This window comes from Quercus robur, chromosome 9 (genome assembly GCF_932294415.1).
Source record: "Quercus robur chromosome 9, dhQueRobu3.1, whole genome shotgun sequence".
NCBI classification, from domain to species: domain Eukaryota; kingdom Viridiplantae; phylum Streptophyta; class Magnoliopsida; order Fagales; family Fagaceae; genus Quercus; species Quercus robur.
Genome location: NC_065542.1, coordinates 6,656,966 through 6,718,219, shown reverse-complemented (window position 1 = coordinate 6,718,219; position 61,254 = coordinate 6,656,966). Strand labels below are relative to the sequence as shown.

Below are 61,254 nucleotides of genomic sequence, written 5' to 3'. Positions count from 1 at the left end.
AAGAAAAGCTTGAAATGGAGAAAGAGAGAGAAATCAAACATAAAAATAGCAAAAACCAAATATCTATGAGCTTGGAACGGAGAAAATGAGAGAAGATAAAGAGAGACCCAACACATGGTAACAAATAGAAAGCGAAACTCGTCGACAAATAAGAAGTGAAACTTGTGGGCAATGGTGATGGAGGTAAAGAAGAGTCAAGCTACGGCTTGAATTTTAAAGAGAAATTCTGATATGTGGACTAGGAATATGGGAGTCATTAATATTAGGGTCCATTTGAATATAACTTATTTTGTTGAAACTGAAAAGTGAAAATATTGTAGCAAAATAATTTTTAAATGTGTTAATAGTACTATAAGACCCATTTTTAATGAAAAATTTGCTAAAAAGTGAAATTTGTGGGTCCGTAAACAGTACACAAGACCCACAAACTGATAAAAAATGACGGAAAAGTCAGAAATATATGACTACTGTTTATAGTAGCCGTTTGTCCTCCTAAAATTGATTCAAACAATTTTTTTATAGTTAATTTTGTGGTGAATAGCTATATGAAAACTTTTTTTATAGTTAATTTGTGGTGAATAATTACTGGCCACTGACTTGACAAAACACAAAAGCCTATTGCATCACAGAGAAACTTACCTGCAGATGATACAGTAGTTTCAGTCGGGTCGGTTACTATGGTTTTCAAACTTTTAAACCGTCACTCGAATGAAACTTCAAGTTTTGTAGTAATTAGACCCGCATCCGACTTGGGTATTTGGATTTTGGAACCGACCGTAGGGCTTCAGGTCAGGCGGGTCCTGAAGCCAAAATCTGAACAGCCAAAATCTTCTCAGATTTTCTTGGGGCCCAGCCCACTTATTTTTCTTGATTTTTCTATTACCCATAAAGAAAAAAAAGATAAGAAAAGAAAAGAAACCTATAATTCCAAGGCGCAGGGAGGAACACGTCTTCCAAGCTTGTGAGTTGGACCAATGCTGAAAGTTTTTTACTCCATGGATTTTTGTTAGCCACAAAAACAGTTGGCTTTGATCCCAAAAAAAAGCAAAGAAATTAGAAGATGACAGAACGAACAATAATAGTACACGTTACTGGGGGTAGCAGCCAACCACACGCAGAGAGCACCCGCGCCATTGAATCATAGAATCAACACTCAGCCAATCACAACACGCGTTGTGGATCTCCAACGACCCCCCATGCTCAATGGTACACGATAACGACCCTCATTCTCTCTGTATTCAAATATCATTAAGCGGCTCATATTTTCAGTTATAGTCGTTGTATCAGTATTAGACCACCCAACCTGGCCGCTCCTTTTTCTTAGGTGCTGGCTGGGTTTGTTGGTTCTCTGAAATTTTTCTTTTTTGAAAATGGAAGTGAAGTCATGCTTTTTGTGTGAGCCCTTCACAACACCAACAACCACTTTGCCTGTAAAGAAATACTTACCATTCTTCACCGTTCGTTTCCGTCCAAATCAGAATCAAAAAAGATACCAGTTTCAACAGCTCATTCGAAACTACGGTTCCGAAATCATCATCACTGGTAGCACTACTAGCGAGCCTCCAAGTACCACAAAAAGAAGAACCATCACTCGCAAAAAAACCAAAACCAAGACCAAATCCAAAACAATCCTCCAATCACCCGCACCATTAGAGTTAGAAAATAGTGCTAAGCAAACGCAGCAACAGCCAGCAATTGCGCAGAAAGGGAAGAGCGTGCGTGGTTTGTACCAGAATGGAGATCCGCTGGGGCGAAGGGACCTTGGGAAGAGCGTAGTGAATTGGATAGGCCAAGGAATGAAAGCCATGGCGTCGGATTTCGCGTTGGCGGAGCTTCAAGGAGAGTTCATGGAGGTGAGGCAAAGAATGGAGCCTGGACTCACTTTCGTGATTCAAGCTCAGCCTTATCTCAACGCAATCCCTATGCCTGTTGGCCTCGAAGCCGTTTGCTTGAAAGCTAGCACTCACTATCCAACTCTATTCGACCATTTCCAGAGAGAGCTTCGCGATGTTCTCCAAGCGTCGCAGCGTAAATCGCTGATGCAGAATTGGCGTGAATCCGAGTCCTGGAAGCTTCTCAAGGAGCTTGCCAATTCAGGTGATTTGGAGTACAAAGTGTCTCGTTTTTAATTTGTTGTTGTGATTCAATTTTGGTTGAGATTGTGTGTGTGTGTGTGTTTTTTTTTTGTTTTTTGCAGCTCAGCATAAGGCGATAGCGAGGAAAACAGTGCAGGTGAAGAGTGTTCAAGGTGTGTTAGGGATGGAGATGGAGAAGGTTAAGGCTATACAGAGCAGGATTGACGAGTTCACGAGGCGAATGTCGGAACTACTTCGTATAGAAAGGGATTCTGAATTGGAGTTCACACAGGAGGAATTGGATGCTGTTCCTACACCGGATGATACTTTGGATTCTTCGAAGCCAATCGAGTTTTTGGTTACCCATGGCCAGGCTCAACAAGAACTCTGTGATACCCTCTGCAATTTGAGTGCAGTCAGCACATCCACAGGTCTGTTGTTATAGTTCCATATAGACACACTTCCATACACATATGTTATTTATGTATATACTTAATTGTAAGATTAAACGATTACATTCACTATTTTCTAATAGATTAAGCTTTTGGAACAATCAGTAATTTATCAATAATGAATAAAGACCCTTTTGTAATTGTGTTGAATTTTAGTCTATGATTAAATTCACTATTTTCTAATAGTTTAAGTTTTTGGGATAGTCAGTAATTTATCAGTAACGAATAAAGAGCCTTTTGTAATTGGGACAATCAGTAAATTATTAAGCGTTAGTCCCACTTAATAAGGCAGTTTAGGCCTACATGTGAAGATGGAGTGTTATAACTTAAACTTTTGAGAAAGTCAGTAATTTATCAGTAATGAACTATGACCCTTTTGTAATTGTGTTGAATTTTAGTCTATGATTGTGAGTTTTTTTATCGAAGGATGGAAATTGGGTTTTGTAAGCAGGATTGGGTGGAATGCATTTGGTGTTGTTCAGGGTTGAGGGGAACCACCGGTTACCACCTACTACTCTCTCTCCTGGAGATATGGTTTGTGTGAGGGAATGTGATAGTAGGGGTGCAGGTGCAACTTCTTGTTTGCAAGGGTTTGTCAACAATCTTGGGGAGGATGGATGTAGCATCAGTGTAGCTTTAGAGTCTCGTCATGGTGATCCCACCTTCTCGAAGCTCTTTGGCAAGACTGTGCGCATAGATCGTATCCATGGATTGGCGGATACACTCACATATGAGGTACTTCACTAATGGCTCTTTTATAAATTCATCCTTTTCGTGTATTGTTGTTTATGTCATAAATCTTAAAGGCTAGCCCAAAAGCAATTTGTGTTGCAATACAAAAATTTGGCCGGAAATGGTACATGTTAGCACTAAAATTTTCACCTAGTTTTGAATTAAAAAGTTCTCACTGCTTTTAGATGGCAGTGTTGAAAGTCTTGTGCAAAGTTTCCAATCTCTACTTTTAGCAGTGAAGGGAATGTTATGGAACTGGGAAGTAGTTGTCTCTTGAAGATCGGTGAAGCTATGCTTCTTGTTATGCTTGGATTCTTGAGATAATCTTTTCATTAGAACCTATAGGTAATGCTTAAATGGGAACTGAGAAAATGAAGCCTATTATGATTTAAACTTTTTTTTTTTTTTTGGAAATATATGCAATAATAAACTCATTTTTCTTCCCATAAAAAAATCGTTAGTTTAAATCATTGTGCAGAAATTTTATATAATTGGCTCCTTTTTTTATACATTTTTTTCTTAGGGTAGCATTATTAATTTATGGTGTGAGTGTGTGACAATTAGGGTTTAAATATATTAAAAATGTCACCTCAAATCTTGAAATAGTGAATGAAAAGATTCCTCTCAGGTTTTTGGTAAAACTCTCTTTCTAAAGAAGCAATTAGAAACATCAACCAACATTTCATGACTAGGGGGGTATATCATTTATGTGAAATTAGATAAAGGCATAGGCATACTAAAGCAAGTGGTCTTTGACAGCTGCATCCGTACCATCTTAAACACATTGTCCAGATGGTCATTAGTATTCACAAGTGAAAAATGTCCACCCGGAAGAAATGATCATTTCCTTGGGATCTTAGGTTACCATTTTCTTTGGTGCTTGTGCAGTCTACTTAAATATTTACTCCCTTGTTATACTATTTTTTTTGGTAGCGCAATTGTGAAGCCTTGATGCTGCTTCAAAAGAATGGTTTACAGAAGAGAAATCCTTCCATTGCTGTTGTGGCTACTCTATTTGGAGACAAGGAAGATGTTGCGTGGCTGGAGGAGAAAAATTTGGTAGATTGGGCTGAAGGATTGGATGAACAATCAAGGCCTGGAACTTTTGATGATTCCCAGCAAAGAACAATTGCCTTAGGTTTGAATAAGAAGCGCCCTTTATTGATAATCCAAGGGCCACCTGGTACTGGAAAGACAGGTTTGCTTAAAGAACTTATAGTACTTGCTGTTCAACAAGGTGAAAGGGTGTTTGTAACTGCACCTACAAATGCAGCTGTTGACAACATGGTTGAAAAACTATCAAATATTGGATTGGACATTGTACGGGTTGGCAATCCAGCACGCATATCTTCAACTGTGGCATCAAAGTCTTTGGGTGAACTTGTGAAATCTAAGCTTTCCAATTTTGTAATGGAGATTGAAAGAAAGAAGTCAGATCTAAGAAAAGACCTTAGACATTGTCTAAAGGATGATTCTTTAGCTGCTGGCATACGTCAGCTTTTAAAACAATTGGGAAAGACAGTGAAGAAGAAGGAAAAGGAGACTGTGAAGGAAGTACTATCTAATGCTCAAGTAGTGCTTGCCACCAACACTGGAGCAGCTGATCCATTGATTCGAAGGCTGGATACCTTTGACCTGGTTGTTATAGATGAAGCTGGTCAGGCAATTGAACCATCTTGCTGGATCCCGGTGTTGCAGGGAAAGCGCTGTATCCTTGCTGGTGACCAGTGCCAGCTAGCTCCAGTGATTCTATCAAGAAAAGCCTTGGAAGGTGGTCTTGGAGTATCACTGCTGGAGAGAGCTGCAACTTTGCATGATGGAGTTCTTGCCACCAAGTTAACAACACAGTACCGTATGAATGATGCAATTGCCAGTTGGGCATCAAAAGAGATGTATGGTGGATCATTGAAGTCCTCCTCGACTGTCTTTTCTCATCTTCTTGTAGATTCTCCATTTGTTATGGTATTGTACCCATCTCTAATCTTTTACTTATATTTTTATATAATTCTAGGAGGTTTTTTGATTTCTGGGGTATAAAATGCAAATTGAAATGCATCTTAAAGAAAAAAAAAAAAAATTATTCTGAGCTTCTTCCAACTAGCCATTATTTGTTGTTGTTTTTGACCCCAGAACTGAGAGACAGGCCACAGCACTTAGGTTAAGCCATAATTCATGTTCTTCAATCTATTATGGTGCATATATTGGTTTCTCAAATGGCATACTCTTCAATATTAATCAGAGGTTAAGAAAATATTATCAATAGCTTCTCTGGTAGAGACTTCTGGTTTTTTCCTTGAGAATCCACCTTTCATTTATATGTTTTTGCAGCCTTTGGATTTCACAACTTCTTTCTCTTCTTTCTCCTTTTCTGTTAATTTTATTGATTACTGTGAAATATCTTCAGTGAAACAAATTTTATTAGTCTAATGGTTTTTCAATTACTTGACACCTATAATGCAATTAATAACAAAGGACATGTTAGTCAACATAAAGAATCACACATTAAATTTTCAAACCCATATCTGTCCAACTGGTTGAACCAGTAGCTTCTATATCTGATTTCTGTCTTGATTAGTGTAGATTATTGGCTAGTTAGGCTTAAACCCACAACATTCCAGACTGAGCTTCACACTAGCCTATTTTAAGCAATTCATACAGGTCAAAACAATCCTGGTGGCTGGAACCTTCTAGTTCTTCTTGGGATATATTAAATTGTGGATAACTGAAAATTGAACAAGACTATTTGGCCAGGAATGGGATATATGTGATTACTCTTGGTTGGTCTCCCATCCCTCGAGTCCTGGACAAATACTAGAGCTTCATCTTGTAGGAATTTTTAAATATAATATACGTATTGATTTAGAATCACAATTATGATCCCATATGGACCATTATCTTCTCAAAGCCTTTGACTACATCATTGCCATGGTTATTGTTGATCGAAGGTTTTTATCTTGTCTGTTTTAGTATCATCCTTGTATCTTTTACTTTAAATGTGCCTAGTATCACTAACATTTTCTTTACATTTATGCAGCCCACCTGGATAACTCAATGTCCACTGCTGTTGCTTGATACAAGAATGCCGTATGGAAGTTTGTCAGTTGGTTGCGAAGAGCATTTAGATCCAGCTGGCACAGGCTCATTTTACAATGAAGGGGAAGCTGATATTGTTGTGCAACATGTCTTTTGTTTGATTTATGCTGGTAAATATTCTTGTCAATTGGGATTAAGTGCTATATATTATTACTCTATTATCTATGTTAACCTAAAACTCAGTTGTATGATGAACCATGCCTGTTAAAGATGAATATTTTACAGAAGCTTTGCATTTCATATGAGAATATTTTACTGAAGTGTTGCATTTCATATGAGAGTATTTTACTGAAGCTTTACGTTTCATATGAGAAGTACTCAAACTTTGCAAATTATCATTTGGAATGCACATATTATATGCATACCTTCTTATCTGATGGCTTAAAGAGAAATGAAACTAAGGCTGAAAAGGTAGGTTCAAAATTTGCTCAATTATGTGCACCATTTCAATGTGATCCTTGATGCTAATGGCTTTGGAATTTACAAGTCCTTACCTTAATTATGATGCATGTATACATTTCAATTTGACTGAGGACTCCTCTCTCTCTCTCTCTCTCTCTCTCTCTCATATCCAACAATATCTGGAATCCTATTTTGAAAAAGGTGGGAGAATGGTCAGCGAGATGGAAAAAGCTTTACCTATCCAAAGGAGGAAGGGTGACCTTGATCAAGAGTACGCTATCCTCCATTCTGACCTATTTCATGTCTTTGGGTACAATGCCTACTCATGTGGCCCATAAGTTGGAGAAACTGCAGAATGATTTCCTACATGAAGGTCTTGGTGATTCCAAAGTTTTATTTGGTGGATTGGAGTGTGGTTTGCTCCCCCATCAAAGGGGGAGCTTTAAGTATCAAAAAACTTAGTTCAGTAATTCAATCACTTCTTGGGAAGTGGTTATGGAAATTCGGAGTAGAACGGTACCATATTTGGAGGAGATTTATTTATGAAAAATATGGTGAAGGATGCGGAGGTTGCTCCACGGAGCAGATTTGGGGGTGCACATGTAGTTAGCCAGTGGAAGGGTATACATAGGGGATGGGATTCTTTCTCCAAATACTTATGGTTTGAGATACGAGATGGATCTTATGTCTGGTTCTAGACAACCATTCAGTGTGGGGACGGCTCTGTTAAGGACTTGTTCCAAACCTGTTTGCCTTGGCAGTAGACAAGGAGGATTCAATCTCATTGTACCTTGATAACCTACTTGAACAGGGGAAAAGGGGGAAGGGGGTCAACATTGGAATCTCCAATTCATCAGGCCTTGCCAAGATTGAGAGTTGAAATCGGTTGATATATATTTTTAGATTCTTTATGCTAATTGCGTTCCTTGTCAGTCCTGATCGAGTCTTATGGTTATGGATGCCAGTAAAGGAGGAGTGTTTGAGGTTAGATTGTATAATAATAACTTTAGGGGTACTACGTGCCTTTTGTTACCATGGAAGAGCATTTAGATGGCCAAGGTCCCATGGAAGGTGGCATTCTTTGTGTGGACTGCAACTCATGGTAAAATCCTGACAATTGATATCCTTTCTAAGAGGTATTTACTAATAGTTGATTGGTGTTGTAGGTGTAAAAGTAGCAGGAAATCTATTGACTATTTACTTCTCCATTGCTCTATGGCAACAGATATTTGGTCCCGTGTCCTCACTTTGTTTGGGTTAACTTGGGTGATGCTTAAATTAGTGTTTGAATTGGTGGAGTGTTGGCAAGGTTATATTCAGCATCATAGACCAGCTAAGTTGTGACAAGGTTTGCTTATATGTGTCATGTGGAATCTATGGCTTGAGAGGAACTAGTGAGTCTTTGATGGAGTGGAGCGTCCTTCTTATGTAATCAAAGAGTGTGTTTTGCAGACTTTGTTTGATTGGATGCATACCATAGGTGGTGTCCCTTCGATGTCTTTTATTGAATTATTCTCTTTGTTTGTGAGTTGTAGTCTTTGAAAGGGTTTTGTGCACATCCTTTTATGTGTAATTCTCTTCTCCATTTTTTTGGTAATAAAATTTTCACTTAGACACACACACACATATAGCTCACTGGTATTAAGCACATATAGATCTAAGGTGTGAAAACAAAAGATTTAATACATAAATTTTCATTGTTAACTCTAGTACTATAAACAACAACACCACTATTACCTCTACTTGATACCATGTAACCTGGTTGACTAGCCTGAAATGACTCAACCAATGTAGTTTAACTCATGATCATCATTCTTTGTAGAAATCTTCTATCCTGTTTGAGTATCCATCTACCATGCACTTGTAGCAGTTTTACATTTGGAATGAGCTTTCAAGTTGTTTCTGTTGTAGCCTCTTTTCAACTTTATGCCTTTCATAGCCCTATATTCCTATCTTATTAGCTAAACTAACACCTGGATCTGCTGATACTGTTGTGGATCTCCGTATTTGTTTTGTAAAGTGTACCTAATCAAGCATTTGTACTGGTTGAATGGTTTTTATGGCTCCCATATGTAATTGTTGAGTAAACAAGGACATTCATATATATTTTAAATAATTTCTACAGGTGTTAGCCCAGCAGCTATTGCTGTTCAGTCTCCTTATGTTGCTCAGGTAAAACTCCTGAGGGACAGACTTGATGAGCTTCCGGGGGCTGCAGGTATTGAGGTAGCAACCATTGATAGCTTTCAAGGCCGGGAAGCTGATGCAGTAATTATATCAATGGTATGGTTCTTATTTTAGATCTTTAGTCACATTTATCTGCCAAATAATTTAAACAAATGAACATTATTTTGATGCACCTTCCAGAAACTTTATACCGTATCTTCTATGAACAGATGCTGCTCAACCTGATTTTATATTTTGACTCATCATACACATAGATTGTATTGCCAAGTCAGTTTTCTGGTGTTTTAGATCCAGGAATGAACTTTAATGGTAGATAAATCCAAAGCACAATAAAACAATTGTATGTGCTCCAACAACTTATCTTCTCATTTTGCAATTTTTAGATCAACATTTAATTGTAAGAAACCCGCCCATGGAAAAACTAAAAATAGATTAAAATGCCACTAGATACTCCCTAAATCGAACTTCTTTACAGAACATCATTTAATACATTGTCTTTTGAAAGTAAAACTATATATTTCTAAAACTACCTGTTTAATTTAAGTTAAAGCTAATGAAAAAAGGGTGTTGACTTTTCAAATAAAGTAATGAGTATGTTAGGAAAATTATTATGCCTATTGATAGGACTATATCTTGAGATGTTCCAGAATGTAATAGAGGACTAACAAAAAGGGATAGTAAGAGTTAGGAGTATAAATAACAAGTTGGTAAAATTAATCATTTATTGGTTGAGAAGGTCAAGTGATTAGGGGAGTGGGCTGTAAGGTGGGTTCTTGCCCCTAACATACCTGAGTTGCAACTTGAATCTTGTTTTAGGGCTTGAATTATAGAAAGGACAGAGGCAATTTGCTGGACAAAAGGTTTTTTTTTTTTTTTTTGATTCTTAAAAAGGCTGGCTTACTTGTATCAACTGGTTTTCATGGTTGAGTTTATAGAAAGGGTAAGCGTGGTGTGAAGAGGTTGCTTTAAAAGATCTCTAACTTGTATCCCATCTTCCTCTATGGATAAGGCCTCATCTACAGCTTTGTATTTGGATACTTTGGATAGGACGATAAAACCACAAGGTTCATGTTTTTAAAGCTTGATCATTGTGTAATTGAATTATATAAAGGATGGGGAGGCAAACAGCTGTACGATAGAATTCAATTTTCTCAAAGGATTCAGCTTATACTTATCAAAATGTTTTCGTGGTTGGGTTTATAGAAAGGGAAAAGCGGTGGTTGGGTGCTGTTTTCAAGTAATATTGCATTTGCAATTTGTGATGGTAGTCAGGTCCACATGATATATGGTATGGATAGGTTGTTCAAAATGATCTATAACTTGTATCTCATTGCTATGGATAAAGACTTCATCTATAGCTGTGTTTGGATACTTTGGGTAGGTTCAATTTATTAGAATCCTAGGTTAGTCGAAGCAATCCATGATTGGGAGCTAAAGCCAGCTGCTTCTCTTTCCTATATATTGTATCAACACCAGTGTACAGGTAGTGGAGGGGATAGAATGTGTTTTAGGTTGAGGTGAAATGGCTCTGTTGATGTCCCTTCTTATTAGGGTCTTGTGTGAGTCTTCTGATTGTATGGCAGGTTACAGCACCTTGAAAGTCACTTATTTAACCTTTTTTTTTTTTTTTTTTTTTTAATTTTTGTTTGTTTGTTTGGACTGCAACTTTACGAATATTTTGATGGTTGGAATCTTATTAAGAGCAATATAATAACTGTGGATTAGTTTTGTTTGTTCTAAAACAGTAAGATAGTTGATCTCCCATTATGATATCATTCAATTACTAGAGATCTTTGGTCATTGGTGCTCTCTTTATGGATTGATGAGGTCTCTCATGATGATAATGTCTAATAAGTCTTACTTTTCAAAAGATATAATGTAAAAAGTGTATCATGTGACTTTAGTTTCATTTGATTTTGGTGACAGGAATTACAATTCAATTGATCTACACTTGATTGGTAGATTTTTATTTAAATTATATATGGGTGTAATGGAATTTGAAAACTATGATGATAATGAATCATTGATGCACCTAACAAAAAGATAATGAATCATTGATGCATACATTAGATAACCAAGGGCCTTTAGCTTATTACTTTGATCAGTCTTCTCGTCATTGATCTTATGCAATGTGTCCTAATACCATGTGAAAGGCATGCTAATTGCTACATTCACCAATGCTTCTAAGTTGGGTCTGGTTTGTAATTGTGTAATCTCTTTATAACCTCACCAGTCAGTACAATTCTAGTGAACTGACGCATAGATGGTTTTAAATTCAAATGACTCATAGTAGTGAAGATTACTTCAATCTTTTAAAATCGTAGAATCTTAGTAGTACCAAAATCTATGACCAACTTTGGCTACTGAAATATTTTCATCTACTCCTAATGATGTATGATGCTTGTTTCCGTTCTGTATTAGGTGCGGTCAAACACTTTAGGAGCTGTTGGATTCCTTGGGGACAGTAGGCGAATGAATGTTGCCATAACTAGGGCACGCAAACATGTGGCAGTTGTGTGTGATAGCTCAACAATATGCCACAACCCCTTCCTGGCAAGGCTGTTGCGTCATATCCGCTATTTTGGTAGGGTGAAGCATGCAGAGCCTGATAGCTTTGGGGGATCTGGGCTTGGCATGAATCCAATGCTGCCCTCCATTAGTTAACACTGCACAGGAGGAACGACTACATATTTTTTCTTATTCCTTCAATTGATGATTATTTGGAAGCACAACTGTTATGAAGATGCTTGTTCTCTTTTCCTGTCAGCATCTGCTTCCACATAAATTCATGTACAGCAGGCCTTCTATTTGGTCAACAGCAAAAGCATTATAGTAATTGCATAAGTATCCTGTATCCATCGATTAGATTTGTATATAAACAACACACATTCAGAATTCCTAACTTGTATAAAATTTGAATGCATCAAAAATTAGTGAAGAGAATGGTTACAGTCTTAAATTAATTTTTTACTCTGAAATTTGTACTGGCTCCAACAGATTACCTTGAGTGGTGGTTCTGTTGCACTAGGTTCTCCAATTGATGGCTGCTGCTGCTTCTGCCATGAGTTTTAATATTTGCTGATGATTTTTGCAATTGATTTTGTCTGCTTTTTTGCTTCTGCTTTTGCCATGATTGTAATTTATGCTTCAGTTTTGGTAGTCTGTGGACTCTGGGTTGCTTTGTTCTTAATATTGAGTGTTTACTGTAGAGAATCGTGTATTATGAATCATGATGAGTTACACTGATATTGCTATTATAATATTACAAAGAATTCCTTTTAGTTTTTAATGAAAATGATTTAGAAGTTCAATATAGGAGATTTGATGTATGACCATGTCATCCGTGATAACAATGATCTTTTATACACAATGAAAAAAAAAAAAAAAAAAAAAGAGATTCTAAAAACTGAAAATTTTCTAGATTTTTTTCAATAAAAAATCCTATGACCAAAAAAAGTAACGAAGTCCAATATGAAGCTAGAAAAAAAGTATAAAAATACAAAAAATAATTAGTAAGAGGTGAGTGAGTATAAATGCTTTACTTTGATTTTTATATATATATATATATATATATATATATTATTATTATTATTATTATTATTATTATATGAATTTATAGTATTTTGTTAATTTTCAAAGTTTTGTTTTTGGATAGCAGATTTATTCATATTAAAACTTAGACTAAATCAGATTGACAACAGCATCTCTTAAAAAGGCAGGGACCTCCTCATGCCATATCAGCCACACTAATACAATTCCTACTAAGATAACACAAAACAGAATCCCTGGATTTTATTCATCAAAGCTTCAGTCTCCTCTGCTGTCAGTGTGATTAAGAGGATGAACCAAAAGACACTGATGTTCAACTCTTTGTGTGCCTCAATGTCTTTTGGTTCATCCCATTAACCACACTAATAAAAAATAGCTCTTTGCACTTCTCATCAGAGAGCCAAGATTTATTTCAATTAGTATGTAATCCCGTGCATATGCACGGTATATTTAAAAAAAATCACAATTATATATATATATATATACATGTATATATATATATATATATATATATATATTGTTTGCTTATTGATTATGAATTAAAAAACAAATTGAAATTAACATTTAGAATAATAAACGTAAAAAATAGAATTAGTCATGCAAAGACAACATTTTCTAAGGGACCAATCCCTTCACCAAAATAACTTGGAAAATAGTTTGACAAAGACCATCTTGCTAAGATGTGTAGCTTTGTTGGCATTCCTATACACCCAATTAAACCCTAGCCGGTCAAATCTTGCATATAGCAATTTGACTTCAACAACAAAATTAATAGTTCTCTAGTGCACTAATTTGGATCTATTGGTCACTACCTTAACTCAAATTTTGGAATTACCCTCAATTACCACATTCTAAAGCTACTTTTGACCTGTTAATTCCACTGCCACAAAAAAGCTTTGGCTTCCACTTGGATAGGGATGTTAGTATTCACTTTTTTTGAGAAGACGAATAAGCTACACTGTAAGCCACATTCCATGGGTGCATGTAGGAGCTATGCTTCATACATGATTCTGATATCAAGTTCAACACGACATAAAATGACCATGAATGACAACATTCAGGAGAAAAGTTTTGTCTTAAAAAATTTAAAACTCAGAGCTTGCCTTGAACTATGGACAATAACAATGCCTCAAGAATCAAGATTAAGTTATGTACATTTGATTTTCGAAGCTTAAGGTCAAGGATACAATTATCAAATGACATGCACCCACTATTATCCTCTAGCTTACAAATCAAACTTTAAAGTATCTTCCCTCTCAACCATGGCATTCACCCACTATTATATTATGCTATATGATTCTCATATGAAATATTTCTAGATTCATTTATATGTGAATCTTCCAAACCAAAATTCGTTCACAAATTAAGACAAATAAATAGCTTTCGTTCAGAGCTTTCGTTTGTTCCACTATATTTTCTGCTATATGATACCATTGTTTCTACTAATGCTTAGCTTCATTAAAAGTCACACATAACTAAGTACATACTTTGAAGAGCATTACAAACTTAAAAAAAAAAAAAAAAAACCTATTATAAAAGTTTGTAAACTAAACAAATTTCTCTGAAAATTGGCTGAATTTATAATTTTCCTATTTTTTTGGTTTGTTTGTTTTTGGATATGATCTTTTCAAAGATAAGTAACAACACTCATATGGAATGCTATATTTTAGCTATTGATGAATATTTACCACTTTTGAGTGCCATCCCCCTATTGGATCTAAGCAAATACTATCTCTCTATATTTACCCATTGATAAACTAAATATATTTTAAATTTTTAATCGATAAATCTCATTTGCCTAACTCTGTAAAAAACTTGAATTAAATTTTGGTCATTGTTACTAATTATATAACTAAATTCTACTATATATTTTCTCATTATAGATCTTATCTCATTCAATATGAAAAATTTCAAGAGATACCACTTTCAACTTAGTGTCTCCAAAAAATAAGTCCTATACATTGGACTTGGAAGAAAGAGAACTACTGGCCTTGCCCAATCACACCCTTATATTCTTACAACAAATAATTGGATTACTGGCTTTGTTTATTGTTGAGATGCAACCCAAAACAAAAAAGGCATACGACAACAACAAAATTAATAAGAAATAAAATCTCCAAATAGCATTATAATGAAGTATTTTTTCCAAAAGCCATATTTTTCAAATTCGTATGGTTGCTTATTTTAATCCTCATACGGGATTTAAGTTTCATCTATACATTTGAATATTGATATTGTTAAATTCAATGGTTAGTTATGAAGCAAAAGAGTTGTTAACCGTAAAAATTATATAAAAAAAAGGGTGAGAAATGGAATTCACAATGTTTCATAAGTCAATGAATATGAATAGAAAAGGGGCAGCAACTTTACTTACAAATTTGTTTGTTGTGCATTGGGGGGTTGCCAGTGTGTTGTTAAGAGTTGTTTGTTGATGGTAGCAAGTGGTTAGGGGTTGAGATTATATTTAGAGAAACATTTAAGAGAGAGAGAGAGAGAGAGGAGCTTGAGAGTCTACATAGAAGTGTCCAGTGTGAAATGTTCTTGTTTAGGTTATTTTTGTGGTCTTCTTGGTTTTTGTATTAGGTGTTTATGTATTATTTATTTTGATACAAAAATTTTAAAAATTTAGATAGGACACATGGCGCAAAATTGGAAATCCAATTAACTCACTTGACCAAAAGAAAAAAAAAAAAAAAAAGACACGTGACACAAAATTGAGAATTTAATTGAAATCTAATTGGATTTTTTCTTAATTTCACCTATTATTATATATATAGATTATTTTCCCTACCAGACACACTCGCAAGCTCAACTCTCCCACGATACAATTCAATACATGATACCAAAAAAACAAAAGATCGATTCACGATATGATAATTATGTTTCAAGGTATCACATTTACGGAGTGCTTTAATTTAATATGATCATTCGAACAATATTAACGACTTTTGTTATAGACAATCTAGGAAATGAGAGAAACAAATTAGAATGAATTAAAATGTGATCTATCATGGCATTATAGGTGAAATTATTATGCACATCTGATTTTCTACACTTTTCTTTTTCGCATAACGATAGAGCCCACATGTGGGTCCCACACATGAAACTCATATTTATGAAAGAGGGGTGTGATACAATGTATATAAAAATAATTATAGGAAGGCTTGTTTTTAGATTTTTTATTTTTGACTTTAATTTATTCTTCTAAGTGTAATTGTAAAGAATTGAACCCTAGAATTAAACCGTAGAAGGTGGGACCAGATATCTTTGGACCATAAGACCATTAGCAAGAAGAAGGCTTAATATTTTCATAAAATAAAATAAGAAAAATTCTTAATTACACACTTTTTGCAAATGTGTAAAACATTGTATACATTTGTTTAGTCTACAATGTAAGATTTATATTATCAATACAATGTAAATCTATGCTGATAAAATAATTATAAAAGATGAAAGAAGAAGATGATGATGATGAAGAAGAAGTAGGTAGTAAATTTTATGGTTGTGGATGATTATAATTTCAGGTGTTACATTTTATGGTTTGGTCAAAAACTTACCCTTGACCAAGTACCTCAAAGCACATAGATTCATACCCAAAACCTTAAAATGCCTTTAACAAACTTCCATACTTGGTTTGAGTTGATATTGAATGTGAGATGTTCTTTGCAATTATGGAAAATATATATATATATATATATATATATCTCAAGCTACCAAAACTGTCAAACGTGAGAAAAATACCGCAAGATTTTTTTTTGGGCTAAATGAAAAATGTGGAATCTTGAAAGCAACCCACTTTCCACGGTGATGAGTTAAACTTGCATTAAAAATGGCCTCGCCGACCTAGTACTAATGAATTAATTCAAAATTTAAACTTGATTGAGGAAGGAATAGAATGTTGACATATCTTCAAAATACCACGCTTTTTCTCTACTATCAACATCATAAGGAAGAAAATTCCAGCAGTACCATCTAGGAGAAAAATATTTTCATAATTTCCAACAATTTTTTTTTTCTATTTCTTGATTAGTGAACCACATGTTCGATTTAGAAAAGAATTTCAAGTTCTTCTCTTCTATCTTCTAATATTTTTAATGTTGAACCAAACTTAGACGAAGGCAGCTTAGTATAACGGCGGCTACGCTTCACCTCACCTAAAGTGATAAGCTAGGGTTAGAATCGTTTGCTGTCTTTTTATATAGGGTTGAGTTTGACTTCCCTTTAATAAGAAGTGTAAACTAAAATAGTGTGAATATAGAGAAAATATATGCTATTTTTTATTGTCATTTCCACTGATGAATTTATTCCACTTCTTCCTATACCTAATGTCACATGTAAAATCATGACTTTTACAAGGGGAGAGAGAGAGAGAGAGAGTAGTCGAAAAAAGGTAACAAACTTATAAATGAGATGCTCTATAACACTGTTTTCATCCATTCCTACCTGCAATCTCGCAAACCCGTTTCTGCCTCAATTAATACTCTCACCTTGTTTCTCATTACCTTTTTGTCAAAACCATATTAATTTTCTATAAAAACAATGTTAACTTAGCTCTAACAAGGTCAGTTACACAACTTACACTGCAAAACTTTTACATTTTCGACCCCCCAATTAGTGCATCGTTTGGGACAACTTTGCCTTTTTGAGTCTTTGACTTTGTTCTTTCCTGTATTTTCAATCTCCAAAACCAAAACCAAGACCAAGGTACCATATGAACCCAACTTTTCTTTTTCATTAACTTATCACTCACTTTTTTTCTTACAGCAGTATATATATGATATATATGCAAGCATAGCACTGATAAGCGCGGTACTTATCAGGATCAAATCTTTCCTCTCATGGCTTCCAAACAGTTTGTGCTAATTCTTCTCTTGCTTATTTACCTTGTCCCCCACTTAGGAAATGGATCAAAATATATAATCCATCGTTTAACCCACCACCACAGCTACCACCACCATAAATGCCACAAGAACTGTCACCACCATCATGAATCTGCTCATCCCCCAAAATTTAGGTTCCCTCCCAAAAAACCAAAGCCAGTTCCATCTTCTGGACCATCAAGGCGACACAATGTATGAATATACGTTGAAGATTGATTTTTAAAGACAAACACCATGTAGAATACTAAAGTGAAGGTTTCAAGCTCAATATTGTTCGTATTATTTCATTTCAGCTTAATTAATTTTCTGATATATATTATTACTATTTTTTTTCTTAATAATTTGATAGTTGAGGAGGAAAGATTTAAACGCTAGATGTGTTTCTATTAGAAATATTTTTATCTATTTATTTATAATAATCCTTTGGAAATATTTAATTGCTACATCACTGTGCAAATATTTCATTGCTACATCATTCCGCAAATATTTCAGATTTTATTTTTATTTTTATAGAAGATGCAAATATTTCAGTTGATTGTATAGGAAAGGAAGAAATGAGTTTCATCTTACAATACATAGTTCAAACTTCAAATTTTCTTTGCCTTCGTATCTGAGTTGCACTATCAATGTACTAAAATCTAGAGACCAAGCTATGTTAGGACTTAGGACTAAGGAAATTAATGTTTTGATGAAAAGAATAGTGAAATATTACATGGCATATAAACTTAAAAGAGAATAGAGTATTTTGAGAGATTAATTAGAATGATAATGGCCTACAATGATGAATGATTGATTGATGTATTACTTTTTTATTAGTGGGTCAATTTTTCTTTTATACATTCGGCATCTAGTGTATTAAATAAAAATTCAAATGTTTAAGAAGTTAAAAGTTTCACTAAAACAAAAATGATCTCAAGAGGATCTTAAGCTTTGTCATCAATATTAAAGAAAATATGTCTAAGTGACTTGGAACTGTGATAATGTATTTACACAAATAAGATCTGACAATGGTGAGTGATCATAATTAGTTTTAATAGATGAGGGAGGTGAAGATTTAAGTTCCATATTAGGATGATAATGTTATTAGTGTGATCACATATAAAAATTAGCGTCTATAAACAGAGTATTAAAAAGGTCTCACCAAGAACTCTAGTGCCCCAATTATAGATACAAACCCACTATTTCATAGGAGAATACTTTCTAAAAAGGTCACACCTGGTCTCAAAGGCCATGCATGTTAGCCATACATAAACCTGAGAAGTTTTCGTCATCTTAAAAAGATATAAACTTGAGAAGTTGTCATCATCTTAGAAGGATATTTATTGTGGAATGGTACACCATTGTTACAGTGCAATCATTTATGCATATAAAAAGGAGGGTACAATACCTTGATATCCAAAGACGGACCTATGTCAGGTAACATAGACTTTGTTTGGTTGAGAGGATAAAAAATATTGGGAGAATAAAAACTAAGAAGATAAGAAATATTTTAATTTTTCACCATGTTTGGTTAGGAGAATGAAAAAGTGAAATGGAGGATTAGTGTGGTTAGGAGAATGGAAAAGTGAAATAGAGGAAAACTAATGTAAATTTCCTTTGTTTGGTTAGGAAAAAAAATAAGAGTATGGAAAATATAGTTTACATGGATTTACTCTCATACTCCTATTACATAAAACAATATAATTTTTATTTATTTATATTATATTTCACACAAACATATTAAATACATATATTTAATAATAAGCATATCAATCAAACATATATTTCAAATACACAAATTATTATAATAAAAAAATCCGTACACAAATTAAAAAAAGAAAAAGATGGTTATTAAAAAAAAAAAAACCATGATGCACATATAAATGGGCTTCATCATCAACCTGTACGTGTACAAATTCAGCGACTAAGGCAAAAGTAGAGGACATCGACAACAAGGTGAAGGTGATCGATGCCGGATTTTGTGAACAGTGAAATCGATAGGTGTGGGATTTTTTGGATGATGAAGTCTATATGTCTATCATAGTTTGGGTATTCCTTTGACGCTTATGTTGACAACACGAATCCATGATTCCACTCTGCAGCACATAATAACTAGAGAAGGTGGTAAAGCATAGAATTGGCAAAAAAGGGACATCAAAAGGGATCCTTTTTAAGGTTTCAATGAAGCAAGATTAAAGTACAAATTTTGATTTTTTTTTTTAAGAGAGAAAAAGGGAGTCACCACCCCATCCCAAGAGACGAATAAATAATTTTAGCAATGAATCCTGTCATTTGAAAGCTGTTGTTCAGATATAATAGGGACTCCTCAACAGGCATGAGGCAACATATGCAACAGTTTCATTTCATTACAACCAGGAAATCCATTAAAGGGAGTCTAGCTACCGACCAGGCTGCGTTCACTTTTCAGCTGATGCTTCAGTGGGGGTTCTGGTAGTCATTTGGTCAACCGCGTGCACTGTGGTCTGAAGCTCCTCCCAAATGGCTTTGTACACCATCCTCTGCCTGTTAACAGCCGATTGTCCCTCAAAGGTTGAAGAGACGACATCAATGCTGCAAGCACATCGCAGAGCAAATCAGTTTTGTAACTAATTAACCGTATGATCCAAAACATCTGATATTCATGCAGATAGGGTTATTGTAACTTTCTTAGAGAAGATTTATTAGCTTAATAGAATAATAAATGAAAACATCCCTTATGAGAGGTGGTACCTCCAAAACTAACAGAGTAAGCCTTTCACATTGATAAGCCCAAACTCACAAGCAATAGAAGGAAAAAGAAATTTCACCCGCATATTCCACATTTTTTTTGGGACTAGGTAAACACTCATGCATTCAAGGGGATTCAAATCCCCCACCTCACCCACCACCCCATACTTATGGGGGGGTGGAGGGTAGAAGTGCCATTTGAACCAATGGCCATTCGCAAGCATATTCCACAATTATCAGTTTATCACCAACCAAAACTCATTTGCTGCCTAGGAGACGGGCAGAAGTGTAGTTTTCCCACCATATTCAAACATAGACATCTCTTCTACATACTCAAAGAAAATGTAAGACAATGCATCACTAAAGTTAATTTGTAAATGCATGATTAAAGGAAATAATAATGATTCACTATAAAAACAATAAGTAAAATAAAGAAAAAAAAAACTTGCACTAACTCTTTAAGGTGATACTTCAATCAAATTATATTGCAAAGGCATGGTCTTTCAAACCTATCAGGGTAGAACTTAAACATTTTGATTATACATGCATTGCTCCATGTTAAACGATTGATAAGTAATATATTGTCATTGTCATATGGTTGATAAGTAATACATTGTCATTGTCATTCTCCCAAGTGCATTGATGGACAATACAAAGTGAGTCACAGAAATGCAGATAGGATCAATCATCTTCAAGAGTTTGCATTTATGGAAACACAAGGTTTCCATGCAAAATTAGATCACTGATGTCAGGAATGGAAAGATGCTTGATATCTATCGTGTATGCAGCTTTGAATATATATACAGCGGTTCTTTCTGATCTTTTTTGAGGAGACCAACACCTGGGCAATGGCCTTTAAAAAAATTCATCCAAATTCTTTTTTAAGGAGAAAATTATATCATGCTATGTGGAGAAAGCTGTTGTGCTAATAAGAACATGGAACCACTAGAACACCTAGAAAGTAAGACGTTATCATTAACAACAGATTTATTTGGATAAGTACCTACATTTGTATTTGGATAAGTACTTCCATTAATCATTCTACCAAGTAAATTCCATTAATATATTAAAAATAATAAATCAACTGACAAAAGCCCAAATACGTCAATTGAAGGTGGTTCACATTCATTTATTTATTTGGCTATAATCTTATATAACAAAATTATTTATTTGGCTATAATCATAAGCCAGCAATAACATGATCTTACCTGACATGCCGACCATCACCATAAGCATCTCTCACAGTGACTGATTCTGCATTGAGATGTTCCTTGATCTGTTGAAGCAAATTGCAACATATTATTGGCAATGAGAGCTGGTAATATAGTTACTGAAAGAAAAAACTAATAGCCTATGAATGAAGGTGGAAAAACAGAATCAACTCTAGAAAGAAATAGAAACAGAACCACCGCCCACCACCACCCCTCTCAAAAAAAAAAAAAATCTTGCATCCTTCTTTATTGTTATCTTCCCTTCTTTTTTCTCTGTAGATTCATTTTTATAAACAATACGTTGAGATGAGAAAAGCATAAATTCACTGGAGGTGAACACAAGCTTTCCTTATAAAATGGCACAAAAACTTAATTTGTTTTTCAGTAGATGTTAACACTCAACATCAAATTATTAGTTTTTTCTGTGATTTTTTCACAGAGTGCCACCATTATATTTTCTCTGTAGATTCATTTTGATAAATAACACTTTGAGGTGAGAAAAGCTTAAATACACTGGAGGTGTACGCAAGCTTTCCTTAAAAAATGGCACAAAAACTTAATTTGTTTTTCAGTAGATGTTAACACTCAAAATCGAATTATTCATTTTTTCTGTGACTTTTTCACAAAGTGCCACCATTATAATTCACATCAGTATCATCCTCCAACACAATTAGTACATAAATAAGGTAACCTTCCTCTCTATCCCACAAGTCCAACTCCATAGCAACTGATGTGGTAGTGAAATTTCTGCATTGTTCTTCTTTGATCTCTACCAGTGAACGGATTCATCACCTCTCTCTCTCTCTCTCTCTCTCATGCACACACAAAAAAATATGACAGATGTGAGAGTGGGAAAATGTGGTGTCATAACTTTTTCCTTGAGAAGTCATATTGAAGAATCCATTTAAAGCCTACAATTCCCCTAAGAATGGATCTCACTCACACACACATGCATGCACACATGTGTGCAGAATAAAAAATTACCCATTCCTCCATCTCCTGTTCCCCCCCAATATATGAGTGCAGTATCTTCTTCCTGCATCCTCCTGTTACATTTCTCTAAAACTTCCTCCACAATAAAGGATTGTGACAGTGCTGTATTCAGTAAAAAAACTTTGGTTGAGCTGGTAGGGGCAGTATGTGAAGATGGGACAGCAGGGGAATTTGGTTAGGGGTCCTATTGTGTCTCATGTGGTGTATTTGGTGTGAATGAAATGCAAGATGCTTTGAGGGACAGGAGCTCAGCATGACGAAGTTGAATTTTTTGTTTTTGAAGTCCTTATATGAGTGGACAACAACATGCTCAATTTCTTTTTCGATTGAGGTGTTCCTAGATTTACAGACTCCCTGAGCACTAAATAATAGTCATGTTTTTCTTGTTTGTTTTTCTCTTTAGCACTTTTTTCCTTATAATTCCTGTGTGCTTGATTTGAGTATCTTGTTTAATAAATTTATTTATTTATCAAAAAAATAAAATAAAATAAAGGATTGTGGAAGTGCCAATGAATTCTGACTCAAATTGCACTTTCTCCTCTCTTAAGGAAGGATGAAGGATGTGGTTGAAGGTCCAAGACCTATTGGGTGCTATGTAAATTGCCAAAAACAATACAATAATAAAGGATGGTGGTATTATTCAATAAGATGAAGCATGAAGTTGGGAGCTTATATATCAGAAATTTCATTCAGATGGGTAATCATGGCCTAAATGGCGATGCCTTTCCAACATAGTTATTGTTTTTTCTAGGCAAGACAATAGAGCCTTCACTTCAAGCTCTTGTTTAGGAACCTCGTTAGATCATTTTGGAAAACAATTTGGCAACTGCAATGTCATGTTTATAATTCCATTTGAGTTCATAATGGAGTATTTGCTTGACCCAGCATAATGAGATTCTACAAATAGATTCCAATGCATCTATATTGAACTTCAACAGCAATTTAACCCATTTCAAGACATATATAAAAAATGGATGAAAACAAAACAAATTAAACTCTTATTCTTAAGAATTGGCATCAAATATCGAAGACCCAACAAAACAAAACAAAATTAAAACAAAACCCCATCACTCTTAAACAATTCAACTATCATAGCAAAACAAAAATAAACAAAGCTAGTTAAATTTTTTTTTCATTTCCCGGAATCAAAAACAATAAAAGCACAAAACCCAATAATCAAAATAAAAAATTTATATCATTTATCAGGAAGTTGCAAACCTTTTTCTCCATGGAGTGCATGAGAGGCGAGTCGATGGACCCAGCATCGTTGACATTCGTGGCCCGTGTGCTGACCCTTCGACCACTCGCCGGAACAAACCAGAACCCCAATGAATTTCCACAACTGTACTCTTCTCCAACACTGTTTTTACTATTACTATGAGTTTGGAGCTTGGTACAACTGGTGCGTGCTCTGTTGAATAGCACAGCAGAGACAAAGGGTCTCGTTGGCTGAGCTTGACGGAGGAAGAGATTTCTGGCTGCTTGTGACGATGCTGCGAAAACGTACGGACGCACCATCAGCGTCTTGGCCATTGTAGTGATTTTGGGTTCCCAAAGATTGGAGCTTTTAGCTTTCTTCTGTGGCTGCTGAACAAGAACTGAAGAAGAAGAAGGAGAGATGGGCCTGGGCTGAGTTTTGATGACAAGGCCCAAAAAAATAGTGTAGCGTATTATTGATGGGCCCAGTAACGAACCAGAAAGAAATATCATACTAGTAGATATACTCAAGTATTAGGGTGTCTATAAGTCGGGTTGAATAAGGTTTTATATAAACCCCTCATTTGAACCATTAGTTTGGGCTTCATGCATAAACCTGTTGTCGAATGAACGTTCGGTTGAAACCATTCACAAGTTTACCATTCAATGTATACAAATTTTCAAAGAATGTATATAATTTTATATATTCAACATATACCATTTTTTTTCATAATTTTATATACTCGACATTCACATATAAACCTACTAAAAACTAGAAGGATTGATATAATGTGATGTGTGATTTGATCAAAATTATGATTTTACAACCGTACACAATTTTTCAATGAATTTAAACAATTTTGTAAATTCAATGTACATAATATTTCAAAGAATGTGAACAATTTTATACATTCAACATACACAATTTTTCAAGGAATGTACGTAAACAACTATGTATATTCAACGCACACAATTTTTCAATGAATATACACAAATAATACAATTTCGCATATTCCATGTACACAAATTTTCAAGGACAATACACAATTCTTTATATTCAACATATATAATATTTTCAAATTATGTAGATTTTTAATATACACAAAATATCAAGTTCTGTACATTCAACATACACAATTCTTTTTTTGATGGGAACAACATACACAATTTTGTATATTCAACGTACACAATAATATAAATTTAACATATACAATTTTTCATACACAACAAAGGTTCAAAACTTCAAATCCCTCATTCCTATTAATGTATTTACAAAAAAGTTGTTAAAATATTTTGCATGAATGAAAAAAAAAAAGTACTTATAAGTGAAAAACCGTTGAATGGAGTCACTTTCTTGAAAGAAACAGAGAAATTTATGGATGGACTAGGGAGAGGTTGCCACCAGCAAGAAGATTTTATCCTCCACCATGAATCTCTTGTTTATTTTTATCGTCTTTTGACATATAATCAAATATGCACTATAGACTGTCATATGCTTTCCATGTGGAAACGAAGGAAGAACAAAAATCAAGTTTGATGTCACAGTCTCTAATAATATTGTGTCACATCATAATTTTACAAACAAGGGATTAGATGCTAATATTGTGCCACATCATCTTATCAAAAAAAAAAAAAAAAAAATTGTGCCACATCATAATTTTACAAACAAGAGGTTAGATGTGGCTACGCATGATCACACTTTGACGTCGCCCACAACATCTCTGGCAATGTGTACGGGTAACGGGAAGAAGGTTGCTTTGGGTTTTAATTTTTTTTATTTTTACATTAGCTAACAGTGGAATGTGATTATGTGTGGCAGCATCTGATCTCTTGTTTTTAAAATTTTGATGTAGCACAATATCATTGTAGGGTGTAAAAGTGAACCTTTACACTACATCCTTATTTTTATTGAATTTAATGTATACCTAAAATAAAAGTGTACAGTGTTTTTTTTTTTTACTTCCACCTTGATATGTATTGAAATCAAATGCAAGCTCGAAGGTTCAGCAATGGAGGAAGTGAAGAGAGAATGAACATTACAGAGAGAATGAGCTTGAGAAAAATGATTCCGTATATATTAAATATTTGCTCTGTTTCTTATATATAGGAGCAGAGGAGTGGTAAGCTACAAGCTACATAACAGAAAAACTAACCTATTCAATCTAATCATGACAAGTGTCATTACTAATGTAACTAATAAACCTACTCTTATGTACAAACGACATGTCGTTCTGTACACCTAATACAAAATCATTTATTTACACGGTAAGTAGCTTAAGCAGCAGTAACTGAACAATAGCTGTAAATACAATTGCATTCTGTGCTTCAAACCAACTTTAGTTTCTAATACTCCCCCTCAAGATGAACCATATATGTTGATTAAGTTCATCTTGGAAAGCAAGTGAGAGAACTGTTTCTGGCCTAAAGCTTTGGTAAAGAAATCTGCAATTTGGTGCCATGTAGGAACATGAAATGTTTTAATGACCCCATCTTCAATTTTTTCTCAAATGAAATGGCAGTCTATCTCAATATGCTTCGTTCGTTCATGATACACAAGATTGGTAGCAATATAAAGAGCTGCTTTACTATCACAATAGAGAAAAGCAGGTTGAGTGTGGTTTAAACCAAAGGTTTTGAACAAAGCATAAGCCAAACCACCTCACTAGTGACTGTTGCCATTGATCTATACTCGGACTCAGTGGAGGATCTTGACACTACCTGCTGCTTTTTACTCTTCCAAGAGATTAGTGAATCTCCTAAAAACACACAACCCTGTGATTGACCTTCTGGTGTTAAGGCAGGCTACTCAGTTAGCATCATAGTAGCACTTTAATTGCAATTTTGATCTTGCAGACAGGAACAACCCTTTACTTGGTGTATGCTTCAAATATTTGAGAATTCTGTATGCATCTTGAAGATGAGGTACTTTAGGTGAGCTCATGAACTGACTTAATTTGTGGACTGAATAGCAAATGTCAGGCCTAGTCAATGTCAAATAGAGAAGTCTCCCTATTAACCTTCTATACAATGAAGCATCAGGGACTGCATCACCAACTGAACTGTTGAACTTAGCTGATTGGTCCATAGAAATGCTTGTTGGCTTACAAGCTAACATACCAACATTAGACAGCAAATCAAGAGTATACTTTCTCTGATATAAGGAAATTCCATTTGAAGTTCTTGTTACCTCAAGACCTAGGAAATACTTCAAAGTCCCCAAATCTTTGAGCTTAAACTTGCTGTCTAGAAATTGCTTAAACACATTCACAGCATCCACATCATTACTAGCAATAAGAATATCATCAACATAAACAAGGATGATGATCATAGAACCTCCCTTAATCCTAGTAAAGACAGAGTAGTCTACCTTGGATTGAATAAAACCTTGATCAACAATTGTAGAAGACAACTTTGCAAACCATTGTCTGCTTGCCTGTTTAAGCCCATAAAGAGACTTTGTAAGTCTACAAACCTCCCCCTTGCTGCCAAACCCAGGTGGAGGAAGCATGTAAACCTCCTCATGTAAGTCCCCATGTAAGAAGGTGTTGAGGTCTAAAAAGGATCATAGTGAAGGAGGCCCAAAAGAATGAGTCAGGCCCAAAAGGAAAAAATCAAACTAAGTCCAAAGTAGCAGATGCAGGGGAACCATGAAGGAATAAAAAGGCCCAGGAGACTTGAAGCCCAGACGAAGAAGCATCCAAAAGAAAAAAAAGAAAACCACGGCAAGGGATAAGAAGTCAGGATCCTCAGCAACCATCAAGAGGCGCGGATCCTTTCAGGCACAAAGACAAAGGAAGACTAGGACAGCTCAAAAGAAAAAGACAAAAGAAGAAAATAAGAAACAAAAGCAAAAGAACACAAGCGCCAGTAGAACCCAGCGACCTCTCATGGCACAGACAGAAAAAACCTCGGGGAACCAGAATAGGGAAGCACAAAAAAAAAGAATGATAACAAGCGGCTTTCAAGTTGGCAAAACAGGATTTCGCCCAGATGGGAAAGAAAAGGGAAAAGTGGAAACTGCCAAAAAACAGGGATGCCGAGAAGGGCATACCTCAGCACATCCCAAAGAAGGTGGCCAACCAGGAACTTTCAAAAGAATATGAGCTGAAAGAAGGAAAGAATGAGAAAAACGAGAAATGGGACTTACCGAGTGATAGGCACGGAACATGCTTTGTTTGCAAGAAGGCAAAACAGGGGAACCAACGGTTTCCCGGGAAGACCAGAACTCCATTATAAAAGGAAGGGATGGGTTGCGAAGAAAGGGCAGCGAAAAAAAAAAGAGAGAAAAAAGAAGAGATTTTCTAGAGAAAAAACTATCAGTAAATCTGTGGTGAAGAGAAAGAAAACACTAAGGGAAAACGAATATTGCTTCCCGGTATCCTGTAAAAGCCACTATTGCACATACTCGAATTCAAAGAGAATCAAACTTTGCAAGTTTTGAAGGCTGAAATAGCCACTCAAGACTGTAATTTTTGAGCTTGATTGAACCTTGTATCACGTCCTAGTGAGCTTTCTGTAACTTAACAGACAACGTATTAATGAAATATGCCTCATTAATCCCACGATCCCCTTAGCATTAATTTTGTACCACTTTGCTAATTCTGCTTCTTTCTTTTTGAATTTACCTTGTTGTTTTTTGGCATTCTTCAATACGAATATCCTTGCTTGTCATTTTTTTTTTTTTTTTTTTATTGTCAGGAGCATCCCCTGTATATCACTTGATTCTTAAACAGCTTGTTAGCTGCGGTGAGTCAAGGCCCGGTTCACCAAACCTTTTATTTAGGCCCGGGATCCTTGGGCCTGAGTGTCACAGAAAAAAGGCACTCTCATAGAAGGCATTGTTGACATCCACTTGAGTGAGATGCCAACCATGAACAGCAGCAAGTGCCAAAAGAGTTCTGATAGTAACAAACTTGACCACAGGAGAAAAAGTCTCATAAAAGTCTATACCCTCAGTTTGTGTAAAACCTTTAGCTACTAAATGAGCCTTATATCTCTCTACAGAACCATCAACCTTTAACTTGATTTTATAAATCCATTTAGTGCCCGTTTGTTTCCACATTTTGAGCCCAAAAAGGGCTTTTTGAAAAAAGCCAAACCTAAATTTGTGTTTGGTTAAGCCCAAAACGCAACTTTTTGATAAAAGTTACCTTTTGGGCATAGACCAAAAATGCGGACAAAAGCGGAAATTTTTATGGACCTCTGAGGGTCCATAAATGAAATCACGCAATGCGTGTTTTGGATGGGTTACCGTTGCTACGGTAGAATTACGGAAATACCCATTCAATTAGAACAACAACTCTTTTGGAAACAGCAAATCAAGAACAGAAAAAAAAATTAGAACAACTCTTTCGGAAACAGCAGATCAAGAACAGAAAAAAAAAATTAGAACAACTCTTTCGGAAATAGCAGATCAAGAACAAAAAAAAAAAAAAAAAAAAATTTAGAACAACAACTCTTTTGGAAACAGCAGATCAAGAACATAAAAAAAAAAAAAAAATTAGAATAACAACTCTTTCGGATCAACAGCAGATCAACAACAACAACAGGAAAATTAGAACAACAGCAGATCAAGACCCTCTGGCGGATCAAGAAGACTGACGAAAAAAAAGGGGGGGGAGAGATTTACCGACCATCCAATCTTCCCGATCATCCAAGAACAAGAAAAAAAAATAGAAAAAGAAGAAGGAGAGTTGGTTCCTTCGTTCGTTTTGAAGTGCTAAGAGGAAAAAAAAAAAAGAAGAAAGAGCTGTGGAATGTTCTGGACTGTGCTGGTATGGTAGGAATAAAAGAGGAAAGAAGGAAAAAACAAAAGAAAAGAGTGTGGGTACGTGGGTGGAGGAGAAAAAAAGAGGGGAAAAAAAAAAAAAAAGGAAGGAGAGCCCACGTGTGTGGAGAGAAAAAAAGAGAGAGAAAAAAAAGAAATTATATCACAATATTTTCACAATAAATCCTAAGGTAGGTTATTATTAGCTAATATTGGTGAGAAAAAAATAATTTTTTTAGAAAGAGAAAAAAATAATTTTAATAGTATGTTAAAATTAAAATTAGTATCAATTTTTATCACAATATTTTCACAATACTTTCATAATAAATCTTAAGTGGTAGGTTATTATTATCTAATATTGGTGAGAAAAAAATAATTTTTTTAGAAAGAGAAAAATTGATTTAAGTATGATGAAGTAATTGATTTAAGTATGATACAAACTCACATAAAAAAAAAAAAAAAAAGTATGAAATAAATTCTCTTATATATACATTGTCATTTTTGGTAATTTATCCCTCAAACTGTCACTTTTATAAGTGCTAGCCAAACACTCAGCTTTTTCATTATGCACTTTTTAACAGTTTTTACCAAACACTCAGCTTTTTGAAACTCCACTTTTTCATTATGCACTTTTAACAAAACTCCACTTTTTCATTATGCACTTTTACAAAAAGCTGAACCAAACTCACCCTTACATCCAATTGGCACCTTACCTGGAGGAAGCTTGCACATAACCCAAGTATGGTTGGCTTGAAGTGCATCAATTTCAGCCTTCATGGCTTCAAGCCATTTAGGATCAAGTAAAGCTTGAGCATAAGAATCAGGTTCCTTAGCAATAGTTAAAGCAAGGGCAAAGGATTTATGGGAAGAAGAAAGTTTGGCATAAGACAAAGTTGAAGCAAGAGGATAAAGGACATCTGTATCACCAGAAGCAGCAGTGGAATCTGATTGAGGAAGTGAAACTGTGGCAGACATATGTGCAGAAGCCAAGTTGCAATGATAATCTTGAAGATAACTAGGAGTTTTTCTAACTCCAATAGATTGCCTAACAAGTTGAACAATAGGAGGAACATCACAAGATGGATTAGGAAAGTTAGAACCTTGGTGAACAAGGTCAGGAAACTCATCAGGAGGAACAACTAGATCTGATGTTAAAGAAGGAGTGAACTCTGCAGTAGGAAAAGAAAGACTAGAATCTGGTATGACAGGTTGAGTAGGAAACATGGAAGGGCAGGAAGAAATAGAAACTGGTTTAGAATGGGACAACCAATGTTTAAAAGGAAAAATGGTTTCCTTGAAGACAACATCTCTAAAGATAAAACAAGTTTTAGTAGCCAAATCATAGACCATATAACCCTTAGTACTAAAAGGATAACCAAGGAACATACAAGGCTTAGCCCTGGCATCAAACTTAGTCCTATCTCTAGACAGTGTTGAAACAAAACACAAACAACCAAAAATCCTTAGATGACCATTAGAAGGAGAATGTCCTAAAAGTTTCTCATAAGGAGTGATATTTTGGAGGAGTGGACTAGTATCAAATAAGTGGCAGTGAGAACACAATCACCCCTAAACTTGAGAGGTAAATTGGCTTGAAACCTCAATGCTCTAGCCATAGTAAGGAGGTGTTGGTGTTTTCTCTCAACAACTGAATTTTGTTGAGGTGTTTCAACACAAGACAATTGGTGCATAATCCCTTTAGATGCATAAAAGGAATTTAGAGCAAACTCAGGTCCATTGTCTGATCTAATGACCTTAATAGGAAGATTAAACTGAGTAAGAATGAGATTATAAAAGGATTGAATCAGAGATGAAGCTTCTGACTTATATTTCATCAGAAAAACCCAAGTGCACCTATTATAGTCATCTACCAAGGTGAAAAAATACCTAGAACCATTAAGGGATGGTGTGGAATAAGGACCCCAGATATCAACATGTATTAAATCAAAACATGTAAATGAGTAAGAAACAGAAGTATAATCTTCTTTGCTTAGCTAATGGACAGATAGAACAATCAAAAGTTTTATTATTGCAAGAAATCATAGTTGGTACAATAGATTGCAACAAATCAAGTCTCTTGGCAGATGGATGACCTAATCTACAATGCCATAGACTAGTTGTATCAACAGAAGGCACATTACAAGAATTAAGAGCTGTTATAGATGGAAAAGAAGATGAAAGTTTGGAAAGAGCATCTGAAATACATGATGGCAAACTATCTGGCAAGCTGCTTTGCAATGTTTATAGTCCACCTTGATTTCTACCCAACCCAATCATCTTCCAGAGTTGTAAGTCCTGAATGAAACAATATTGTGAAAGGAAAATGCAACAACAAGAAGGATGTTGGGTTAGTTTACTAATGGAAATCAGATTAAAAGAAAAGCTAGGTATGCAAAGCACATTATGAAGAATTAAGGTAGAGGATAATTGCACAGTTCCAATGTGTGTGACTTTAGCCATATCACCATTGGGAAGCCTAACAAAAATTTGTGCTACAAAAGTAATTGAGGTGAAAAATGCTAAAGAATGAATCATATGATTAGTGGCTCCACTGTCAAGGATCCAATCAGTGGACTGAATATGAGAAGAATTGATGGATGAAGAAAAACTGAGTAGTCAAGGGAAGGAGCAGACCAGATACCTGATATCTCATGCCCTTGAAGATCAAATGAAGGCTGAGTGATGATGTTTGCAACCTGATGGGTATCTGCAGCTCCCTCAAAAGGTCCTTGAGTACCAAAATGACATTTGGAGTTCAATAACCAAGTAACTGCTAGTATTATGACTTAGTAAGGCTAACACCTTCACTTGCATCATCTTCAGAAGCAATAACATTGTTGGCAAATGGTGGTAAAGTAGTTGAAGCTTGACTTTGGCAGACTTGAACTTGTAGCCAGGAGGGTATCCGTGCAACTTCTAGCACTTGTCAACCACATGATCCATAGCACCACAGTGAGTACATTGTGGCCTACCTTTCTTAGCATTCTTAACATTATTTGCTACTAAAACTGAAGCTAAAGCAGCTGCAGTGTCAATCTGCATCTTCTTGGCAGCACCTACCTTCCTTTGCTTCTCATCTTGAAGTATAAGAGAGAAAATTTTGCTCAAGGGAGGCACATGATCCATAAGAAGAATCTGTCCTCTAACAGCAGCATAAGTCTCATTCAACCTCATAAAAAAAGACATTGTACAGTCCTCTACTTGATGACCACAGGTACAGGTCCTAAAATTGGTGAATTCATCCCAAAGTCCCTTAAACTTTGTGTGATATGCATTGATGGATAAATTCTCTTGAGTCAAAGCACTAATCTCCTTTCTTAGCTTAAAAATTCTGGGTCCATTGCCTTGCCCATACCTATACTGCAAGTCAATCCATACATCTTTGGCAGTCTTGAAATACACTATACTTGGTTGTAAATCCTTAGAGACAGAATTAAACAACCAAGCTAAGACTGTGCTGTTACACTTACACCAGGCTGTGTAATAGGGATGATCAACATATTGAGGCTAGGGAATAGAGCCATCAATGAACCCTAGTTTGGTCTTGGCATCCAAAGAGATTAAAATAGCCCTACTCCAAGTGTTATAATTCTCCTCAGTAAAAGGTTGAACAACCAATGAAACACTAGGATTATCACCACTGGATAGGAAATATGGACTAGAGGAATTTTCCCAAGGCTGGGCAGTACGAGTAGTTGCACTAGATGTACTTTCAGTCATACTTGGTACAATGGTGAAGATACAGAATCCCAAACAAGAATTAATGAAAGGAAAAACTGGAATTGACTTTCCAGAGAGTTCTTCAAAGAACAAGCAATGAAAGCAACCAAAATCAAATTAAGATTCAATTTACAATCTTGATGAAATCACAACAGAGAACTACAAATTGGGAATTGAAACCCTAAAACTGGAAAGAAATCAAATCAAGATTCAATTTGCAATCTTGATGAACTCACTGCAAACTGGGAATTGAAACCCTAAGATTGGAAAGAAAACAAATTCCAATCATGAAGAAGAGAATCTAGATTTCAATATGCCAAAGAAATCAAGATGATGAACTTAGTGCAAGAATCAATCAGGAACACAATGAAGAAAATTTCTAATTGATCTGAAAGAAGCACCAAGAAATTGAAAGAAAGAAAGAAAAAAAAATTGAACTAAGAAGAGTCAGAGAATACTAGACGTGAATGATTCTCTGAGCTAGTTCAGCTCTGATACCATATTGAAATCAAATGCAAGCTCGAAGGTTCAGCAATGGAGGAAGTGAAGAGAGAATGAACATTACAGAGAGAATGAGCTTGTGAAAAATGATTCCATATATATTAAATATCTACTCTGTTTCTTATATATAGGAGCAGAGGAGTGGTAAGCTACAAGCTACATAACAGAAAAACTAACCTATCCAATTTAATCATGACAAGTGTCATTACTAATGTAACTAATAAACCTACTCTTATGTACAAACGACATGCCGTTTTGTACACCTAATACAAAATCATTTATTTACACGGTAAGTAGCTTAAGCAACAGTAACTGAACAATTGCATTCTGTGCTTCAAACCAGCTTTAGTTTCTAATAATATGGTTATTGAACTCCTTTTCCTCTCCCTTGTGTGTGTGTTTTTTTCTCAAAAAAAAAAAAAAAAACCCTGATATGGTTATTACAAATTTCATTACACAAGCCTACAAATTTTTCTTTGAAAAAGAAAAAGAGTCTTACGAATGGTGTATTTTCGGTTGAAAACAAAACAAAAAATTAATGTAAAAATCTATTACAAGTTTTTTTTTTTGGAGAGAAAATGATAGTAGACTTTATTCAATTAAATCACTTTGTACAATGGGGAAGAAGAAAGAGGGCATTCTTCTAACCAAACAATGAGCTCCTCATTCTCTTTTGCAGCACTAGCTAAAGCTAATGCAGCACGATTACATCGCAAAGGTATACTATGAAAAGATATAAAAGAAAAACTATCTCTAATTAAACCAATGTCTTCAATGATCCAAGCAGCTTCTAAACAACAGATTCTATCCGAATTCAAGAGGTCCACAAGTTCCACAAAGTTGCATTCCACCATCACGTTATAGAAACTATTATTTTGACAAAACAAAAAAGCCAATCTCATTACTGTAGCTGCTGTACAGAGGGGGTTTAGATTCTTCTGCAGACGATGACATGATGCCACTAAAACTTCCCCCTTATTGTTCCTTATAAGAAAACCAAAACCCACAGAGGTGTTCTTCTTCGATTGGGAAATTGCTAGATTGAGTTTATGGATTGAATCAGAATTTGGTGGCTGCCACTTCATTTTCTACACTTCAGCAACTTAGTTTTGTTTTTGCTGCACTTCCATGAATTCTAACCTGTAAAGTTCAGCCCGAGCCCATAAATCCTTATATGAAGCAATTTTATTCTCAAATATCAGCTTGTTTCTGTAGTTCCAAATCATCCAACATGCGATACAAAGAGTGTCAAAATCTGCAGAATTCAAGTTTTTTAAGGCAGCCTCCATTGCATCAATAAAACTGATCTGTTGTGGTAGCTGAAGACCATTCTAGAACTGAGTTTGCAACCAAATAGATTGTGCATCAATAAGACTATATCCATTTATAGATATAGTATTTTTTTTTCTTCTTATAATTGATTTTCTCCATTTAAACTAGAAGCCACAATCACTCTTATTTAATTATTAATTAATTTCTAGAAAAGAGCACAACACACGCCATAATGCATGATTTCGATCACTTTATCACATTGAGTGGATTTACATTTTACATGCTAGAGACAATAAATTTGGACAATCCATCCAACTCCTTAATGAATATTTCCATAGCTGGAGTTGGCAAGCAAATTGGAACTATAATCCCATCCTTTCCCATTCCGTTCTTAGAAGGAATAAACGGGCAAATCACACCAGGTATAGCCTTGACCCCACCTTTGGCCAAAATGGCCAATTGGCCTTAAAATTGTAACTATCTAGTTAGTAGGCGCTGTTTAGAAACATATTTTGTTTATAGCATCTCGAGTCTTAAAGACTCGATTTTGATCTTCAAAATCGAGTCTTTGAGGCTCGGTTTGTAGCTTGGACCAACTCTGATGTGGCAGAACTGCCACATGGCATTTACATGGAAATCGAGTCTCTAAGACTCGATTTCTAACCCCTATATATACCACTTAGACCAAACACCAGAGAATTAGAGGAAAAACCCAGAGAAAAAAAAAAAGAAAAAAGAAAAGAAAACCAGAAACAGAGAGGGAGAGAAGATCGAGATCGGAGACCCAGGCGCGCGCGGCATGACCAGAAACTGATCAGCGACCTAGGCGGCCTGGGGCTTGCGCCGGCCAGCGTTGAGCGCGGCCAGGGGCTCGCGCTCGGCCTAAGGCTGTCGTGAGCCCCAGGCCGGCGCGAGCCCCTGGCCGCGCGCGACGCTGGCCGGCGCGAGCCCCAGGCCGCGCTGGTGAGGTTTAGCAGTGAGGTTCTCTGTTTCTCTCCCTCTGATCTGATCTGAGTAGCTATGTGTTTCTCTTTCTCTCCCTCTGATCTAATCTGATCTACGTTCTTAAATTTGTTTTGGGTATTTCGGCATGTAGAGACTTAGAATTTTTTTTAAAAAATTTTGGGTTTGAAATCGGGTCTTAGAGACTCGATTTTCAGGTGGATACCCATGTGGACAAAGTGCCATATCAGAACTAAAGTGCCATATCAGAACTGGTCTAAGTGGTCTAAGCATACAAATCGAGCCTCAAAGACTCGATTTTGAAGCCCAAAATCGAGTCTTTAAGACTCGAGATGCTATAAACAAAGTATGTTTCTAAACGGCGCCTACTAACTAGATAGTTACGATTTTAAGGCCAGTTGGCCATTTTGGCCCCCACCTTTGGCTGCCCCACCATAAACTGGTTTGCCCACCCAAAACCTACCTCTATAAACTCGACACGTGTCAAATTCGACACAAGGAAGGTCCTCACCACAGTGAAGTGGGGCCTACCCCTAATGACTAACATATTAGCCAATGATTGCATGTACTCCTCATTTATCTTATTCTTCGCTTTCTTCACCAATTCCAAAGCATAACCCAATGGTTTCTTACATAATTTCTCTACAGTTGTAACCCGCAGGCAATGCAAACTGTTACCGTAATAACCGATTGGTAATGCAGGGTTAAATTTTGCACATGCATTGACTGTGAAAATAGTGCGGACCTCCTCGTCTGGGTCAGGTTGGATCGCTATGGTGTGACAATGCCAGAGATAGGCTGTGAGTAACTCAAATGTAAAGCATTGGCTTAGGTGGTGTGGCAGAAATCTCAGTGGGTTCGAAGAAGGAGCAGTGGGACATGTCATCGAGTGGGATAATGGTGCCTTTAGTGTCGGACACTTCGTCATACTCGCGATGCGTGTATGTCACACGCGGTGGGTCACACGCGTCAAGGAGATGTCTCTGCCATACCGGTTGAATGGATGGGGAACTTGCACTGTACACTACCTCGCCTACGACCATCATGAATTGGACAAGTCCGACTCCGTCGCTTATGGTGTGGTTAAGACCTATGGCGAAGATGAATCCACTGCACTTGAGGCGCGTAACCTGTTAGGTCAAATCAACACAATGTTATGGTATTGATATATTTTTGTTTATACTTGTGCAGATATGAGATTGGTGGCAAAAAGACATTTTTTGTGGCACTACTTGAACTTAGTTTCATTTTTGTAATGTATGGAGAAGACATCATTTATCTATATATTGTTGTAATTACTTTGTGAACAACTAATTCCAATGATTTTAATAGTATAATGGTTCTTTATTTCTTTTTTAGATTGTATGGATGTTTGTTTATGGATGTGGTTGGGAATGAATGGATGTGGTTGGAAATGAATAGGTTAATTTAATGGCAAGTAAATGTAAATAACACTAATAAAAAAAAAAGTGGTGATGAAAAGTTTTGTCACCAATATCTAACTTTAAGCAAAAATTGGTGATGAAATAATTCGTCACCTAAACTATTGGAATTAAAAAATATATATATATATATATACACAATTGGTAATGGAGTATTTCATCACCTTATATAGTCAAATAAAAAAAATTACAAATTAAAAATCATTGATGACAAATTTATTTCGTCTTTAAAAATCATATTACGCGACAAAAATATTAGGTGACGAATTGTGATGAATGCTGTTTCATCGCCATATATCTTCGGCGACAAAATAATGACATATTGTGTCGATAAGTGTCGTCACCATAGCCCACTTTTGTTGTAGTGCAATTATTAGGACCAGTGAGAGTGTTCGAGGATCAAATCGTCAGATTGACACAAGGATAGTAGAACCTATAATTATAATTCATAATATAAGTAAAAGAAATATTGAACAAAAGTAATTTTGACACAAATTAGTATAAAAAGTCAATTGTCAAGTTGTCCTGTTGTAGACAAGAAAGTAGGTGTTTTTTTTATTTTTTAACAATGTACTCAATTTTTTTTTTAATTTATTATTTTTTTTATGAGAGTAAAAGTACTAATGGGCAATCATCCAACAAATTGTTTTCTTGTTATAATCATCCAATCATCCAACAACTTAGATGTTGTATGAGTTCTTTAACCAAATATGTACCTGAATATGCAATAATGGGCAATTAAGGATCCCTCCAGAGTCAGGAACTTCAAAAAGGAGCTCCTCCCAGCATGGAAATGGCGGTCGTTGAGGTGCATCACCAAACTGTTCAAGTGTAACTTCAGCATCAGCCTCAATGAACATGATACTCTCACCAGTACATTCTACTACAAGCTTTCGGCCAGGTCCTTCCCTAATCCTACCAGCAAGTGTTTTTGCAAGTGCCTCTCTAATGACTCTCACAGGGTCTCTACCTTGCATTGACGGATCATATTTATAGAATTGTACGAATGGAATTTGAAATCAAAGGCCCTCTTGGTCATCAATATCAGAAAGTTGTTTGAATTCATGGGGTGTGGGTTTAGCTTGGGACAACTAGTTCTAGTTTGCACCTTCTTACTGTGAACACTAGAGAGGTGGCTGGTGGTGCCATGACAAGAAGAAAGGTGGTTTGATGAGAGTATATAAGAATAATAATAATAATAAATTTTCAATGGTTGTTGTAGTAGTATGAGTTATGATGTTTTTCGAAGTCGAATTTATAGCAAGCAAGTGAAGGATAATTAAAACGTACTTTCACCTTTTAATAGAGAGAAATAACAATTGCGATTCTTTCTATCGGAGACAGATCGAGAGAGATCTACAGTCCAAAATGAACATGTGGATGCAAAGATAGAATTTCTGTTTGGGAATTGATCAATCACTGTTGAAGGTGAAAAATGACGAGAAAATACACCATACATCGGATGCATGTTTCCTTCCTCTCACATAGAGGCGAACTTTACATGTGTGGGGTCCACCTACATGTGAGAGGGAGGAAACGAGAAGGTATTTGATATTAAATGATACAATGTCAGCAGTATCAAGGAGAAAATTGACATTTGCCCCTTTTGTCAAAACTTTTCAGCAAAATACTTCATATATGAAATTATTTAGGGAAATGCCTCTGTTTTGAAACTTGATTTTTTAAAAATTGAGTTTCAATTTAAAACTCGATTTTTAGACAATCGAATTATAGCGAACTGATTTTTTTTTTTTTTTTTTTTTTTTAGGAACTCGAGTTCATGTAACTCGAGTTCCACGTGAAGTACTCGAATTCCGTGTGAAGTACTCGAGTTCCTTGAAAAAATTCAAGTGGAACTTGAGTTCCATGAAATCAAGTACTTTACATGGAGCTTGAGTCCCCAAAAAAAAAAAAAAAAAATCAGTCTACGTTCGCTATAACTCGATGTTCCAAAAATCGAGTTTTACATTTGAAACTCAATTTTTAGAAAATTGAGTTTCAAATAGGGGCATTTCCCTAATTAGTTTAAGAAATGAGGCATTTTGTTGAAAAGTTTGTGAGAAAGGGGTAAAAGCCCATTTTGGCTGTAGTATCAAAGTCCAGTAAGTGTGAGACATGTCAGTAAAAAATAACTATTTCATTAATAAATAAAAGACATGTGTTAATGGGTAGTTATTTTTATATATATATCTATTATTTATTGAGTTTTGATACGGATGACATGGTATCATTTAATACAAAATACTTTTTTGGAAAGAATCATGTATCTGATGCGTGGTGTACCAACTCGAAAATGACAAACAAAAGTACAAAGGGCGGGGAGCATGAGAGGATGGCATGCATTATCACTTATATCCCCATTCAACAGTTATTTCTTATTGTATTTTTGTTTATTTTTTAGTAGTCAAAATTTTACTTAGAATTCTCATTTAGTTTTTTCTAGCTTGGATTGCACACTCCCCAAATTTTATGGTTTCCCTTGTGATCTGGTGGTGCAGAATATCCTAATAACATGACAACCATTTATGCCAGTATCTATCATGAAGCAGTTTAAACTTGATGCTGAAAAGTTCAATACCTTTTTTTTTTGGGGGGGGGGTAAAAAATATATATGCATTAATGGCAGCATAAGATATAATACATGCATATTGCCTATATTTTCATTCATTCGTCGCATTTTTAGCTTCTCACATAGTCACTCTTAGCTCTGAATGTGCATATTGCCTATCTTCATTCAGTCATCGCACTGGGTATCTCACACTCTTGCTCGCTAGTCACAACAGTCATTAGTAAATGACTTTTGTTAATGGACGTCTTTGAAAGCGTTTTGAAAACTTTAAAAGGGTCTAACCTTAATTAAGAAATACCAAAAACTAATAAAAATTTGAATTTCAAGTTGAAATTAACTCCACTCCTTATAAAAACTAGGGCGGTGTCACAATGTGTGCAAATACACATTGCCTAAATCAAAACAAACAAAGAGAAAGGTGCCTGGCCATTTGGTTTTTAGTAAATACAAATTATTTAATTTTTTATGCATCAATTGATTATGCTCTTAAATACAAGTAGTATTAAAATATAATTTATAATTTATAATTTATTTCCTTTTGTATGGCCCATCACAACTTTATAAATTTTCAATTGTTGCATTAATTTGATTGTTTAATTCTTAAAAAAAAAAAAATACTGCGTCTAAATTAAGTTTGGATTAAATGAAACCGTTAAGGTTCATCCAAACTTCAAAAACCTTTGCACAATTTTATTTTAATCCAAATCTTAAAAAGCCAAAAATGAAGCAAAAAAGAGTTTGTAGAAATAAAGTGTATTAGGGCCAAACTAAAACGGGTAAGTTGTAATTACTTTTGAGTTCTGCTGTGTATATATATTTGAAGGGTCTAGTTATGGCATGCATTAGTATACTATTTTAATAAATTTTTTTTTATAGAAATTTGAAAAAGTTGTCAAAAAAGTTAGTCATTTTTTTATAAAATGGTGTACATCATTTGCAGCAGTGGAGCTAAATAGTTATATAGCTATTTTAGCTCCACAAAAACACAAAAAACTACCATCCATCAGTGGAGCTAAATCTATTTTTTTAGCTTCATTGTTACAGTGTACATCTATAGATAGATGTGCATTGTAGCTGAGAGCTAAAAAAAAATTTATTCTAGCCGAGGATTAAAATAATACAACTTGCTTCTTCTTTTTTTCATTCTTTTATCACACCGTGCCTCTCTCTCTCTCATTCACTCTCATCTCATTTGAAGCTCATCTCTCTCAAGCTCACTCTCTCAACGTCACTCTCTTAGACCCATGCTGTCCCAAGTTGTTGTCCACCTCAAACCCACGCCGTCCCAAGCTGCCGATCAGCCTTAGACCCATGCCGCCGATCTGCCATTCGCCACAGACCCATGGGTAGAGTGATGAGATCGAAGTTGAGAGAGAGATGTAGCATAATCAGAAACCAAAGCATCAACGAGGATGTTGACAACGTGGGCAGCATCGATGCGTGGGTTTGTCTCCAATTTGTGTTGGGTTTGTCTCCGGTTGGTGATTTTGTTTGGTCTAGATTGAGGATTTGGGTTTATTTATTTTTTATTTTTAATTTTTTGCTGTGGACTGGTGGTGGTGGTGGTGGATGTTTGTGCTGTGTTGGGTGTGGGTTGCTATGTTTGGTTACCAAGAAACTCTAAGAAAATCTAGGGACTTTGTGTGGATATATTATTTTATTGTAGTAGATATATTATTTTATTGTGATGTTTATATTATTTTATTGTGTTGAAAGCTAAAATAGATCCACTGCTACAGCATATGAGTAGGTAAAATAAATAAAGTAACTTTTTATGGTACCAAATAGCTATATTTTTAGTTTCACTGCTGTGGATGCAATGTATACCCTAAGCCATGCATTAGTAAAACCTATATTTGAAATAGAATTCTGTTGTATTGAAGCACCCTCGTTGTTCTTGTCACAAGCCCTCTTTAATTTCTGCACTTTTTGACCTTAGTTACATATCATTACATGAAGGCAATCATATTTTTTTGTCCATACAAATACTGCCAGGCACAGGTTTAAAGGCAAAGAGTAAAAAAAAAAAAAAATGTTTGTTCCTAAATTTCCGTTCGTTGTCGTGCTGCAAGAATCAAATGTAGTTAGTGTAGAAAATGGAAAATGAGTCTTCACATAGCTCACAACAAATATTAAATAATTTAATATTTATCTCATATATATATATATATATATATAGCGAAATGTTATGTCCACAATACTTTCACAACAAATTCTATGGACAAAATGGGCTTTTGCCCTTTTTGGGCAAATTAATTAGCTTTTTACCCTTCTTCCCAAACTAAATAGGGAAATACCCCTCTTTTGAAAATCGAGTTTCTCAAAATCGAGTTAAAAAAAAAAATTCTGGAGCCCTATAGTGACATTTTTAAGGACCTATAGTGACATTTTAAGAACCTATAGTGATGTTTTATAATTTGATATCCATAAAATCGAGTTATAGTCAATAAAATTGCCTATAACTCGATTTTATGGATATCGAATTACAAAACGCCACTATAGGTCCTTATAAACGTCACTATAGGTTCTTGAAAACGTCACTATAGGACTTAAATTGATTTTGAAAAACTTGATTTTCAAAAAAGGGGTATTTCCCTATTTAGTTTGGGAATAAGGGCAAAAGGCTAATTAATTTGCCCGAAAAGGGCAGAAGTCCATTTTGTCCCAAATTCTATATAGCAGATTGTTATTGGTGAGACAAAAAAGTAATTTTAATGGTAGGTTCAAATTATAACCAACAACAACTAACCATCTATAATTTGTTGTGAAAATATTATGAACATAGTACTTTTCATATATATATATATATAGGGGCAGTTCCACTTGAAACCCCGCGGGTTCAAATGAACCCCCTGAATTGGACCAAAAAAATATTTTTATAATATTTTTTATCTTATTTTTCCTGTTTTGGCACTTAAAATAAAAATTTGAACACTCTAACCTTAAGCCCAATTGAAATAAACTTAAATATGATCATCTTAATTCTTAACAATATCTTGACCTTTTTAAACACAAAGAAAAATCTCAATAACAAACCAAGTTGATCTAAAATTTAGGAAAAAAATTTAATTAGCCCAACAACAAAACTAGAATTTGCTAATCTTAAACCTTAGAAAAAGCTCATTTAGATCTTAACAAATTTTAAATAAATAAATCAAATGGGAAATTAGTGGATGAATGATTGCTTGACTATGTACATTGAAACATATGTAGCTAATAGGATTGATAATGAAGGTATCATGCAACAATTTCAAAATATGAAATATCGTAGAAGACAATTGTAAAACTTTTTGCATTAAGATTTTGTTTTTTTTGTGATGTCGATATATATAATTTATCTTTTGTTTAAAATTTTGTATAATTTATGTTTCTTATTGAACCCCCCTAGAAAATAATCTTGTAGCCACCACTGTGTGTGTGTATATATATATAAAGATAGAGAGAGATGCAAATTTTTTAATAACCATTTATGTGTAACAGTATTATTCTAAAAAATATTTATGTAAAATAGTGTCTGGTGTTTAATAAATAATGAGTCATATAAATCAAAACTTGACACCTTAATTATATATTAAAAAAAAGTCAAATTTTGATAAGGATTTGGTGTAAAATTCACTTTTACACCCTCCAATAATATTGTGTCATGCACATCATAATACTACAAACAAGAGGTTAGATGTGGCCACACATGATTACACTTCCGTTATTAGAAAATTAAAACCTAATCCAGGGATGGAGGGAGACTTGTACAAGGGGGGGCAATGGCCCCCTCTTATTTTTTTTTTTTCAAAAAAAATATTAATATATATAAGTACCAATTTTAGCAATCTTGTTCTATAAAATTACACTTTGCTCCCCTTAACAATATCGTTGATTCTTTTAAGTGTACTACTATAACTACAAACTTTTATACAATATTTTTACAAACTATTGAGGTAGTAAATTCTTATTGGTTTGCATCTGGGCCCATCACTTACATCACATTTTTACTTACTAATAATTGCTCACCACATTACCAATTTTTAAAAAAGTGTGTAACTTTAGCATTTTCCTCATTTTAAAGACTAGATCTAAAATCTAAAACAAAATAAATAAGCCCAAAAAATAACCCAACAACAAAAATTACCAATAATAAAGTTAAAAACAATTAAGCCCAATCAACTAATTTTACCCAAAACAAACAATCTGACACTTAAAATTTTTGAACAAAATAATGTTGTTCATACCTAGATGCACACATAAAAAACACAAATAAATAAATAAATAAACCATTAGTTGTTAAGCAACAGAGTCAAAGGCTAGAGCCGCCACACGCAACCAATAGCAAAACCGTCCCCCCTGACCTTAAGTCCTGGCTCTGTCCCAGACCTAATCCAAACTTCTTCCACTGCAAGCTATTGAAGATCAGCTGGGTCGAGAAGCTTCCACCGACGACGTTGGAGTCTATAAAAGACGCCGGAGCTGCCATGGACATGGTGGTTCTAAGCCGAATCTTGAAGTTTTGGTATTAACCCAACATCCTTGTCCAATATTCCAAAGGATTACTTTAGCAAAGAAGCAAGTCTTTATGTAGAAATTGAAAATCTAAGTCAACCCAACCTCCTTTCCTCAAAACAAAAGGAAACAGTACGCGATAAGAGAGAATAAATTAATTTCCTCCTTTAGCAAAAGAAAAGAAAATAACGTTTAAGTTTCCCTCATATCCAAAGCTTATATTGTTTGACAATGATCTTTTCTTAAAACATCAAGAAAACAAGTCCTTGGTGACTTCGGCATATATTCTAGACTCCAACGTCGCCCACAGCATCTTTGGCAGCGTGTATGGGTAACAGGTTGAAGGTTGCTTTGGGTTTTAATTTTATTATTACTAACGTATGACCCGCGCAATGCGCAGACTACTTTTATTTATTATTCATGGAAAAATATGTAAAATCATAAAAATATTATGAAAACTCCATAGATAATTAAAATTAAATAAACTGCTTTTTTTAAAAGAAAATGAAAAGGAAAAAAAGAAAGGAAAAAAGTTCCAATTTATTTTTATTTTTCTTAATTATTATTATTTTTTAAAATGATGAGAAACTCTCTTAAAATTGAAGGTGTGTTTATGCATTAAATATGGTCAAATGAAGAAAATACAAAAAACTTCAATTATACAAACTATGTTGTCACGATTATAGGATTCTTATTATAGCTATCCAAATTAAACTACACAAAGGACAACTAATTTCAAGAATACATACAAAAACCACACAAAAGAGATTTGTTGGGGTAGGGAAAAAAAAAAACAAAACTCTTGAAAAAGTTAAATTGTAGATTTTTTCGAATACCAATCACTGTATTGCCCCATAAAAAACTAAAAGATTATGGAACTAAATCAAAGTTACATTTGTGAAATCTCACAGAGAAATCTACAGTTACCTACTCTTTTCCTAAGCCATGTACATTTGGTTGATGCTTTTTAGCACAATCCTTTTCCATAAATTTCTTGAAGCAAGAGGATATTGACAATTTTTGTATTCTTCTAAACTTCACTAAAACATTTTCTTATTTGTCTATGGCTATTTCTCGACTACTCTCCTACTCCTAATGAGGATAGAGAAGATGAAGGGGAAAAAAAGACAACAAATACAAATGTACATGAGGCATTCTGAAGTAGAAGCCACACAATCAAACAACCACGCCATCATCCTGGCAAATTAGTTCTTATTAAGTTAAAAGAATCTTACCTTTCAATCGGGCAGCTTACCCAAATAAACACTACCAAGCATACCTTCACCAATAAAATTTTCATGAGAAAAGCTAATTGTATACTGCAGAAGCAACACAACAGTGAACTTTTGCAGAACTTGCATTCAGACTCTTTGAAGGATGTATACTTGTAGTTACTTTAAAAGGTACCATCGGTTCCACAGAGACCTTCTCGAAAGGATAAAATGGAGGAATTCGTGGTGGCAAGAAATCCGTATCAATGCGGCTCATGACTGAATCATGATTCTTCTTCGGCAGCGAAACTGCTGGTGTGTTTTTCACATCTACCTCCTGACTGAATCATGATTCTTCTTCGGCAGCGAAACTGCTGGTGTGTTTTTCACATCTACCTCCTGTTCATTCTAAAACCATGGAAATACACTTGTTCTTCCATTGTCTTCAACATAACTATCTCTTGGTTTCACAACTCTCCCTCTTGGCACAGCTAAAGATATTCAAAAAGACAATTTTCATTTAGAACAGATTAAAAGAGATAAGAAAATTTCAACAATTTTAAAAAATAAGAATGGACATTACATTATATTACATCCCTACTATTCTATACATAGCATCTTATAGAAATTTACCAACTTAAAAGCTCTACAAAGATTATTATTGTTTTGACACAACCAATTAATGGTAACCACCCTTCACACACTATATACATCATTCATAGCAGGTTGACAATTTTCCTTGAGCATTAGAGTGTTTACATGACTAAATCTAAGAAAAGAACAACAAATATAATGCACCTTAAAGAATATCAGACAATCAGACATATTATTGTCTTATAAATGCAAATGAGGTTAAAATTCAATTCAATAAACATAAATGATAATAATATAGTGTACGGGTGGGGCCAAGATTTTCTGGACGTAAACAACTAATTTATTCTCTGCCATAGTTTGTAATTCAACCTTTTCTCTGCAAAAATTTGCAATTCGAACTTTGTGAAACATATTTGTATTGTAAATGTTATTGATAGATTATTATGGTTCTTTATTGTTATCTTTTTGCTTAACTTTCAAGTGTATTGGTAAGAAACGATGCTTGTGCTTTTTGCATGTGTGTGTGTGTTTACAATAACAAAGAGGTGAAATACACCAAGAAACTATCAAACAGTGTTAAGATTGTGAAACAATATAATTTATCACTTTTTAATTGTGAACATGGCATATTTTTAGATGGGCTTTCTTTCTTATTCGCTAACCTGTGCAATGCACCGAAAACTTTTAAATTGTATTTTAACATGTTAAGTTTAAATATTTCTCTAAATTTAAACTATTTGAAAGCTGAATTGGCTCTAATATAAGATGAAAATTGTAGTTTAAACATTTCTCATGAAAAACCTTCAAAATTTTATATATAAGATCCTTATAAATGAGAAACAAATAAAATTTTATATATATGATCCTTATAAATGAGAAACAAACAAATATTATAAAGCAAAATATTACAGTCATCATAATGTGCTATACATTTGGTTTAATAAGTATTACCAAAAAAATTAGTCATTTACACTTATATCTTGAAGCTTTATCAATGCTTTTCAAGAATCTATTTCCTCCTATTCTTAGGCTCCTCTTTCCTCAACTTCTCAAGCTACTTAACTCTTCACCAAGTTTTTTATAAGCATTTGATATCTTAATCTAAAACGCAGATAGTCTAGTTTCAGATTCTTCCCAGAAATAAATTGCCAATAATGATGCAGCAAAAAACAAATAGAGACTAAAGTAGAAAACTAATAAAGACTTATCACTGCTATGGTGCTACTCTTGAATTGATGAACATGAGCATCTAATACAACAAAACTACTCAAAACTGACAAAGCCCATGGAAAAAAAGACTTTCCCAAGGAAACAACGGCTTAAACAGAACAAAACCCACTTAGGATCCACTTCACACAATCATCTAATGAAAGATGATGAAAAGAAAATTTTAAAAAATAAAAAATGAAAAAAAAATAAAAGAAACAAACAAACAAAGATAAACTGACCTCTTTACGTAACAGCCACAGGTCTATAATGACTTTTTCCTGCCTAAAAGTGTTATCAATCAGCAACACTGACTCAAAAAACAAAGTGTGTGCGATTAACACAAATCTTATTATAATCCCAGAGAAAACTTAAAAAATTGCATATAAATCTATAAGTTTCTCAGCCTTTTAAAATTTCAAACTAAATCCATGCAATAGAAGATCTCAACCACAAATGAAAAGAAAATTGCGTCAACAAAAAGAGGAACAAAATTTTCTGGGTTAACTGAAGGAGATTGCAAAATTATGTTTGTGTTTGCCTTGAGAGAGAGAGAGAAAAACATACAGGTTGGAGAAGCAGAGGCAGAAACAGATGAGTGAGAGGAATAGGGGCAGAGCGTGCGTCTAAAAGAGGGAGAGGGGTAGAGCGTCTGGCTAAGTTTTTTGGGGACTTGGGCTGAGTTTATTTTAAAGTAAGGGGCAAAGCTTGAAGAAGCGAAGTGAGCCTTTAGCTAAAATTCTCACCCAAAACTCAAATGAAAACAATTAAAGATTCTAGAATCTTTACCTGCTTTTCCTATTATATAACCATAGCCCTCGAAACAACTTGGGTGCAAGTCATAACTAACTTGGTTGGGATTTCAAATGGTGTTGTTTGGTAAGTTTCAATTTTAAGCAGTAAGTTTCAATTTTGAGTGAGACTTTTTGTTAAACACGTGGAGTACATATTCTAAATGGGAATGAAAAGAATGTTTACAGCATGAATACACCCAAAAAATGAACCTAAATTAAGCACACTACAATTGAACATTGACAGAAGTGAAGGAAAAAACTTCAAAATAATCCATAACGAAATTTAAGAAACATTACTTAAAGGCAATCCCTTGTATATTTTCCTTGTATAGCAGCAACTTTAAAGAAATCAAGAAAGTGGACACATATTTTGTATTTGATTGTAACCCATGACTTAAATGAAAGAAATTTTATGTAACAATGATCATAGAGTTAGATATGATTGAAGCCAAATTCTTTACAACTTTGATCTTTCACAACAATTCACAACAGGGTATCTAATAGTTATAAAAGATGTTGTCTCTATAGAGAATCATCCGGAATGTCACTGTTATACACACACAAACTGCTATTTAGCAACCCCTTTGTTAAAGTTTAAAGGATCAAATCTAGGCAAAGTAGAAAGTAGACATTGAATCTTAGATTTTTTTTTTTTTTTAACAAACAGTAAGGATTTATTAATTGAGAACCAGTATCAAACACCTATCAGGCACTATAACTGAAATTTCAAAAACCCTGACTTTAAACTAAACGAATTTAGGGTGCGTTTGAATCGGCTTCAAACGCATTCCAGAAATCAATTTCCGGAAAAGAGGGCGTTTGGCTGTCACGAAAAATATTATTTTTCGGAAAATATTTTCCGTTTGACCGAAATTTTCAGCTTTGACCACCGAAATGAATTTCTGCCTTCATTTTCACTTCAATTCATTTCCGTGGCTTGCAAAACGCAGAGAGAGAGAGAGAAAAAATAGAGAACACAACACGAGAGCGAGAGAGAAATAACAAAAAAAAAAACAATCGAACGAGAGAGAGAGATCAAGTGCGGAATAGATCGACGCTAACGAACGAGATCGACGCCAAGGCCTGAGTGCGAAGCCAACGAGCGAGATCGAAGCCAACGAAGTGCGAGAGCTCCGATCGATCCAGCCACCCAGAGCTCCGATCCGGCCAACGAGCGAAGCCTATAGCTTGAACGAGAGCCAACGATCCACAAACCCCGATCGATCCAGCCACCCAGAGCTCCGATCCGGCCAACCAAACACAGAAAGAACGAGAGCCAACGATCCACGAACCGACACCGATCTACCTCACACCGGTCACGCCGAGCTCTGCCAGACGACCACCGCGCCAAACGCCGCAGACCCACGGTGAGTGACAGCTCAAACTCACACCGATCCGCCACACACTCACCTCACCTCCGACCCACACGTCCGATCCTCCGATCCACTCATTTCCTTGTGCTGTTTGGCTTGGTTTGAACTTTACACTGTCAACTATTTGCTGATTAGAATTTTAATTTCTTTTTATCTGGAGCTGATGAGTTTTTATTAATATATATCTTTTACTTTGTTTGGATGTTAGGTTATATGAGAGCTGTAAATTTACTCGTTTATTCTCATTTCGTTGCATTTTAGTATGTGACATTGATGAATTTGGTTCAAATATTTTTTTGTCCTTCAAAAAGAAAAAAAAAAAAAGAATTATGATGCCTTTAATAATTGAGAAATGTTATTGGAATGTAATTTGGAGGTCTGTAAAAGCGATTTCCGTAAAATATTTGGACGAATCAAACACCGGAATTGATTTTCCGTAAAACGATTTCCGAGACAGCCAAACACCCGAATACATTTTCCTTTTCCGAAAATTAGCATTTCCGGAAAATATGTATTTTCCGGAAAACGTTTTCCAGCAACCAAACACAGCCTTAATTTGGAATGAAAAGAATTTGGAGAATGACCAGAGAGTACCAAATTTCTCAAAACTAATTCATATTTCATACCTATAGATCTAAGAAAGAAAGGAAAAAGAAAATTACCGGTGGTAGTTCTCACTCTATCGCTATATGGTCTTACGGTGTTGATGGTCCATAGATTTTTCTGCTATGGCGAGGCTACTGACGGTGTAGGACTCAATCATTCTGTGTTTTAAAAACCAGAAACAAAAACAAATCAAATCTGAACCTATCCAACAGGAAAACTTAATCAAAAGTAACATTTCATACCCAAATCAATATTTTTAGTGATCTCTATAATCTAAAAAAAAAAACAAAATACAAAACAAAAGCAAATATCTAAAATTGAGAAAACAATCATTTTGATAGAGATTCCAAAAACCCAAAACAAAAACGAATCAAATCAAAACCTACCCAACAAAAAAACTCAATTAAAAGTAAAGTTTTATACCCAAACCTACAAAATTGAGAAAAAATTGTACCATTGTTGATGTTAGTTCCGGCGATCTGGTGGTCTAAATCTGGCAAGGGAATGGACGGCGTATGGTTCAGACGAACTCTGCTCTCTTTCCCTTTTGATTGTAACGCACTATGGATAGCCTTAGGAACTCTGCCTCTCTCTCTGTTTCTTTTTCCGTGTCGCATTTCATCGCCTCCCTTTCTTGCTTCTTTCTCTGTGTCCTCATCCCTCTCTTTATTTCTGTTTTCGTGTACACTTAATTCAAACCGGTTATTTTTTGTTATTTATAATGGGATGGTTTTAAACGGTGTCGTAGCATTCCCAAGCAATATAATGTATCGCTTTTTAACTTATACGTGTCTAAATTTTAGATAGACGATTGTCCTATGTGTCAGCACCTCCTTAGTCGTAGGAATCAACTTTCTCTCAGTTTCTGCTATTATATATAAATATATAATATAGTATATGATATGATTATATTAGCTAACGGTGGAAGTGTGATTGTGTGTGTGGCAGTAATGTACCTAATCTCTTGTTTTTAAATTTCTAATGTGGCACAGTATCATCGTAGGGTGTAAAAGTGGACTTTTACACTACGTCTTATTAAATTTAATCTCTAAAAAAATGTGTAAAACATTTTGTATCTTCGAATTTCATTACATAAGTCTCACAAATTCTTCTTGGCGAAAAGCCACTTTTAGTCCCTACATTTTTAGGCGATTTCCATTTTAGTCCCTAAGTTTTATTTTTACCGCTTTTAGTTCCTATTCTGGAAAACGCCTCCATTTTAGTCCCTGTCGTTACATCAGAAATGGAGGAAGCTGACGTGGTAAATGGCAGGAATAAATAATATTAAATTAATGTCCATGTGGCCTAAATTAATAATAAAAAATGTTTTTTTGATATTAAAAAATGCCACGTCAGCTCTAAATAAAAAAATAATTTATTAATTTTAACTAAATAAAAAAAATAAAAAAATAATCATATGAATTGAGATCGGATCAAAAACATTGGCTGGGTTTGATTTTTTTTTTTTAAATTGAAATTGAATTCTTCAAAACCCAAACCCAAGTCTTCTCTCTCCCTCTGTCTCTACACATCCCAGCCACCACCTGCAATATCCTCCACCACTATCTCTCTCTGACCGCCACTAAGATCCATAACACACCGCCTTCCACGGCTGACGTTTGGCTGATCTCAAAGAAGCCAATCTCCTCTAACCCATCACGTCTTTCTCTCTCCGAGATCTCCTCCACCACTATCTCTGTTTGGATGATGAAGACGATCTTGTCACAACCACCACCTTCTATGGCTGGCGTTGATGTCGTTTGGGTTTGGTGGTTTTAGATATGATGATGGATTTTGAAGCTTGATATGCAAGGTGAGAATGATGGTGGGGTTGGAGGTGGTGTGGGTTTTCGGAGTCCATTGCCACTGTTACTGTTCAGATATGAAAAAATTGGAAGCTTTTTTTTTGGGTATTTTTTTATTTGGAATATGTTTGATGGGTTTATGGAATGGTATGTTATGAAAAAAAATTTGTATTTCCCAAAGTTTGTATTTTTATTGTTGGGGTTGTTATGTTGGAGATGTACCTGATCTTAATTAGTGTTTTTTTCTTCATTGGTGTATTCAAATTGCTCAAAGTTTGAGCTCTTTAGATTTGTTTTGATTATCCTCTGCTTGGTCTGAAACCAAATGGGAAATGAGATTTCAAGAATTTCTTTCTGGAAATTTTTGATGAAGTGGCAGTTTATGAATTAGATCATAGGAATTTTATACAATGGAACTGGGTTTTGGATTTTGAAGCTGATGGAATAGGAGGTCGCTTGATGTTTCTGTTGTGTTTGGTTGTCAAAGAAACGAAAAGAAAATGTGATTTTAAAGTTGTAATTTTCTGGGCTGTGTTTGAATTTTTTGTGTTTTGGTACATTCATCTTGTGCGTTCTTGAACCATTTTTTTTTAAAAGAAAATTTTCTTTCGCTTTTTTACTTCAGTGTTTTTCTTTCTTTTTTTTATTTATTAAAATGTTGATGTGATTTATTTATTTATTTAATTTCTGGGTTTGTGATCTTAGATCTAGGTTTGTGTTCTTGTTGTTCTTGTTCAAGACACACTTAGATCTCAATTCACATTATTTTTAATTTTTAAATCTGTTTTTATTTTTTTTTATTTAGTTAAAATTAATAAATTAATTTTTTTAATTTAAATGCTGACGGTGACATTTTTTTATTATTAATTTAGGCCACGTGGCCATTAATTTAATATTATTTATTTTTGCCGTTTGCCACGTCAGCTTCCTCCGTTTCTGATGTAACGGCAGGGACTAAAATGGAGGCGTTTTTCAGAATTGGGACTAAAAACGGTAAAAATAAAACTTAGGGACTAAAATGGAAATCGCCTAAAATGTAGGAACTAAAAATGACTTTTCGCCATTCTTCTTTAAAAAACTCTTAATTTTTTTCTCAATATAAAAAACCACTCTTATTTATTTATTAATTTTTAGAAAATAACCCAACACACGCAGTAATGCATGCTTTCGTTCACTTGATTACAGTGAGTGGATTTACATTTACAAGCTAGAGACAATAAACTTGGACAACCCATCCAACTCCTTAACGAATATTTCCATAGCTGGAGCTGGCAAGCAAATCGGAACAACAATCCCATCCTTCCCCATACCATTCTTGACGGGAATAAACGTGCAAATCACACCAGGTATAGCCCCGACCCCACCTTTGGCTGGCCCACCATAAATCGGTTTGCCCCACCCAAAATCTACCTTTTTAAACCCGACACGTGTCAAATCCGACACAATGAATGTCCTCACTACAGTGAAGTGGGGCCTACCCCTAATGACCAACATATCAGCCGATGACCGCATGTACTCCTCGTTTACTTTATTCTTCGCTTTCTTCACCAATTCCAAAGCATAAACCAATGGTTTCTTACACAGTTTCTCGGCAGTCGTAACTGCCGCAGGCGATGCAAAGCTGTTGCCGTAATAACCGGTTGGTAATGGAGGGTTGAGTTTTGCAGATGCATTGACTGCAAAAATAACGCGGACCTCCTCGTCTGGGTCAGGTTGGATCGCTATGGTGCGACAACGCCAGAGATAGGCTGTGAGTAATTCAAATGTAGAGCATTGGCTTAGGTGGTGTGGCACAAATTTACGGAGAGTAGAAATTTCAGTTGATCCGAAGAAGAAGAAGCGGTGGGACATGTCATCGAGTGGGATAATGGTGCCCTTATTGTCGGCTACTTCATCGTACTCAGGATGTGCGTATGTCACACGTGGTGGGTCACGTGCATCAAGGAGATGTCTCTGCCACGCAGGTAGAATGGATGGGGAACTTGCACCACGCACAACCTCGCCTACGGCCATCATGAATTGGACGAGTCCGATTCCGTCGCTTATGGCGTGGTTAAGACCTATGGCAAAGATGAATCCACCGCACTTGAGACGCGTCACCTGTTCGGTCAAATCAACACAATGACATTATTGAAAAAGACATATCTATGATCGAGGCTATCAAAATTGAGATTTTACTAGGTCGGTGTGAGTCTTCGAGGATCAAATAGTAGGATTGGCACAAGGAGATTCTACATTTCAATTAAAAAAAAAAAAAACCCTATAATTATAAATCATAATATATGTTAAAGAACATTGAACAAAAGTAACTTTTGACACAAATTAGTATAAAAAGCCAATTGTAAAGTTGTATTTTCTTTTTTTTTTTTACAAGGTGAAAAGTACTCAGAAAAATTTTAATGAGAGTGAAAGTGATTAAGTAGAACTATAAAAAGAACAATACAAATGTGTGTGTATATATATATATATATATATATATATATATATAAATATATTTCTTTGTTAATCAAATGACAAAATTTGGCTACAAACTTAGTTGTAACTAATTAGTACAACTTCACTCAATATCTTTTTATTTGACGTGAATTTTGATAAAGTCATCATCGGATTATATATATATATATATATATATAAATATTTTTTTTTCTATATCCTCTGTACTTGCAAATTTTTTTAAAAAAATAAAAAATAAATAGTTATGTCATCAATTAAATGTTTAAATTTCAAGTTTTTATAATTTAAAATTATGAATAAAAAATGATTTTATGAATCAAATAATAAACAACTTTCAATTGGCACAAACATAAAGAACATACAATCCAATGGTTGGATTTTCAAAATACGTAACTATGTTAATTTTTTAATGGAAATATGTAGGTATTAAGTACAACCAAGTTTGTAGTCAAATTTTATCTTTAACCAAATTAGTTGGTTTGTGGCTTTACACAGCTATGTCCATTACCATATTTTAAAAAATTAAATGTATATATATACACATTCACACACACATTGTAGTTGTTAACAAAAAATATTATTTATGAAAAAAAAAAAACTATATATCTAAGTAATGGCAAATAAATTTATAATTAAAATTTATTTAAAGATATTAAAATATAATTTCATTAAAAGCTTTTAGTATTTGGTTGCTTATCCCAATAGATAGTGTATATGTTCAATTGTATTATGTTGCTTTATCCAATTCATTCAGTAATGTAATGAATACTCTATTACTCTATGCTTGAAGTTGTTTTGTTTCTAATTATTATAATTTTATAAATAGAGTTGCTTTTGGTTGTAACTATTTTTAAATTATAAACGTCTACTAAAAAATATATACCTGGATATGATAAAAAAAGTAAGAAGAATTAAAAGTTTGATCAAGTCTAAAAATTTTTCTCTAGATAAATTTGAATACAAAAATTTAACTAGTAATTTTGTGTCTAAAGAAAAAAAATTATTTCAATATGTAAATATATTAAAGGGCAAATTACAACTTACCCACATGTGATTTGGTTAAAATTTAAGTTGTCTATTTATAGTTTAAAATTGGATACTTTACCCACCTAAGGTTGACCGAAATTTAAATTGCATACTTGTGATTTGAAATCCCATGACACAAGTATTCCACTGGATTCTTTTTTATCTTATTTGATCTTGTACTTTTATGGTTTTTGTGTTTTTGGAGGAAAAAGACATAGAAATATAGCAAAATTAAAAATTTAGTCTTGTTTTTAAGAAAGATGGGTTACGGAAATTTAACTAGATTAACCTCAAGTGGGTAAAGTGTCAAATTTCAAACCACTAGTAGGTAACTTAAATTTTGACCAAACCACATATAGATAAGTTGTAATTTATTAAATGCCTCAATTCAATTTTTCCCTTCAACCCCAAAATGTGAGGAATTTCCCTGCATGACTAAAAGTTGCACCTAATAAAATAGTTATTTTAAATAGTTGTAACTAAGGAAATTCACTTTCAGCAAAAAAAAAAAAAAAAAAAAAAACCTAAGAAAATTTACTAAAGGTACGTTTGGTACACTAAATGAAGATTACGATAGGAATTGTAATATTTATTATTAAGAATAAAATGTGTTGTAATGTAATAATTAAATATATTCATTAGTTTGGTTATGAGTTGTAATATTAGAATGAAACTTAACATTTATTTTAGGAAATATCTTACTTATACAATTATATTTCCTTAAAAATTGTTATTTTTAAATTTAAGAGAGATAAGTATTATTTTTTATGATTTTTTATTTTTATAATTGTTAAATGTATATGGAAAGTTCGTTTATTTGGAAATATATTAAGTTTTGAAATTATTGCACTTACTAAGGAATAGCTAATACAACATCTTAAAGAAAAATAATCATTCATTTTGAAGAATAACTATTCATAAAGAATGATTATTCCTTATAATAAAAACATAACCAAACTAAAAAATAATTAAACTATAAGAATAACTATTACTTTACAGCGCTTATTACAGTCTACCAAACATACCCTAACTAATAAATTTATCTTAGTTCTTTTTTCTTCTACTGACATGCTTTTTTTATACAACTTGTTGACTATGGATAGTGAATAATCACTTCCACATTAATCCATAACATTTTTTTTCAACATTCATATAGTTAATTGCTCCAACAGGTTACAAAAGAAGTTGTATCTCTGACTTACTTTAAAAAGTTTCTTTTAAAATTGTCATGTGGTTTTCAGGCAAAAATGATATTCCCAATAATCGTGGGAAACTTTAACGATTTAGATGTTGTAGGAGTTCTTTGACCAAATATGTACCTGAATATGCAATAATGGGCAATTAAGGATCCCTCTAGAGCCAGGAACTTCTAAAAGGAGCTCCTCCCAGCATGGAAATGGTGGTTGAAGTGTATCACCAAACTGTTCAAGTGTAACATCAGCATCAGCCTCAATAAAGATGATACCCTCACCAGTACATTCTACTACAAGCTTTCGGCCAGGTCCTTCCCTAAGCCTACCAGCAAATGGGTAGTAAAACACAAGTGTCTTTGCAAGTGCCTCTCTAATGACTCTCACAGGGTCTCTACCTTTCATTGAGGGATCATATTTATAGAATTGTATGAATGGGATTTGAAATCGAAGGCCCTCTTGGTCATCAATATCAGAAAGTTGTTTGAATTCATGGGGTGTGGGCTTAGCTGGGACAACTAGTTCTGGCTTGCATCTTCTTACTATGAACACTAGAGAGGTGGCTTGTGGTGCCATGCCAAGAAGGGGGTTTGATGAGAGTATATAAGAACAATGAGGAAGTTTTCGGTGGTTATTGTTGTAGTGTGAGTTATGATGTTTTTCGAAGTAGAATTTATAGCGAGCAAGTGAAGGATAAATTTTAGGGTCAAGCTAACGAATACCCATAGGACAATGGTTAACAATCTATTTTAGGAAAGTTTTGATACTACATTTATGAGAAATGAAAAAAAGTTGTCAAAATATTAATTACTTTTTTTTTTCTCCATAAAAACTTTCTTTAAATGGATTGTTAACTTATGTTCTAAAAGAATCATAACATTTCTCTAAATTTTAACAACAAAAAAATGAAGGATAATTGCAACATACTTTCACCTTTTAATAGAGAGAGACAATAATTGTGATTTTTTCTATCGGAGACAGATCGAGAGAGATCTACGGTAAAAAGGAACATGTGGATGTAAAGATACAATTTGCTTATTGATCAATCAATGTTGAAGGTGGAAAAAGAGAGATCTACAGTCCGAAAGCAACTCTCATTTGTTATTCATCAACTTCCATCCATTCCTTTTTAAGTAATGGCAAACAAAAATATAATGGCCAGGGAACATGAATGGGCATACATTATCACTTAAATCCCACACAACAGTTATTTCTTAGTGTACTTTTGTTTTATTTTTTTAATGGTCAAAATTTTACTTAGAATTCTCATTTAATGATTTTCTAGTACGTACTACGTGTACGTAGAACAACCTTAAGATTTTTGTTAAACTCACAAAATGATTATTATAACACGATTTTTTTTAGACCATATAGTAACCATTGTGCATTTAAAACTTTAAAGTTTAACCTCAAAACCATAGCAAATTAAAGAGTTTAATATATAATTAATTATTTCTAAATGTTTTTTCTTATACACTCATTTTATGAAAAATAATAAATAATTATATAAAATTTGAACTTTTAACACTTTTCAATGGTAACATTATTTTTGTATTTTTTTTTCTCGAATTATTATTTTTATATTTATATTTCTTTTATAATTTTTAATATAAAATTTCTTGATAAAATATTTTTTTCTATTTTTTTTCAATGAAGTTTGATGCATAAAAGATGTATATAAAAAAAATATAGTTAAAATATAAGGATATGTATAGGGTCTAAAGAGACTATTACTACTATAAACTAAGTCACAATTTTTGTCACAATTCTCATTACGTAGTAGACTATGATTGCTTATTTGTTATTTTCATATAAACTAGGACAGAGCCAGAAATCCAAGTTAGGGACTGTAGTATAAAAAGAAACTTACTATGAAACTCCAATTAGTATTACTAAATTCAGGAAGTCAATAGTATCCAAGGCTATTTCAATTGGCCAAAGAAACAAAACATTTTAATACCAATTCAAACCATGTACTATTTCGAAGTTACTGCTACTTTTTATATATATAAATATATATATATATATATATATATCAGTGGCGGAGCCAAGATTTGACCTTAGGGGGGGGCAAAATTTATAACTAATATACATGTGTTTCCATAAACAAATACATATTGTGTATGTAGCATACAACATATGCATCATATATACAAAATATTAACCAAACTTGACAATTAAATGCCATTAATATGAATAGTAAGTGATCATTCAATATTGAAAGATCTCCTAAAATCATTGCATATCATTATATTTTGTTTATTTTATTAGTTTTTTTTTTAATATATAGCCAATAAAATAATCCCCTTATATATTTTATGGAATTTTTCATGTAATTGTTTCCAAATTTTATTGCTTAATACTTTTGAAAGGAAACTTTTTTTTTTGGGATGGTATTTTCATCTCTTCAATTAAGACTTTTTCTTCTTTATTTAAGTTTATTTTTTATCATTTTTTTTTTATAAATTTTGAACTTTAAAAAATATTAATAAAGTAAAAAAAGATATGAATATAAAATTTTGATACATGAAAAAGGAAAATTTTGGGCAGGGTCAGGGGGGCAAGTGCCCCCTCTCGACCCCCTGACTCCGCCCCTGATATATATAATCCCAATATATTAACCGAATATATAGTAATATAAAAATATATTATACTATAATTATATTATCTTTTAGTTATTATGGACCAATTTACATAATTTTTTTTCACTTATATCTTACCATAATCCCAACTAGGCCCCATATGGATCCCACCCACCCAGTGCCACTTTTGTCTTGATTTCATATGTTTTAATCGCCTCCATCCATTCCTTATCTTCCAGGGATAATTCACGTGGGAGTACGTTTCGCTAACAATTCACGTGGGAGTACGTTTCACGTTTTCTGCTAACAAACAACGCTAATATAAGAAAAAACCAAAAAAAAAAAAAAAAAAGGACCGACACACACTTTTTTTTTTTCTTTTTTTGATAAACTGACCGACACACACAATTCAACCGATTCTGCTCGAAAAGTAACTATATATGGCCCTTCCGTCACTTAATTTTCATCACTCATCATTCATCACTCATCACTTATCACTCAATTTTTCACATCCATTTGCCTTCATCACTCAGTTTCTATCACTCACTATTTTTCACACTATTTGAGGGGCCCACGCCTGTCACAGTGCAGTTTTTTTTTTTTTTTTTTCAATACCCAGAAACCCGAACCCAGTGGAAAAAAAAAAAAGAAAAAAAGAAAAAGAAAAAAGAAACCCAGTGAAGAAGACCGAACCCAGTGAAGAAAAAAGGAAAAAAAGAAAAAAGAAAAAAGAAACCCAGTGAAGAAGAAAGGAAAAAAAAAAAAAAAAGAACCCAGTGAAGAAGAAAGGGAAAAAAAAAAATCCAGTGAAGAAGACCGAACCTAGTGAAGAAGAAAGGGGGAAAAAAAAAAAAACCCAGTGAAGACCGGACCCACTGGAGAAGAAAGGAAAAAAAAAAAAAAAGTCAGTTGGTCAAAAGTTGTTGCTGAGTGGGTCCCTTATGTGTATTTAATTACAAAAATGTCATTGAGTTATGAGTTATGGAAACTGAAAACAGCCCAAAGGTGTTTTCAGTTTCCATAACTTATAACTCAAAAATCAGAGAATTGAGTGATGGCAACAAAAAATTGGAAACTGAGTTATGGCTTGCCAAACAAACTTTTTTTTTTAGAATTGAGATGGGTCCCACCATTTTTGAGAATTGAGTTATGGAAACTGAGAATTGAGTGATGAGAATTATCAATTCAAATAGCCCCTCAGGTTCTAAGACTTTCTTTTTGTTAATCCCAATCTAAACAAACAATGAGAAGGGGCCTCTCCATTTGGTTTTTAGTGAATACAAATTATTTAAGTTTTTATGAATCAATTAATTATGCTCTTAAATACTAGTATTAAAAATATACTATAATTTATATTTTTTTTTCTCAAAAAAAAAAATTATAATTTTTTTTCCCTTTTGTATGGCCTCTCACAACTTTATAAATTTTCAATTGCTACATTCGATTTTCTAATTCTAAAAATATAGATTTTTTTTTTTTATTATTTCCAAAGTTTGGATTAAATGAAACTGTTAGGATTCATATATCCAAGCTTCAAAAACTTTTGCGCTATTTTATTTTAATACAAATCTTAGGAAGTAAAAATGAAGCAAATAAAAAGTTTGTAGAAATAAAGTGTATTAGGTCCAAACTAAAACCAATAAGTTGTAATTACCATTTGAGTTTTGTAGTGAATGTTGTGCATATATGAGTAATTAATACTATGAAAGCTCGAAAAGTGTGTTGAAAACACAAGAGCTTGTTTAGACCCCAAATTTTAAAGTTATGGTTTGATTGATTTTACACTAACTTAATACTAAGTGTGGAATAGTGTAAACACAAGCATACAAGTAAGAGAGTTACTCTAATTCATATTTAAAGCAACACAGCAGTAAAATGAAATGAACAAGAGTAGGGAAGAGAGATGCAAACACAGATAACACCGAGTCGTGTTATCAAAGAGGAAACCGAAGGATCTCGGTGAAAAATCTCTCCGCCGCCTTCCAAGCGGTAATTGATCCTCTAGACAATCAGTTGGGATACATGGGGTTAGCAAGAGACCCTCCAAGCCTAATCTACCTGCTATACCTAAGCCCTCCAAGCTCCAACTCTAACAAGGCTTCTCGAAATCGTGTCTTGTTTAGCTCTTCGAATCCCGCAACAAGCTTCATGTTGCATCTGCCATCCTTGGCTTCTTCCAATGCTTCCCAGCAACTCCAAAAACACTCA

General features: G+C 34.2%; 3 protein-coding genes, 1 long non-coding RNA gene and 1 pseudogene across 4 annotated transcripts; 1 reads left to right on the top strand and 4 right to left on the bottom strand.

The window, feature by feature from the left end:
* The first annotated feature begins 1,080 nt into the window (after positions 1-1,080).
* Positions 1,081-11,900, top strand: LOC126700069 (uncharacterized). The gene is made up of 7 exons (XM_050398049.1): positions 1,081-2,097; positions 2,198-2,506; positions 2,979-3,262; positions 4,193-5,221; positions 6,294-6,462; positions 8,880-9,037; positions 11,363-11,900. The coding sequence occupies exons 1-7, from the start codon at positions 1,371-1,373 to the stop codon at positions 11,603-11,605; spliced, it is 2,919 nt and encodes a 972-aa protein (XP_050254006.1). The 5' UTR covers positions 1,081-1,370; the 3' UTR covers positions 11,606-11,900.
* Positions 11,901-19,610: 7,710 nt separating this feature from the next.
* On the bottom strand, positions 19,611-23,876 carry LOC126699405 (protein BOLA4, chloroplastic/mitochondrial). The gene is made up of 3 exons (XM_050397177.1): positions 23,499-23,876; positions 21,285-21,352; positions 19,611-19,920 (listed from the first exon to the last, which is right to left on the bottom strand). Exons 1-3 carry the CDS (start codon positions 23,811-23,813, stop codon positions 19,767-19,769), a joined length of 537 nt encoding a protein of 178 aa, XP_050253134.1. The 5' UTR covers positions 23,814-23,876; the 3' UTR covers positions 19,611-19,766.
* Positions 23,877-34,064: 10,188 nt separating this feature from the next.
* Positions 34,065-38,291, bottom strand: LOC126700648 (benzyl alcohol O-benzoyltransferase-like; annotated as a pseudogene).
* Positions 38,292-45,075: 6,784 nt separating this feature from the next.
* Positions 45,076-50,664, bottom strand: LOC126699535 (uncharacterized). The gene is made up of 4 exons (XR_007646810.1): positions 50,444-50,664; positions 50,046-50,147; positions 45,813-45,907; positions 45,076-45,750 (listed from the first exon to the last, which is right to left on the bottom strand). It is a non-coding gene; the product is annotated as an uncharacterized LOC126699535 (long non-coding RNA).
* A 2,193-nt stretch (positions 50,665-52,857) lies between these two features.
* On the bottom strand, positions 52,858-57,105 carry LOC126699534 (benzyl alcohol O-benzoyltransferase-like). The gene is made up of 2 exons (XM_050397420.1): positions 56,594-57,105; positions 52,858-53,894 (listed from the first exon to the last, which is right to left on the bottom strand). Exons 1-2 carry the CDS (start codon positions 57,038-57,040, stop codon positions 52,995-52,997), a joined length of 1,347 nt encoding a protein of 448 aa, XP_050253377.1. The 5' UTR covers positions 57,041-57,105; the 3' UTR covers positions 52,858-52,994.
* Between the last annotated feature and the right edge of the window lie 4,149 nt (positions 57,106-61,254).

What these genes read in the sequence shown, in the direction of transcription:
- LOC126699405 (XM_050397177.1), bottom strand. Translation starts at nt 23,813, where the DNA reads ATGGCCAAGACGCTGATGGTGCGTCCGTACGTTTTCGCAGCATCGTCA. An exon ending in TGCACTCCATGGAGAAAAAG is followed by an intron (nt 21,353 to 23,498) that starts GTTTGCAACTTC and finishes TTGCTTCAACAG; the next exon opens with ATCAAGGAACATCTCAATGC. An exon ending in GGTGATGGTCGGCATGTCAG is followed by an intron (nt 19,921 to 21,284) that starts GTAAGATCATGT and finishes ATGTGCTTGCAG; the next exon opens with CATTGATGTCGTCTCTTCAA.
- LOC126700069 (XM_050398049.1), top strand. Translation starts at nt 1,371, where the DNA reads ATGGAAGTGAAGTCATGCTTTTTGTGTGAGCCCTTCACAACACCAACA. An exon ending in CAAGGAGCTTGCCAATTCAG is followed by an intron (nt 2,098 to 2,197) that starts GTGATTTGGAGT and finishes TGTTTTTTGCAG; the next exon opens with CTCAGCATAAGGCGATAGCG. An exon ending in TGCAGTCAGCACATCCACAG is followed by an intron (nt 2,507 to 2,978) that starts GTCTGTTGTTAT and finishes TTTTGTAAGCAG; the next exon opens with GATTGGGTGGAATGCATTTG.
- LOC126699534 (XM_050397420.1), bottom strand. Translation starts at nt 57,040, where the DNA reads ATGGCACCACAAGCCACCTCTCTAGTGTTCATAGTAAGAAGATGCAAG. An exon ending in GCCCATTATTGCATATTCAG is followed by an intron (nt 53,895 to 56,593) that starts GTACATATTTGG and finishes TTGACCGAACAG; the next exon opens with GTGACGCGTCTCAAGTGCGG.